Here is a 72,089-nt window from a genome sequence, read left to right as displayed (position 1 = left end):
TTTTCAGAGTAACTTTAGTTAAATAATCTATATTTTTTTATATAGGATATAGGGTATCTTTAGTGCTTAACTTCTTCCAGTGTGAAGTAATTGGTAGCTTGGTCAACTATATTTTCAGAATAGCTTCGCTAACACTGACAGTTCATTTGTAAGGGATGTTTTGTGTTTTTTTTTGTTTTTAAACTTATGAATGAGGCTGGTACCAAGTCTTCTGGGACCAGAGAAGCCCCTCCATAGTTGGTCATATACACCATATGACACTGATAGAAGATTAACTGATATTAACCCCCCCATCAAGTTATATTTTTTGAGTCAGCTGTATAGTGCCAGGGAAAAATGAAAACATGCACCCAGGGTTGGCCCCAGGACCAAGTTTGGGAAACCCTGATCTAATAGGCTCACGGCTTGCTGGGGCATTGTGGATCGGGTTAGCAGGGATATTCAACTCTTGCTCTACAAGGTCCGGAGCCTGCTGGTTTTCTGTTCTACCTGATAATTAATTGCACCCACCTGGTGTCCCAGATCTAAATCAGTCCCTGATTAAAGGGGAACCATTTTAAAAAACGAGTGGAACTCAGAAGAGGTTGGTGGGAGGAACTATAGGAGGACGGGCTCACTATAACGCCTGGAGTGGAATAGAATGGTACCAAACACATCAAACACAAACCACAGATTTTTTCCCAGCCATTACAATGAGCCCGTCCTATAACTCCCCCCATCAGTCTCCTCCACTATTTAAGGCCCAGTGCACTAATTTTGTCAAAAAGTATATTTTTTTCCCCAAAATTATATATGAAAAAAACAAAACATTTATTTATTATTCCAATTTTTCAGGGGGTGCTGCAGCACCCTCAGCACCACTACTTCCCGCGGCTATGACGGGACTACATTTTCTTCTGTGATTGAGTTGGCAATTGTATTTGGACTTAATGTTGTTTCCAAACAACTTCCAGCACACATTTTCATAAAACTGGATGCATCTACTAGTTTATACATCGATAATAAAGTTATGACTATGTAGAAGTTGTGATAATGTCATTTTGATGCTTGCCAAAATAAGATCTTCTACAGGTGCACTATTATAATGCCCTAACAAGGTGCACCATAATATCACATAATGCATTAAATGACACACACAAAAATCCAACCATGGGTTTCAGTATATTATAGTTTATTACACATTTATTAATAAGTAATTAACCGTCTACAAACTTGATATACAACCTTACAATACCTCTTTAGAAAGTGTATACCTTAATGTAAAGTGTTTGTGGATTTTTATTAACAGAAGTATTGGTTATTCTGGGGGTGGGTGGACAGTGCTTTTAGAGAAATTTGTACATCATCAACTATTGTAGAAACATGGAACTCAAGATTCTACATTGAAGAAGTTCATTCAAGACGTTACATTGAAGAAGTTAATTCTAGATTGTACATTGAAGAAGTTCATTCAAAATTTGACATTGCTAACTGTAACTGAGACTCCACCTCACTAAACATGCCCCTGCTGCCATGACACTGGACTGTACAGTGATATTATATCCCTTACTACTTGTGATGCTAAGCTCTCTTTTGTTTGTGTTTTTTGTGTTGTCTTGTGCCACTGGTTCTCCCGTTGCAGGTGATCAGTCCTCCCTCTATACCAGATCCTCCTGAGGACACTTGATGTCATCTTGTCCTCCTGGTCATTATGCTACTTGTTCCTCTCAACAATACTGCCCTCTAGCCTCTTGCTGCTTCCCTACTCGAAATGCCTGGCTGGCCTTTTCTATCAAACCATCGTGAAATTGTGTGCAGAAAGTCCTCTCCTTAATACTCCTCCTACTAGCGGTGTCTTTGGGACACAACAAAGGATCCCTCCAGACAACTTGGTTGATGGACTTTTATCAGCAATCAAAGTTCATGTAAAACAAAAGATGTTCAAGTGTCTGTGTTCCATTTCATTTTAAAGGGACACTTCACTGAAAATGCAGACTAGAATTATAAGTAATCTGTCTAGAACCTTACCCGTTTGTGCCCTGGCCTGCCTTGAACATCCTTGCCAGACACGTAATTGTTAGCTAGCTAAATGGAGCTTGTGGAGGATATGTTCAATGAGTGTATTTAGCACATGAGTGCATGCGCAATGACAGCTAACGTTAGCGTTAGGCCTACAAGTGTTACTGACTGGCTGGGGCTGTAATTATCCTAGTTATACGTGTCTGCATTGTGTCTGTCTCTGTCATGTTCTAGAGGGTATTATTTTTCAAGAGCACAATTCCCGCTTGCATTTTAAGCCACGCCCACCCAAACTCTGATTTGTTGGAAGAGTTGAAAAGCACCCTCTGTCATGACTGTCCTGATCAGGTCAGGTTACAGGAGACCACAACCCTACAGATTATCTCTCAACCCCAACAGAGGAGGAGAGATCTAGGGGTCTGAAGATATGTGGGGTTTTATGACCCCTCACGCCCCTGGTAAATCTCAGGCGACAGACAAATTCCTTTGTCCTGTTACTATGGAGAACCAGCCTCAGAACATTAAACATGAAATAAAGGGACAATGGTTTCCGTCAGCCACAATGGTGGTCATGACGATAGATGGAATTTGAAAATATATGTCATTTTTGTTTTACATTTACATTTACATTTAAGTCATTTAGCAGACGCTCTTGTTTTGTTATTAAAGGTTAATAGATGACGTTATTACGAAAACATTGTAATGTGAAGAGTTTTCCTAGTATATGTTTCATGTTTATACATTGTACGTTGTATGGAAAATATCCAAATCAAAGAGAATGTTTTGGGGAAGATGAAATGTTAAGTTGGTTGTCTAAAATTGGATTTGAATAAAATCCGGACCTTGCCTCTGTCAAGGATTTCCTCCTCTTCTTCAGAAGAGGAGAGGCGAAAAGGATCAGAGGACCAATATGCGGCGTGGTAAGTGTCCATGGTTCTTTTAATACGTGAATGTACACATGAACACTACAAAACAATAAACATGGAAAACCTAAACAGTCCTATCTGGTGCAAAGACGGAGACAGGAACAATCACCCACAAACACACAGTGAAACCCAGGCTACCTAAGTATGATTCTCAATCAGAGACAACTAATGACACCTGCCTCTGATTGAGAACCATATTAGGCCGAAACATAGAAATACCCTAAAACATAGAAAAACAAACAGACTGCCCACCCAATTCACGCCCTGACCATACTAAATAATGACAAAACAAAGGAAATAAAGGTCAGAACGTGACAGCCTCATTCTCTTGGTACGCCCAGAGAATTGCCCTAAAGGCGGTTACGCCCACTTCTGACCCAAGGGTATAAAACCTGTGAGTATAGAATTTACAGGACGATGTGGCCCCAGCTGCAGCAAGGTCTAAAAAGTCAATGGACCCAGAACGCAACGCAAGTTTGGAGGCAAAGAAATCCTTTTCTACCCAAGCTACGGATGAGTAGCTGTGTCTAAGCGGGTGAATTCAAGTCAAACTACCTAGCCTCCATCTTCTATCGAATCGGGGTATCTAAAGGGTTTAATTCCTATGCTGTGAGCTCTGAGGTACAGAGCTGTCTGTCCTCAGAAGACCCCTTCCAGAGAAAAGGGTGAGGGAACAGACTCCTAAGCCCAAAAGGACACAGACTGCGGGAGGACGATCCGGGAGGTGCGCCGGAGTAGTGCATCATCGAACAGCTGAAGGGAACAGCTGAAGGCCTACGCAGAGAATCCTCGGAGATCATCCCTACGTAATTACATCATTATATTCTGACCCATAAGAGCGGGAGTTTGGGACAAGGCTAGGTTTAGAATAGCATAGCTGACAAATTCACCCAAATGTATATTTATTTTGTGTACTTTCTTTTTTCTCTCTCTTTTGAAATCCTCATTGTGGGTAACACGTGCCATAGTGTGTTGGCCCGTTATACTAAGTTCTAATCAACAGCCTATAATGTGTTTTGTCTATGTGTATCTTTTATCATCATTTTAGTTTTTTAGTAAATAAATATTCAACTAAGATTGGTGTGGTACGAATTCATTGGTGAGACCCGGGTTCGTGCAGATTCACGGGCTATATGACTTTCTGAACGAGATTGGTAGAGGCAACTGGTTAATTAGCGGCTGTTGTAAAATTGATATTCTGATATTCTTAGAGTTAATTTGGCAAATATAAACTCAATAAAAACTAGTTTTCCCATGGTGCCCCAGGTTAATTAGTTAATAATTGCTTGATTCAGTTAATCACGCAATTAGAAACTTGAATCATTCGATGAACAACAGTCATCACATTATCTAATACAACGTCATGCCACCTCCGTGATCATGTTTAACTATGAAATGTTAAGCTAAAATACATGCCTTGTTTTCCTCATTATTGTTGAGGCGTATCTGTCCATTTCCTGGTTAGTTTGACTGTCAAACTGGGTGCGTTCGAGTGCATGGTTTATTCAGGGTATCGTAATACGGTAGTAGTTTATTCCCGGGGGGATGTACATCACAGGAGGTTGGTGTCACCTTAATTGGTGAGGACGAGCTCGTGGTAATGGCTGAAGAGGAATGGGTGGAGTGATATCAAATACATCAAACACATGGTTTCCATGTGTTTATGCCATTCCATTAGCCCCATTCCGGGCAAACTATTATGAGCCGTCGTCCCCTCAGCTGCCTCCACTGATGTACATGTTTATATCCCTAACTTCCATTTATGCTTAAAGCATGGGTGTAGCATCTTTATTGAAGTGTGCGCTATGGAAATACATATATGTTTATGATCCCCACATGTTGTATTGAATTTCATGTCTTTTGAATATTAATTGTCATCATGATGTGAAATGATTTCCTATTGGCTGCTTTTCCACTTCTACTGCTCCTCTGCTGCTGCTGCTGGGTTTTTCCAGGCATGGGTGAAGCCTGTTTTTTTCTTTTGATAGAGCTCCACGTAATTTATTCAGTTTATGTTCTTTGTTGCTCTGACCAGTTTGCAATTATTGTGAGTATTTTTGGCACCTGGTATTATCTTCACGGTTGCTAATTAAAAGCTTCACTCTGAGCATAAAAAAGTGAGTAGGGTCTATCTGCAGACTGTGGTTATTACATGCTGCGCCCACTACATGCTGCAACTAGCTAGGACACCGGCACACACTGTCCTTACCCCCTCCTGCTGAGCACTTCTTTCCCGCCGTTATTTTAGTTAAGGCGAAGGTAATCATTCTCCAGTAGTGCCACACGAGAGTTGAGTTTGCTACACTTAACAGAACTGCGGGAACGCAGTGCTCGGCAGGCAGGGTCAAAGGACACTGTGTACCGGTGTCTCCTAGCACAGCTAGCTAGCAGGTTCCTTCTTCTTCTGTGGGCATTTAAAGCAGTTGGTATCCAACATTGGTGCATTACCACCACCTACTGTGTTGGATTGTGGGTCAGAGTCAGCACTACCAGCCTCAATGTCAGTGGACACAGCATGTAGCATGTTAAAATCCTACTGCTGGGTCAACCTCACATACCAGGTGCTGTTGTTTAAGTATTTCTAAGACTAATTTGCTACCACCAAGGGTGATGCACAGCAACCATTTGTGCCAGAACACTCACCACACATCAGCCAGAGAGGAGTGATATGTGCCAATTAGGAATCAAGGGGATGTGGCACCAGGGTCAACACCCCCAGTCTTACAATAAGTGCATGGGATTTTTTTGGACCAGAGAGAGTCAGGACAACATCCCACTCGAATGATAGCAGACTACACAGGGCAATGTCCTCTTCACTGCCCTGGGGCATTGGCATCTCCTTAGACAAGAGGGAAGAGTGCCCTCTACTGGCCCTCCAACACCACTTCAAGCAGCATTTGGCCTCCCATCCAGGGACTGACCAGGACCTACACTGCTTGGCTTCAGAGGCAAGCGTAAAGTTGATGCAGGATGGTATACTGCTGGTGAAACAGTTCAGCACTGTGTCAGATAAGGCAATAAAAATGTTACAACTGGACAAAAGACTGAGGAGCTTTTTATCAGCAATCAAATTAAATCATAACGTATTATTCATATCGTATTATCATAACATGAGAAAATGTCTACCCAACGGACACCCCAATTTATCATTGCTACAGTTGTAAATGTGTAAATACTATTATTATTATCATTGTCTCATTCACTTCTCTTTTTTGACCTGTACTGATCATAACAATTTCACTGTACCCTGCAATTATATCTGCGTCCCTGTGCATGTGACTAATAAACTAATCTAATCTAGTTAAAGGTACGGCATTGATAACACATTCACATGAAAATAATAAACACTAAGTTTATAAATCAGACCCTTATTGTGAATTGAAAGATCTACATACAAATCCTGGTCTAGGGAGGAACTTTTACCCTACAGTAATTACCATACATGTTTTTCTTTAGGCTCACTTGTCAGATAGGCCTATATGTGTGACAGTGTCATGTTTGAGTTAAAAAATATATATTTTTGTCCTTTCAAATCAAACTAATATGTACTGCTGTGAACAGATAAGGGGTTCACGTTTTAGCTAATAGTGTTACACTAGAAATAACAAAAGACAATTAAAAAATATTTTTGCAGTTTTCTGCAAGAATGCCTGGATATCTTGTGTAGTCATCATTAATGTTAATTGTTTCTCTTCATAGTTGTAATGTTAGAGTTGCTGTCTGTGTGATTGGTTTTCTTCCTTCAGAAAATCACTATCTGCAAGCTACTATTAAAAACAGCAATAAACACACAGAAGGTATAATGCCTAAACAACAAGTGGGAAGGTAGAGAGACAGACAGACAGACAGACAGACAGACAGACAGACAGACAGACAGACAGACAGACAGACAGACAGACAGACAGACAGACAGACAGACAGACAGACAGACAGACAGACAGACAGACAGACAGACAGACAGACAGACAGACAGACAGACAGACAGACAGACAGACAGACAGACAGACAGACAGACAGACAGACAGACAGACAGACAGACAGAGGTTTAGTCTGATTCCCTACCCTTCTCCCACTTGAGTTCACAGAATGTTTTGCATATTGCAGAGATGGCCAGAATATTGTCTTCTTCTAACTTTGCTTAATAACAACAAGTGAAAAGAGATGTTTACCACAATTACCACCTATACTGGGGGAGATGTTTACCACAATTACCACCTGTACTGGGGGAGATGTTTACCACACTTACCACCTGTACTGGGGGAGATGTTTACCACAATTACCACCTGTACTGGGGAGATGTTTACCACAATCACCACCTGTACTGGGAGAGATGTTTACCACAATTACCACCTGTACTGGAGGAGATGTTTACCACAATTACCACCTGTACTGGGGGAGATGTTTACCACACTTACCACCTGTACTGGGGGAGATGTTTACCACAATTACCACCTGTACTGGGGGAGATGTTTACCACAATTACCACCTGTACTGGGGGAGATGTTTACCACAATTACCACCTGTACTGGGGGAGATGTTTACCACAATTACCACCTGTACTGGGAGAGATGTTTACCACAATTACCACCTGTACTGGAGGAGATGTTTACCACAATTACCACCTGTACTGGGGGAGATGTTTACCACACTTACCACCTGTACTGGGGGAGATGTTTACCACAATTACCACCTGTACTGGGGGAGATGTTTACCACAATTACCACTTGTACTGGGGGAGATGTTTACCACAATTACCACCTGTACTGGAGGAGATGTTTACCACAATTACCACCTGTACTGGGGGAGATGTTTACCACAATTACCACCTGTACTGGGGGAGATGTTTACCACAATTACCACCTGTACTGGAGGAGATGTTTACCACAATTACCACCTGTACTGGGAGAGATGTTTACCACAATTACCACCTGTACTGGGGGAGATGTTTACCACAATTACCACCTGTACAGGGGGAAAACAACACTCTCTATGCCTGTTCCAGTAAGTAGACACCATGGCCAATCACAAGGCTGCATGTACATTATTTGATCTAATACTGTCTGTACTCTCGTCAAAGGTCAACAGCTTGACTCCATAGATAGGCCCAGTCAATATTAGATAGAACGTCATGGCCCTGGCCGTCTGTTGGAGAACAACCTGTGGTTACCTAGGTTACTGCAAAAACTCACAGCATAAACTTGACCTTTTTTAAAACTAAACTAAACAAGTTAAATATCTTACCTGTGATGAAATGTTTTCCACACACACAGCTATGTGTAGCCTACTTGGACACTAGGTCCTCACATTTCCAACTCTCCCACACAAATAGCCTGAAGCCACAGGGCTCTTCTCGCAGGCTCTATTTCCTTATGTGGGAGCATTGCTAACTGGTTACATGTACGTTGAACAACACAGCAGCTTTTTGGCATGTTTTGTTATTTCTGTATAACAATAAATGGACAACAAAGTTGTTTATTTTACAATGGGGTCAATGGCAAAGAATGTTTGTTTTCCTCAATTTTGGGCCTGGTCGAGGGGAATTCCTTATTATTATGTGAGTATCAATTCGGAGTATGCTGTAAAGGGGTCGATGAAACGCAGACCGTTCCATTGACCAGATTGGCGCACATTCAGGTTTAGAAGAGGTGACTGCTAAATGCTAACTCTGTTCGTAAAAGACAGTTGCATAGCTAGCTACAGAAATCGGTGGTGGTAGGCAAAGATGTTTTTAACTGTAATGCAGTTGATTGTTGACGATGACAGGAACATGTATTGGTGGTGACATCCATACAAGCATTATACTCAGATTTTTACCTCAAAATAGTATGAAATACACATATAAACAATAGCCTAAATGTAGGCACATTTTACTGGGGGGGCAATGAGGAGATTCGGAATCTGTTCCTTGCAGCCCTTTCCCCCCCACGTGTTTCCATGGCAATTCTATTGTTTGTTCAAGTTCCATTGACCTCTTTGAATCAAATCAAATCATATTGTATTTGGCAAATGCTTCATTAACAACAGGTGTAGACTAATAGTGAAATGCTTACTTACGGGTCATTCCCAACAATGTAGAGAAAAAAGAAAGATAAATAATAGAAAATAATAACACAATGAATAAATACACAATGAGTAATGATAACTTGGCTGTATACATGGGGTACCAGTACCGAGTCCATGTGCAGTGGTACAAGGTAATTGAGGTAGATATGTACATATAGGTAGGGATAAAGTTAGCACATCTATGCTCTGTCTCTCTCCCTTTCCATTTGTTGTTTAGGCATTAGACTATTTCTGTGTGTTTATTGCTGTTTTTAATTGTAGTTTGCGGAAACATGCCCGGGATTACCCACAACGATTGAGAGGTAGAGCCTACCTGTTACGCCCTGACCTTAGAGAGCCATTTTATTTTTCTATTTGGTTAGGTCAGGGTGTGATGTGGGGTGGGCATTCTATGTTTTGTATTTCTGTGTGTTTGGCCGAGTGTGGTTCCCAATCAGAGGCAGCTGTCTATCGTTGTCTCTGATTGGGAATCATACTTAGGCAGCCTGTTTTGCCACCTTAGTTGTGGGTAGTTGACTTTGTTAGTGGCCTGTATAGCCCTAGTAAGCTTCACGGTCATTTTTGGTGTTTCTTGTTTTGTTGGTGACATTCTTAATAAAGGAAAATGTACGATCGCCACGCTGCACCTTGGTCCGGTCATTTCCCGGACGACGTTCGTGACACTACGTGCAAAGTCATCACATGATCACAGTATTGAATTGTTAGCTTTTTCGAATCATTAACTACGCACACTTTCAATTTTTCAAATAAAGTCAGTCAGCCCTGTCACTTGGTTTGCAATACAGCTGAGGGATGGAGCTGAAAGAATGTTCCCTCTTCACTAGGGTGTTGTTGTTTCTCTAATCAAGTTAGAGAGGCTCGGTAGTACTGATAACACTAGAAAAATGTATCATTGCTTGGTAGAAGCTGTTTGTAGATTATTTCTAACTCTTCCACTTGTCACTCCCTCTTCAACAGATTTTCCGCCAGCATGGTGACATTGGGTGGAACCACATAGACCCAATAGATTACTTCTGCGACTGGGCTCAGTTCCAACGGGATAAGCTTCAACATGCTGGCCATCATTGAGTCCTGTGTATTTGTTTATAAATTACAGCCTGCGCAGAGAGTGCACATAGTTATTATTCTGATAATTGGAAGCCTCAAGCATTGAGTGGAGACTCCACTGGAAGGTTATTCTGGAGGCCTACGGGCTGTCAGAGCAGTGGGACAACATCAACCCACTGCTGCAGAGTGACTTGAGCTTCAGGTTTGCCACGTTAGAGCAGCTAAAGGGCTGATAAGGATGCAGAAAAAATACTGGCAGTGGAGTCCGAATGACAGAGGCCCCTCCTTTACCTCCGCATGAATTTGAGCTTCGGCACAATGTGGGCACTTTACCTGGTCATGTGCATCACCTGTGAGCTCTTGGGCCTGGCGGTCCCCACCTACTTTGCCATGAACATCCTATGGTTGGAGTGCACTAACAGCTTATTGGTGGGGCTGATGTTCTGGCTCAAGAGTGATTGTCCAACAGCAATCTCCCTGACGACATCTGCCAGACTCTAACGAACATCCAAAGGCTTTGTTCAGCCTGTCAGGCAAGGACAGAAAGCCGCTCCTGCATGTCTGAATCAGGCCAAGCAGGCCAAAGGAAAAGCAGACGTGATTCATGACACATAGGCTTACTGATGACCAGCAGGGTCAAACAATAATCACAGTGGTTCTAGAGGGTGCAACAGGTCAGCACCTGTGGAGTAAATGTCAGTTTGCTTTTCATAGCCGAGCATTCGGTTGAGCCAGCGGGTGCGGCAAAGAGAGAGAGAGGGAAAGCGAGAGAAGAAGATTTGAATACAGCAGGTCCGGGACAAGGTAGCATGTCTGGTGAACAAGTCAGGGTTCCATAGCTGCAGGCAGAACAGTTGAAACTGGAGCAGCGGCATGACCAGGTGGACTGGAGACAGCCAGGAGTCATCAGGCCATGTAGTCCTGAGGCATGGTCCTATGGCTCAGGTCCTCTGGGAGGGGAGGGACAGACAGAGAGAGAGAGAGAATTAGAGGGAGCATACTTAAATTCACACAGGACACTAGATAAGACAGGAGAATTACACCAGACATAACAGACTGACCCTATCCCCCGGCACATAGACTATTGCAGCTTAGATACTGGAGATTGAGATGGGGGGGTACACTGTGGCCCCATCCGGCGATACCCCCGGACTGGGCCAACCAGGCAGGATACAGCCCCCACACCACTAAAGGGATATCAATAGACCAACAGCTTACTACCCTGAGACAAGGCTGAGTATAGCCAACAAAGATCTCCTCCACCTCACGAGCCTGAGGGCGATCAAGACTGGACAGGAAGATCACGTCAGTGACTCAACCCACTCAAGTCGAGTATAGCGCAAAGAAGCCTTGCATGACGTGATGCACCCTTCCAAGGGACAGCATGGAAGCCAGAGGCAGAGAATCCCAGTGGAGAGAGGGGAGCTGGCCAGGCAGAGACAGCAAGGGTGGTTCATCCTTCCAGTGCCTTGCCGTTAACCCCTGGGCCAGACTACACTCAATAATAGGACCTACTGAATAGATAGGTCTTCAGTAATGGCTTAAAGGTTGGAACAGAGTTTGCAACGCTCACATGGAAATGGCAGACTGTTCCATGAAAGTTGAGGTGAAAGCCCTGCCTCTAGCTGTTTGCTTAGAAATTCTAGGGACAATAAAGTGGCTTGCGTCTTATGAAGCGTCTTATGACCATACGTGCATATATGTACTGCAGGACAAAATCATAGAGATAGGTAGGAACAAGTCCGTCTTTGCTTTGTAGTTTAGCAGTGAAACCGTGAAATCAACCCTAGCCTGAAGAGGAAGCCAGTGTAGAGAGGCTAGCACTGGAGTAATATGACACATTATTTTGGTTCAGGTCAAGATTATAGCAGCCGTATTTAGCACTGACTTAAGTTTATTTAGTGCTTTAATCCGGGTAGCTGGAGAGTAGAGCATTAAACCAGTCTAATTTAGAAATGACAAAAGCATGGATTCGCTTTTCTGCATCATTTTTGGACAACAACTTTCGGACTTCTGCAATATTACGAAGATGGAAAAAAGCTGCCCTTGAAATAGTCTTGATATGTTCATCAAAAGAGAGATCAGGGACCAGATAATGCCGTGGTCCTTCACAGTTTTTTGAGGCGACTGTACAACCATCAAGATACATTTTCAGATCAAACAGCAGATCTCTTTGTTACTTGGGTCCTAGAACTAGCATCTCTGTTTTGTCCGAGTTTAAAAAATAAACATTTGCCGCCACCCACTTCCTTATGTCTGAAACACAGGCTTGCAGAGTAGGCAAATTTGTGACTTCACCATGTTTTGCCGAAATGTACAGTTGTGTGTTTTTTAAAACATTTTTCACCTTTATTTAAACAGGTAGGCCAGTTGAGAACAAGTTCTCATTTACAACTGCGACCTGGCCAAGAAAAAGCAAAGCAGTGTGACACAAACAACACAGAGTTATACATGGGATAAACAAACATAGAGTCAATAACACAATAGAAAAATATATATACAGTGTGTGCAAATGTAGTAAGATTAGGGAGGTAAAACAATAAATAGGCCATAGTGGTGAAATAATTACAATTTGGCAATTAAACACTGGAGTGATAGATAGTGCAGAAGATGAATGTAAAAAGTAGAGATACTGGGGTGCAAAATAGCAAAAAAAGAAATAACAACATGGGGATGAGGTAGTTGGGTGGGCTATTTAGAAATGGGCTATGTACAGATGCAATGATCGGTAAGCTGCTCTGACCGCTGATGCTTAAAGTTAGTGAGGGAGATATAAGATTCCAGCATCAATGATTTTTGCAATTCGTTCCGGTCATTGGCAGAAGAGAACTGGAAGGAAAGGCAGCCAAAGCAGGAGATGGCTTTGGGGATGACCAGTGAAATATAGCTGCTGGAAAGCGTGCTACGGATGGGTGCTGCTATGGTGATCAATGAGCTGAGATAAGGCGGGGCTTTACCTAGCAAAGACTTATAGATGAACTGGAGCCAGTGGGTTTGGCGACTAATATGAAGGGAGGGCCAGCCAACAAGAGCATACAGGTCGCAGTCGTGGGTAGTTTATAGGGCTTTGGTAACAAATTGGATGGCACTGTGATAGACTACATCCAATTTGCTGAGTAGAGTCTTGGAGAGTATTTTGTAAATGACATCGCCAAAGTCGAGGATCGGTAGCATAGTCCGTGTTGTGAGGGTATGTTTGGCAGCATGATGGAAGGATGCTTTGTTCCAAAATAGGAAGCCAATTCTAGATGTCTTTTTGATGCTTAATGTGAGTCTACAGTTTACGGTCTAGCAAGACATCAAGGTATTTGTAGTCAGAACCATCCAGAGTAGTGATGCTAGACGAGCGGGTGGGTGCGGGTAGCGATCGGTTGAAGAGCATGCATTTAGTTTTACTTGCATTTAAGAGCAGTTGGAGGCCACAGAAGGAGTGTTGTATGGCATTGAAGCTCGTTTAGGACCTTGAGAGTGGCTGAGGTGCACCCATGACCCTCTCGGAAACCAGATTGCGTAGCGGAGAAGGTACGGTGGGATTCAAAATTGTCGGTGATCTGTTTGTTAACTTGGCTTTCGAAGCATAGCAGTGAAAGTTGACATTGTGTTTCTGAATGACATCCACACGAGGTAGAATATATAGTGAAAACAATAGTGGTCCTAAAACAGAACCTTGAAGAACACCGAAACGTACAATTTATTTGTCTGAGGACAAATCATCCACAGAGACAAACATATCTTTCCAACAGATAAGATCTAAACCAAGCAAGAACTTGTCCGTGTAGACCAATTAGGGTTTCCAATCTCTCCAAAAGAATGTGGTGATCGATGGTGTCAAAGCGGCACTAAGGTCTATAAGCACGAGGACAGATGCAGAGCCTTGGTCTGACACCATTAACATGACATTTACCACCTTCACGAGTACAGTCTCAGTAATATGGATTTCAATGTAAAAGATGCACTTTAATTTACCTTCATATTCTTCCACAAGATTCCTCCTTCCTTGGATCTTGGATCTGTTGTAGCACTGTTGGCAGAACTGGAGAGTCTTGCCATGGAGAAACAATTGGGGTTTCCACTGGAACAGAGAAGGTTCCTCCTGGCCCAATTTACAGTGCCTTCGGAAAGTATTAAAGACCCCTTGACTTTTTCCACATTTTGTTTCGTTACAGCCTCATTCTAAAATGGATTAAATTTAAAAAAAATTCTCAGCAATCTACACACAATGCCACCATAATGACAAATCGAAAATAGGTTTTTATACATTTTTGGAAATCTATTAAAAATGAAAAACAGAAATACCTTATTTACACAAGTATTCAGACACTATGCTATGCGACTCAAAATTGAGCTCAGGTGCATCCTGTTTCCATTGATCATCCTTCGGATGTTCCTACAACTTGATTGGAGTTCACCTGTGCTAAATTCAATTGATTGGACACGATTTGGAAAGGCACACACCTGTCTATATAAGGTCCCACAGTTGACAGTTTATGTCAGAGCAAAAACAAAGCCACGAGGTCAAAGGAATTGTCCGTCGAGCTCCAAGACAGGATTGTGTCGAGGCACAGATCGGGGGAAGGGTACCAAAACATTTCTGCAGCATTGAAGTTCCCCAAGAACACAGTGGCCTCCATCATTCTTCAATGGAAGAAGTTTGAAACCACCAAGACTCTTCTTAAAGCTGGTCGCCCGGCCAAGCTGAGCAATCAGGGAAGAAGGGCCTTGGTCATGGAGGTGACCAAGAACCCAATGGTCACTCTGACAGAGCTCTAGAGTTCCTGTGTGGAGATGGGAGAACCTTCCAGAAGGACAACCATCTCTGCAGCACTCCACCAATCAGGCCTTTATGGTAGTGTGGCCAGATGGAAGACATTCATCAGTAGAAGACACATGACAGCCCGCTTGGAGTTTGTCAAAAGGCACCTAGAGACTCTGAGACCATGAGAAACAAGATTCTCTGGTCTGATGAAACCAAGATTGAACGCTTTGGCCAGAATGCCAAGGGTCACATCTGGAGGCAGCATCCCTACAGTGAAGTATGGTGGTGGCAGCATGATGCTGTGGGATGTTTTTCAGCGGCAGGGACTGGGAGAATAGTCAGGATCGAGGGAAAGATTAACAGAGCAAAGTACAGAGCAATTCTTGATGAAAACCTGCTCCAGAGCGCTCAGGATCTCAGAATGGGGTTAAGGTTCAACAGGAGAACGACCCTAAGCACACAGCCAAGACAACGCACGAGTGGCTTCAGGACAAGACTCTGAATGTCCTTGAGTGACCCAGCCAGAGCCCGGACTTGAACCCGATCGAACATCTCTGGAGAGACCTGAAAATAACCTGCCAACCTGACAGAGCTTATCTGCAGATAAGAATGGGAGCAACTCCCCAAATACAGATGTGCCAAGCTTGTAGTGTCATACACCAGAAGACTCAATGCTGTCATTCAGTTTTTTAATTTTTTAAATAAATGAGCAAAAATTTAAAAAACAGTTTTTGCTTTGTCATTATGGGCTATTGTGTGTAGATTGATGAGAAAAACAAACAATTTAGCCAATTTTAGAACAAGGCTGTAATGTACCAAACCGTGGAAAAAGTCAATGTGTCTGAATACTTTCCGAAGGCACTTTGCCCGCTTCTTTTTTGCCATGGTGTTTAACTTTGAAAAATCTACTTCCTAATTTGTAGCAGATAGTTCCCATGTGGAGTTGGTGTGTGTACAACATGAAGTTTAATTCTTAGGTTATGACAGTGTAATTAAGGTGCAATATGACATTTAATTGTATGGCAAACCCTGGTGATTTACAGGATGTAGGCCTACCATAAAATAAAGTCCCCAAATCTCTGATTCTAAAACATTGCCTGACCATCTTCAAGCTAGGCACACTCATCTAAACTTGTAGTTATGCTCTTCTACGGGAAAGTGTGGCCATTTCCAGAGGGGCTTGTTGGCATCAAAACACTTTGATGTGTTTTCAATCAACGTCAAATCTTTTAATTTCTCCCTTCTTTTTAGTTGTATTTTATACTGTATGTACAGTACGGGTTCAGGGGTTACTCAAATGTATGAAGAGTGTATGTGTAAGCAGCTAACTAAAACACAAACACACACACACACACACTCAACATTTTGAAGGAAGGCATGGTCCTGATGTGGTTTTTGTGTTGTGGTTCAGTGCTTTCTGTCTCTTCTGTTGATGAAAAGGTACCTCAGTGGACTCCAACATAAAACTGTTCTTCTTTTTGGGAAGAAAACACACTTTTTGATACATGTATACAGACTGAACTTTATTTCACCACTGTCAAATACAGATAAATACATTTTTATTTCACCACTGTCAACCAGATAAAAAAAATGCGTAATTAAAATAATACAATCAATATAAACTAGACTTTTACAGGGACCCCCATAAAAAGGTTGAGGAATTTTAAACGCTTTCCAGACAAAATACAAAACTTAGATCTATGACTTAAAGTGGAACTGACAGCACTTTAGCAAGATTAAATCTTATTAAAATCTGTTCCTATACACCCCCAGGACCAGAGTCTGCGTAGACCGGTGCGCCATAGCCAATCAGAGATACAGTAGGCCTATATGCAAACAAGCCATTTGCCACACGGGCCTGCCATCATCCACTTTGAACTGGACTGTGTGTTTACAAGCAGTTGCAACAGCTCGACTTTAGAGCATTAGAACGCATTTGCCAAAAGCGACAAAATACACTTGTATGGTTTTCTGCAAATATGTAGGAGTCCTTATACATTTGGGAACTTTACAGTCCTATTGATCAAACAACCATAAAAAGGTAGGCGTTCCCTATATTTACATCAACAGCAACACGATGAACAACTAATGATAGCCAGAGCAAGATGAGCTAAAAATATAACAAAGGAACATTAGGTAAACCCACTCAAACGTGTTCAAATTGCACCAATAAACAATGTCGAATAGACTGCTTATCCTTCTGCAGCTTGCCTGCCTATACATGCATACCTATACATCCAGCCTTAGTAACATTCATCCGTTTTTGTCCAAAATACTGAGTCGTTGAAACTGACACAGTACATTCCAAATGGAGGCAGCAAACAATGTACGAGGCCAGCTGTGATTTACAACCTGATAGCAATATGTTTTGGACTACCAAGAAATGTATTGGTGAATTATATGAACCTGCCAACAATGCCTTAGTGTACGTAATGCAATGTTGAGTCAAATAAAAACCTGTTTGTTTTATATATGCAAAGTAGTTAAAACGCTGTCAGTTCCTCATTAACATTGAAATAGTTTTGAGTTGTTATATTATACACAGAGCTTCCATCCAAGCTGTGTATCTTGTTATCATGGTTAAACTGTTCTCTGATTGAAGAGTGTCTGTCTGTCTGTGACAGATGATGGTCAGTCATTATCAAACTGAAAATCCAAGCATCGATTCACACTGTTGGCATCTGACGCATCTCAGGTTCATCTCGTGAAGAATGTGAGACAATCCATTTAGGGAAAGGCATACATACTCATCTCTTGGAACATGATTGTTGGCGTAGTCTCCAATGGCCATCTTACTTGAGAAGATTGTGCTTGTTATACAAGACATTTCAAGTCCTGAGGTGGAACATTGGGAAAGAGAAGACAAAGAAAATAAGACCAGAAATGAGAATACCGTAACCTCACATCAACAACACTTTTGAATGGACAGAAATCTAGTGCGGGAGTTTATATTGTTCATTAATAATACTTGCTATGTGTGTTGTAGTGTAAATATGATACTTGTAATTTAGTTGACATACACTCTTCATGAATGCATCCTTACTTGCAATAAGACAGGATATTACAGCCTGAATACAGAGAGAATTTAAAAATCTGGAATATAAGCATCAATTCAAAATAATTGATCAAACTTCAACATTGGGAAAGCTACAAAAAACAGATCATACACATAAATCCTCTGCCATTTCCCCCTCGGTTCTCACTGGTAACTTGAAAGGCCTCCAGTGGGCTTTGCTTTTGGAGACGACCACTTTGCCAATGTATTCTCAACCTATTCTATTCGAAACTTGGGATTTATTGTAAGCAACTTCAGGTTCTCTCTTCGAAGGTACTAAACAAACTGATGGATGTCTAAGCAAAGCATATTAAAACACAGACAGTTTTCTTAAAGATAGCCAACTCAGCGTCTCTGACAGCAAAATGAAGTTGCTGGTTTTGCCTGGTAAGCAGAATCTACTAAACCTATATGTGACATGACCAGGCAATCTCTGATGCTTTAATAAAAAGCATTTCTCTCTGCCGTTTGCACATTTCAGTGCTGTAGGATACTAGCTACTACTACACTGTCAAAGTGGAAGTCTAGTTCATACCATAGTATTAACATACTAATGTTCATTTCAATTTTGTTTGGCCAATGGGTCAGGAGAACGAACATAGGTTGTACTTACTTAGTAATATTAGTAATAACTTTGTTTTTCTGTGCACAACAGGTACGAATGGTAATATAATGGCAATGTAACAGTAACCCATGACAAAACAAAACAGTGAAAAGTGATTGGATGTATGAAGGCAAACAACTAGACCCAAGACTAACTCACTAACTTCCTTTACTCAATGCGCTGCACATTAGCCCTTTCCTGCAGTCAAATGACCTAGTAGCCTCATGGGTGGAATTGTGTTCATATTTTTCACAATTTCATCATTAATAAACATTATTTTTTTAAAGCCGCAAAAATCTGGTGTTTCTACATCAAACGGTTTTGTTATATTTCAGACTTCTGTGTAATATTGGGATGCAAACTCAGAATGGAATACGTGTTAACTCTATATCTAAAATGGTACAGGTGTCTTCTCTTTTTAAATGTATAACCGTGTGTGTGAGGTGTATACTTTTGTTTCAATGTGGATTTGTTTAAGACTAACATGCTGACCAGACCGGACACATCGCGTGCGCGAGCGTTGCAAAATATATTTTGAAATCCATGTTGTTTAATTATTGCACCCACACTGCTCGCGCGCACCTACGAGCGTCTGCATTGCCAAGGGCTACAATAGAAGTCATTCCTATTTCTGACGCAGATCGTGCTGCAAGTCCTGCCTCTCCCATCTCCTCATTGGTTTATAGAAGCAGGTACCCATGTGCCATCTGCTCATTGAGAGATGATGAGAAATGACTAGAAATGATTCGGTTGACCGTTTTATGTGTGGATTAATTGTTGGAGTAGAGGACCTTGCGCATTTCAGGTAAAATAACAACTCAATGTTTATATCCCAGGACAAATTAGCTTGCAATAACAAGTTAGCTAAATAGGACAAATTAGCTAGCAAGTGCAAGCTAGCTAGTTAAATTGCCATACATGTTTAATGCTTTTCGACCTGTCCCCAAATTGATGTAATTGGTTCAGAGTTTGTATTGATATTTTAACCTGCGTGTCGTAATTGCGTTTGGTGTGGGGGGACAAAATGATTTATGCACGATGGCGCCGGTTTGGGTTCCGTGTTAGAAACACGCTGTGTGACCCTGATTTAGCCCACTGCAGTAAAAGGTTAAAAGTGACCCAAATAAATAAATTCCAAACCCATTGAACTAGGTCACGATTAGTTGTCATCAAACCAGATGGATCATTTTCTAATAGAATAAATGATACCTGAAGTAGTCACTGCAGTTTGGAGTCTACAGAATGCAACCCTGACCTCATACACAGTATAGATGTGCTATCCTGCAGAACTCTTGAGAAAGCAAGCAAGGGCAGGCAGCTGAGACCTTGAGACAGTTATCATTATGGAGACAGGCAGCATTGACATCTCTGAGTGCAGGACTACTGAAGGTCACCGGGTGCCTATTGTACACAACACCTACTGAAAGAACCATGAATATAGCTGTTTTTCATCTTAACATCAACCTTCAACATTAATGTACTGAAAAGACACCTTTGGCCAGGTGCAATGTAGCATTTACATTCACAACCATATTTGTTATTAATTCTTCTCATTTAGATTACTGTATGGATCTATTCCATGACTCAAGACCATACATGTCACATGGCAAAGCAATCACGGATTCTTTGAATTGGTGTTGGCCAGATGGTTCAAAGAAGAAGTAACACAGAAGAGCTGAATGTTATCATATTTAATCATTATTCATCTCACTTTACACGAACAAAGACAAACACTAAAGAAATAGTGTTTAGGAATATAACATAGAATGTGTATTGATTCTTCATCATATAGAATGCAGAACTATTTTGAGCTATATACATTACATTTCTACAAACAATGTTCTAAACACTATGCCTTACTGGCTTCTGGTGGTTACATATCTCTTTTGCTGTGTGTGTCATCCAGCTATATTCGCTGAGAAGCTGAGCCTTCACACGAAGCATTTCAGCTCCACTCGTATACATGAGTTTTTATACTGTGAAGGCCAGCATAGACCTGGTAGGGATAGATCGCACGCACGCATGCACACACGCACACACACACACACACACACACACACACACACACACACACACACACACACACACACACACACACACACACACACACACACACACACACACACACACACACACACACACACACACACACACACACACACACACACACACACACACACACACACACACACACACACACACACACACACACACACACACACACACACACACACACACACACACACACACACACACACACAGCTTTAAAAAGACAGCTCTTAAATCCACAATCTGTAGGATATGCATATCACCAACAAAAACATTGAGCATTTTCATATGCAAATAGCCCTCAATTTTGTAATTTGCCTCGAGAGCTACTTAAAAATAACATGATGTATTGCTAATCCATTGTTGCTATTGTTTTTAATTGACAATGAACACATAAACAATGAAATATGTCAACATGGTATCAATGCACAGTTTACAACAAAGCCATTTTAATAACACAACCAGATTCAGTTATCTTTCTCTTTACTCACCTGTTTCCCTGGTCTCACTGTAGTTGCTAGTCCAGTAGATATTTGGATGATTCAAATATTGACAGCTGTGGTACTAACTGCAGTCCATCCATGAAGTACCCAAGGACCACACTATTCTATGAAGGAGAAATGTTCCTGGTCTAAATCATGTCTGGCTAAATTGACTGCCCATCAAAAGGCGGGCATTATGCAGGCACAAAATAGAGAAATCTCTGGCCAATGGATTTTCAATGGATTTAAAAAATATATATTGTAAAACACTGATAATGTATAATCATATATTTACGCATATGTGCTCAGTTATTTCTTACCAGCTGGTAGTGAAGAAGTAGGTCTTTCCAGGGGTTCTCCATCATTTGTTAGAACTTAGAAAAGGTTTGCTGGTTAAATACAAACATTTTTATTATTCTGAACGAAAAGTGATTTTCTTACAAAACCACTATGATAGGCTTAAATAAGCTATTGAAAAATACTTTCATGTATATTTTTCCAAAGGCCAGGTCCTTGACTCAAATGAGACAATAAGTCCCGCTAGGGTTTCCCGGCCATGTTGAGAATCGCTGCCTGTCCTATTCTGCCTGATTCATAGATGTTCAATTGTGTTGATATGGAAAGTCTTTACAAAGTTTGAAACGGATAGACGCTCACATAAACACATATTGGGAAAGTATTGAGACCCCTTTCCTTTTTCCACATTTTGTTACATTACAGCCTTATTCTAAAATATATATTTGTTTTATTCCCTCATGAAGATACACACAATACCCCATAATGACAATGTGAAAACAGGTTTTCAGAAATGTTATCAATTTTATTAAAAATAAAAAACAGAAATACCTTATTTACACAAGTATTCAGACCCTTTGCTATGAGACTTGAAATTGAGCTCAGGCGCATCCTGTTTCCATCGATCATCCTTGCGATGTTTGTACAACTTGAATGGAGTCCACCTGTGGTAAATTAAATTGATTGTAGATGATTTGGAAATGCCTGTCTTCATAAGGTCCCACAGTTGACAATGCATGTCAGAGCAAAAACCAAGCCATGAGGTCGAAGGAATTGTCTGGAGAGCTCCGAGACAGGATTGTGTCGAGGCATAGATCTGAGAAAGAGTACCAACATTTTCTGCAGCATTGAACACAGTGATTTCCATCATTCTTAAATGGAAGAAGTTTGGAACCACCAAGACTCTTCCTAGGCAGCTGCCCGGCCACACTGAGCAATTGGGGGAGAAGGGCCTTGGTCAGGGAGGTGACCAAGAACCCAATGGTCTCTCTGACAGAGCTCTAGAGTTCCTGTGTGGAGATGGGAGAACCTTCCAGAAGAACAACCATGTGGCCAGATGGAAGACACTCATCAGTAAAAGACACACGACTGCCCGCTTGGAGTTTGCCAAAAGGCACCTAAAATAATCTCAGACCATTGAGAACCAAGATTCTCTTGTCTGATGAAATCAAGATAGAACTATTTGACCTGAATGCCTACCGTGCGATCTGGAGGAAATCTGGCACCATCCCTATGGTGAAGTATGGTCATGGCAGCATCATGCTGTGGGAATGTTTTTCAGCGGCAGGTACTGGGAGACTAGTCAGGATCGAGGGAAAGATGAATGGAACACAGTACAGAGTTCCTTGATGAAAACCTACTCCAAAGCACTCAGGACTTCAACAGGGCAAACAACAACAAGAACACAGACAACGCAGGAGTGACTTCAAAACAAGTCTATGAATGTCCTTGAGTGGCCCATACAGAGACTTGAACCCGATCGAACATCTCTGGAGAGACCTGAAAATAGCTGTGCAGCAACGCTCCCCATCCAGCCTGACAGAGCTTGAGAGTATCTGCAGAGAAGAATGGGAGAAACTCCCCAAATACAGGTGTGCCAAGCTTGTAGCGTCCTACCCAAGAAAACTCAAGGCTGTAATCGCTGCCAAAGGTGCTTCAACAATGTACTGAGTAAAGGGTCTGAATACTTATATAAATGAGATATATATATATATATTTTATATATACATTTGTAAAAATATCTTAAAACCTGTTTTTGCACGTTTTTAATTTTTAATTTTACCCTTTTTTCTCCCCAATTTCGTGGTATTCAATTGTTTTAGTAGCTACTATCTTGTCTCATCGCTACAACTCCCGTACGGGCTCGGGAGAGACAAAGGTTGAAAGTCATGCGTCCTCCGATACACAACCCAACCAAGCACAACCCAACTAAACTGTTTCTTAACACAGCGCGCATCCAACCCGGAAGCCAGCCGCACCAATGTGTCGGAGGAAACACTGTGCACCTGGCAACCTTGGTTAGCGTGCACTGCGCCCGGCCCGCCACAGGAGTCGCTGGTGCGTGATGAGACAAGGATATCCCTACCGGCCAAGCCCTCCCTAACCCGGACGACGCTAGGCCACGGACCTCCCGGTCGCGGCCGGTTGCGACAGAGCCTGGGCACGAACCCAAGGTCTCTGGTGGCACAGCTGGCGCTGCAGTACAGCGCCCTTAACCACTGCGTCACCCGGGAGGCCGTTTTTTCAGGTTTTAGCAATATCTTAAAACCTGTTTTGAAGTTGGGTAGTGCATCTTCAGTTCCTCTTTTCATATTAGTCATTACATACCTTAACCACATGCCCACTACCACGAACATTCCAGAAGACTGCTTTAAATGAACTGTTTATGTTACAGAATATTATAGAATAACTTAACCCAGATGAAGTAGTGTATCACAATAACAAAACAATAAGGCGTTTGTGTAACTCTAAACTAAATCAAAACAGAAAAATTTAAACTTGCAAAACCACACTGCCGAGTCCCTTTTTTATATATATTTTTATTTAACCTTTATTTAACCAGGTAGGCAAGTTAAGAACAAGTTCTTATTTACAATTGCGACCTGGCCAAGATAAAGCAAAGCAGTTTGACACATAAAACAACACAGAGTTACACATAGAGTAAAAGAAACATACAGTCAATAATATAGTAGAAAAATAAGTCTATATACGATGTGAGCAAATGAGGTGAGATAAGGGAGGTAAAGGCAAAAAAAGGCCATGGTGTCGAAGTAAATACAATATAGCAAGTAAAACACTGGAATGGTAGATTTGCAGTGGAAGAATGTGCGAATTAGAAATAGAAATAATGGGGTGCAAAGGAGCAAAATAAATAAATAAATATAGTAGGGGAAGAGGTAGTTGTTTGGGCTAAATTATAGATGGGCTATGTACAGGTGCAGTAATCTGTGAGCTGCTCTGACAGCTGGTGCTTAAAGGGAGATAAGTGTTTACAGTTTCAGAGATTTTTGTAGTTTGTTCCAGTCCTTGGCAGCAGAGAACTGGAAGGAGAGGCGGCCGAAGGAAGAATTGATTTTGGGGGTGACCAGAGAGATATACCTGCTGGAGCGCGTGCTACAGGTGGGTGCTGCTATGGTGACCAGCGAGCTGACATGAGGGGGGACTTTACCTAGCAGGGTCTTGTAGATGACCTGGAGCCAGTGGGTTTGGCGACGAGTATAAAGCGAGGGCCAGCCAACGAGAGCATACAGATCGCAGTGGTGGGTAGTATACGGGCCTTTGGTGACAAAGCGGATGGCACTGTGATAGACTGCATCCAATTGATTGAGTATGGTATTGGAGGCTAATTTGTAAATGACATCGCCGAAGTCAAGGATCGGTAGGGTGGTCAGTTTTACGAAGGTATGTTTGGCAGCATGAGTGAAGGATGCTTTGTTTGCGAAATAGGAGGCCAATTCTAGATTTAACTTTGGATTAGAGATGTTTGATGTGAGTCTGGAAGGAGAGTTTACAGTCTAACCAGACACCTAGATATTTGTAGTTGTCCACATATTCTAAATCAGAACCGTCCAGAATAGTGATGCTGGACGGGCGGGAAGGTGCAGGCAGCGATCGGTTGAAGAGCATGCATTTGGTTTTACTTGTATTGAAGAGAAGTTGGAGGCCACAGAAAGAGAGTTGTATGGCATTGAAGCTCGTCTGGAGGGTTGTTAACAGTGTCCAAAGAAGAGCCAGAAGTATACAGAATGGTGTCGTCTGCGTAGAGGTGGATCAGAGACACACCAGCAGCAAGAGCAACATCATTGATGTATACAGAGAAGAAAGTCGGCCCAAGAATTGAACCCTGTGGCACACCCATAGAGACAGCCAGAGGCCCAGACAAAAGGCCCTCCGTTTTGACACACTGAACTCTATCAGAGAAGTAGTTGGTGAACCAGGCAAGGCAATCATTTGAGAAACCAAGGCTATCGAGTCTACCATTGAGGATATGGTGGTTGACAGAGTCGAAAGCCTTGGCCAGGTCAATGAATACGGCTGCACAGTATTGCTTCTTATCGATGGCGGTTAAGATATCGTTTAGGACCTTGAGCGTGGCTGAGGTGCACCCATGACCAGCTCTGAAACCAGATTGCATAGTGGAGAAGGTGCGGTGGGATTCTAAATGGTCAGTAATCTGTTTGTTGACTTGACTTTCGAAGAACTTAGAAAGGCAGGTTAGGATAGATATATAATCTGTAGCAGTTTGGGTCAATAGTGTCCCCCCCCCTTTAAAGAGGGGGATGACCGCAGCTGCTTTCCAATCTTTGGGAATCTCAGATGACATGAAAGAGAGGTTGAACAGGCTAGTAATAGGGGTTGCAACAATTTTGGCAGATAATTTGAGAAAGAAAAGGTCCAGAATGTCTAGCCCGGCTGATTTGTAGGGGTCCAGGTTTTGCAGTTCTTTCAGAACAACTCTTTCAGCTGATTGGATTTGGGAGAAGTTGCTGTAGGGGCAGGGGTAGCCAGGTGGAAAGCATGGCCAGCCGTAGAAAAATGCTTATTTAAATTCTCAATTATAGTGGATTTATTGGTGGTGACAGAGTTTCCTATCCTCAGTGCAGTGGGCAGCTGGGAGGAGGTGCTCTTATTCTCCATGGACTTTACGGTGTCCCAGAACTTTTTTGAGTTTGTGTTGCAGGAAGCAAATTTCTTTTTGAAAAAGCTAGCCTTGGCTTTTCTAACTGCCTGTGTAAATTGGTTTCTAATTTCTCTGAAAAGTTGCATATCACGGGGGCTGTTCGATGCTAATGCAGAACGCCATAGGATGTTTTTGTGTTGGTTAAGGGCAGTCAGGTCTGGAGAGAACCAAGGGCTATATTTGTTCCTGGTTCTAAATGTTTTGAATGGGGCATGCTTATTTCAGATGGTGAGGAAGGCATTTAAAAAAATAACCAGGCATCCTCTATTGACGGGATGAGGTCAATGTCCTTCCAGGATACCCGGGCCAGGTCGATTAGAAAGTCCTGCTCGCTGAAGTGTTTCAGGGAGCGTTTGACAGTGATGATTGGAGGTCGCTTGACCGCTGACCCATTACGGATGCAGGCAATGAGGCAGTGATCGCTGAGATCTTGGTTGAAAACAGCAGAGGTGTATTTAGAGGGCAAGTTGGTTAGGATGATATCTATGAGGGTGCCAGCGTTTACTGCTTTGGGGTGGTACCTGGTAGGTTCATTGATAATTTGTGTGAGACTGAGTGCATCAAGCTTAGATTGTAGGATGGCTGGGGTGTTAAGCATGTTCCAGTTTAGGTCACCTAGCCGCACAAGCTCTGAAGATAGATGGGGGGCAATCAGTTCACATATGGTGTCCAGAGCACAGCTGGGGGCAGAGGGTGGTCTATAGCAGGCGGCGACGGTGAGAGACTTGTTTTTAGAGAGGTGGATTTTTAAAAGTAGAAGTTCAAATTGTTTGAGTACAGACCAGGATAGTAGGACAGAACTCTGCAGGCTCTCTCCGCAGCAGATTGCAACACCGCCCCCTTTGGCCATTTTATCTTGTCTGAAAATGTTGTAGTTAGGGACGTAGTTAGAGTTTTTGGTGGTCTTCCTAAGCCAGGATTCAGACACGGTTAGGACATCCGGGTTGGCAGAGTGTGCTAAAGCAGTGAATAAAACAAACTTAGGGAGAAGGCTTCTAATGTTAACATGCATGAAACCAAGGCTAATAATGTTACAGAAGTCATCAAAAGAGAGCGCCTGGGGAATAGGAGTGGAGCTAGGCACTGCAGGGCCTGGATTCACCTCTACGTCACCAGAGGAACAGAGGAGGAGTAGGATAAGGGTACGGCTAAAAGCTATGAGAATTGTTCGTCTAGGATGTATGGAACAGAGAGTAAAAGGAGGTTACTGGGGAGCGATAAAATAGCTTCAAAGTATAATGTACAGACAGAGGTATGGTAGGATGTGAATACAGTGGAGGTAAACCAGGTGATGTCATCGCATGTGTGTGTGATGGAACTGTAAGGTTGGATAAGGTATAATGAGTTGGATAAGGTATAATGACCCTTAATGAAATGACAAACCCCAAAAACACTACCTACTCTATTTTCTGTCACGTTACTAACAGGAAGCCCACCAAGGCTTTTTAAGAAAAGAAATGTCACTATGTCCTGTATTGAATAAAGGGGAATTAACATAGATCTCTGGACATGTGGATGAAAAATGAGTAATAACCTAATCGTTCAAATCTTCCTAAGCATTAGTGCTTGTACACTCATATGCATGTTCCTGCACACACACTATACAGTTACATGTAGCCTAGCCCAGGGGATCCCAAACTGTTTCACTCGGAGCCCCGCTTCTAGAATTGGGGAACAACCCACACCAGCGCTGTGTGCACGCACGCACACACTATGTCTATTTCTATGAGCACTGTTCATGACACAAACTATTCACACCCCTATTTCTGGTGGAGAGAATTTTGCAGCTTATTTCCTGCAATTCTACATAATTTGTCAAGGGGTGCAAAGAACATTTTTCAGTTTTAAAGCAAATTTTCTTGCAATTCTATACATTTTGCCATATTTAATGTGTATTCATCTGATATTTGAGTGACAAAAAATTTAAAACAATATCTATTGGCTAAAAATCCTGAATAAAAAATGTTAGCTAACATGGGCTAGTTGTTCTGGATATTTCTGACAAGTTAAAAAATGAATAAAATAAAATAATATTTGTCACATACTAACCTTACGGTGAAATGCTTACTTATAATATCTTAACCAACGATGTAGTTATAGGAAAATACCTTAAAAAAACGTAAAAATAATGAAAGAGCAGCAGTAAATAGCAATAGCAGGGCTACATACAGGGGGTACCGGTATAGAGTCAATGTGTCAATGTCTGGGGGCACCGGAATCGAGGTATTTGAGATAATTATGTACACGCAGGTAGGGTTGTCAAAGTGGCTATGCATAGATAATAACAGAGAGTAGCAGCAGCGTAGTGGGGGGGGGGGGGGGGGGGTGCAAATAATCTGGGTAGCCATTTAATTAGCTGTTCAGGAGTCTTATGGCCTGGGGGTAGAAGCTGTTTAGAAGCCTATTGGACCTAGACTTGGCGCTCCGGTACCGCTTGCCAAGTGGTAGCAGAGAGAACAGTCTATGACTAGGGTGGCTGGAGTCTTTGTCAATGTTTAGGGCCTTCCTCTGACCTTCCTCTGGTATAGAGATCCTGGATGGCAGGAAGCTTGGCCCTGGTGATGTACTGGGCCGTACGCACTACGCTCAGCAGTGCCTTGCAGTCGGAGGCTGAGCAGTTGCCATACCAGGCAGTGATGCAACCCGTCAGGATGCTCTCGATGGTGCCGCTGTAAAATCTTTTGAGGATCTGAGGACACATAACAAATCTTTTTAGTCTCCTGAGGGGGAATAGGTGTTGTCGTGCCCTCTTCACGACTGTCTTGGTGTTCATGGACCATGTTAGTTTGTGAAACTCTCAACCTGCTCCACTACAGGCACGTCGATGAGAATGGGGGCGTGCTTCGTCCTCTTTTTCCTGTAGTCTACAAACATCTCCTTTGTCTTGATTACGTTGAGGGAGAGGTTGTTGTTCTTGTACCACATGGTCAGGTCTATGACCTCCTCCCTATAGGCTGTCTCATCGTTGTTGGTGATCAGGCCTACCACTGTTGCGTAATCAGTAAACTTAATGATGGTGTTGGAGTTGTGCCTGGCCATTCATTCATGAATGAACAGGGAGTACAAGAGGGGACTGAGCACGCACTCCTGAGGGGCCCCCGTCTTGAGGATCAGCGTGACGGGTGAGTTGTTACCTACCCTTACCCCCTTTGGGTTGTCCGTCAGGAAGTCTAGGATCCAGTTGCAGAGGGAGCTGTTCAGTCCCAGGGTCCTTAGCTTAGTGATGAGCTTTGAGGGCACTATGGTGTTGAATGCTGAGCTGTAGTCAAAGAACAGCATTATCACATAGGTGTTCCTTTTGTCCAGGTGGGAAAGGGCAGCGTGGAGTGCAATAGAGATTGCATCATCTGTGGATCTGTTGGTGCGGTATGCAAATCGGAGTGGGTCTAGAGTTTCTGGGATAATGGTGTTGATGTGAGTCATGACCAGCCTTTCAAAGCATTTCATTACTACAGACGTGAGCGCTTCAGGTCAGTAGTCATTTTGGCAGGTTACCTTAGTGTTCTTGGGCACAGGGACTATGGTGGTCTGCTTGAAACATGTTGGTATTACAGACTCAGACAGGGAGAGGTTGAAAATGTCAGTGAAGACACTTGCCAGTTGGTCAGCGCATGCTCGGAGTATACGTCCTGGTAATCCGTCTGGCTCTGCGGCCTTGTGAATTTGACATTTTTAAAGGTTTTACTCACATCGGCTGCGGAGAGCGTGATCACACTCATCCAGAAGAATTTGATGCTCTCATGCATATTTCAGTGTTACTTGCCTCGAAGAGAGCATAGAAGTTATTTAGCTCATCTGGTAGGCTCGTGTCACTGGGCAGCTCTCGGCTGTGCTTCCCTTTATAGTCTGTAATAGTTTGCTAGCCCTGCCACATCCAATCAGGTGTAGTACGATTCGATCGTAGCCCTGTATTGATGTTTTGCCTGTTTGATGGTTCGTCGGAGGGCATAGCGAGTTTTCTTATAAGCTTCCGGGTAAGAGTCCCTCTCCTTGAAAGCGGCAGCTCTACCCTTTAGCTCAGTGCTAATGTTGCCTGTAATCCATGGCTTCTGGTTGGGGTATGTACATACAGTCACTGTGTGGACAACGTCCTTGATGCACTTATTGATAAAGCCAGTGACTAATGTGGTGTAATGCCTTCAGAAGAATCCCGGAACATATTCCAGTCTGTGCCAGCAAAACAGTCATGTAGTTTAGCATCTGCTTCATCTGACAACTTTTTTTATTGACCGAGTCACTGGTGCCTCCTGCTTAATTTTTAGCTTGTAAGCAGGAATCAGGAGGATAGTGTTATGGTCAGATTTGCCAAATGGAGGGTGAGGGAGAGCTTTGTACGCGTCTCTGTGTGTGGAGTAGAGGTGGTCTAGAATTGTTATTCTTCTGGTTACACGTTTAACATGTTGATTAAAATTTGGTAAAACTGATTTAAGTTTCCCTGCATTAAAGTCATTAGCCACTAGGAATGCAGCCTCTGGATGAACGTTTTCCTGTTTGCTTATGGTGGAATACAGCTCATTTAGTGCGGTTTTAGTTCCAACCTCGCTCTGTGGTGGTATGTAGACAGCTCTTTAAGAGGAAGACAATTCTAACATTCTTAAAAAAGGAAAGAGTTTCAATTGCTATTCTACATGAGACCCATTTATCTTCAACAAAACATGCTAAAAGGGAACTGCGTGGGCCAGGTGTATTTTTCTTATTTTAGTTCAAACAAAAGAGGCACTGCCATCCTTGTAAATAAAAATGTCCCATTTAAATTTGAGCACCAAGACACAGACCCTGAAGGGCGATTTATTTTGATTACAGGTGATATTCTGGGTCAACATATTGCTACTATACTAAATGTATATGGCCCAAACATAGATTCCCCCAAATGTATGTCTGACACAATTTTATTATTTAATGAACACTACAAGGGTCTTGTGTTTATAGCAGGAAATTTGAACTGTACTTTGGATAAAATGGACAAATCATCAACTGCTCCAATATTGAATCATATAGCCTCAAATAATCTTGGAAGCATTTGTAATTAATCTGGTTTAGTAGACATATGGAGGAAGCTAAATCCTAATGTCAGAGACTATACTTTCTACTCTAGATCCCATAATTAATATTTTAGATTGGAAAAATGTTTTATGGCCTCTACTTACATGCATGGTATTGGTTCTATAGACATTTCTGACCATGCCGAGTGTATAAAGATATTGAAATTGGAAAAACAATCCCAAAACGAGATATTGGAGACATAGTCTCTGCTGGAAATGATGAAGGATTCTGCTCTGTGATAAAAGATAAATAATCAAATTACTGGCTCAACAGTCAACTCTCTCGTCTCAGCTGCAACTATTTCCCAAGTTCCTCTGATTAAGAAGCTTGGAATGGAAAAGTGGGAAAAATTGGAAGCTGAAGTAAACCATTTAGAACTTTTCCATAAACAATAACCAATCTAGGCAAACTGGAATTCACTAGCTTGTACTAAGACCAAACTCAATTATTTAGATCATACAAAGCATGTTAAAAAACTTGTTTTTTACCAAGCAAAGATTTTCTGAGTTCGGTAACCGGCTGATCCGTCTACTTGCACACCAACTTAAAAAATGACAGAATGAAAGATTGACTAAGTCTATAAGGATGGCAGATGGCTCCACTTCTTATGACCCATTGCTTATCAATGATACATTTTACGACTTCCATAAATCTCTTTATACTACACAATGTACAAGATCGAATGACGAAATTACAAAATATATGAATAAGATCATCATGCCCACTATATCAGATGAGAATAGAAAAATAATAAATGCTTCCTTTACTCCTGAAGAGGTTAGGGAAGCTATTAAGGCAATGCCTTCTGGTAAGGCACCCAGCTTAGATGGCTTCTCTGCAGAGTTCTACAAGACGTTCTGGCCTGATATATGCCCTATCTTCATTCCTGCTCTAAATTACATGTTCAAAATAGACATCATACCAGAGTCCTGGGAAACTGCATTCATTTGCCTGATACTAAAAAACTAAAAATGTAATTAAACTGCTTTTTGTTTAGACCTATAAGTTTGCTAGGAGTTGATGTTAAAATAATTGCTAAGACACTTGCTCGCAGGATGGAGGACCATTTTATTAATTTAGCAACATTACTTTATTCTGACCCATCAGCAGCAGTTAACTCAAATGGTAAACTATCAGAAAGATTTCCTATCGGTAGGGGCTGTCGTCAAGGATGTCCTTTATCTCCTGTTCTGTTCTCGTTAGTCATAGAACCACTGGCTGAGGCAATAAGGTCTAGTAATAACATCAGGAGCTTCTCTGTGGGTGACGAAGAGCATAGAATTTCATTATTTTACGATTATGCGCTTTTATACATGTCTAAACCAGAGACCTCTGTCACTGCAGTAACATACATACTATCTGAATAGGGTAACCTGTCAAGGTACAACATTTATGTAGATAAATCCATGGCTTTACCTTTGAATATTCCCTCTACAATCAACTTAGAAACAATATCTCCATTCTGATTTACTGAAACAGGCTTTAAGTACTTAGGCATATATGTTACTCCAAATCATAAAGACCTGTTCACTTCAAATTATATGCCTTTGCTCACAAAGATTAAACAAGACCTGGTTAAGTGGTCAGCCTGTCACGTCCTGACCTTAGTTCCTTTTTTATGTCTCTATTTTAGTTTGGTCAGGGCGTGAGTTGGGGTGGGCATTCTGTGTGTTGTTCTATGTTTTGTATTTCTGTGTTTGGCCTGGTATGGTTCCCAATCAGAGGCAGCTGTTTATCGTTGTCTCTGATTGAGAGCCATATTTAGGCAGCCTGTTTTCCCACTATGATTTGTGAGTAGTTGTTTTCTGTCTTTAGTTACGGTTGTTCTTTTTGTTTACTTTGTATTGTAGTGTTCAGTTTAATAAAATGACGAACACATACCACGCTGCATATTGGTCCGATCCTTCTTACTCCTCCTCAGAAGAGGAGGAAAATCGTTACACAGCCCTACCAAACACTTTTTTTGTCAGGATTAATGTAGTCAGGATGAATATCCTTCCTCTGCAAAATGATATATTCTAAAATATCCCCTGCCATCTATTTCAGTCCTTTATTCAGAAAATTAATGCCTGTATCTCTAAATATATCTGGAACAATAAGAAACCTAGAAACAAATTTACAAAACAAATTAAGCCTAAGGAAGTAGGAGGTTTCTCTTTGCCAAATCTGTAACTATATTACCGGTCTGGTCAAATCAAGCACACAGTTGGTGCCTAGACAGACGCCACTCACTTTGGGTTGGGATGGAATCAATAGAATGTCATCCAAGAGCAATAGCTTCCTTCACATTTATTAATAGCGTTGAAAGGTTCCAGGCCTTATCTGACAATTGTGCAGTACATAATACACTCTTAGCTTGGAAAGGTGCAAGGAGATACTTGCAGATTCCAGACCATATATCACTCTGGTCACCGATTGCCCTTAATCCTGACTTCCCACTCAAATAAGGAGTATTGGACTTCTGGACTGGAAGACAAAGGGTATTGCTTGACCTTATGCCTATATTTAGTCAGGACACTCTTAAATCTTTCCAACAGATAAAAACAGATTTTGACTTATCCCACAATTTTTATAAGTGCCTACAAACTTAGGCAATTCATATAGGGTCGGAAGAAAGTTGATAAACAACGTTTTCAAATGACTGAAGTTGAAAAACTATTTACAAATCCTAGTGTTTGGAGAGGTTTAATCTCTGATTTATATTCTATTTTATTGAACAGAAGTGTCTCATCCTATGATGCATTCAGACATGTTTGGGAGAGAGACATTGGACATGCATTCGGTGAGGAAGGCTGGACTTCAATCTGCGAAAGGGTCTACCCCAAATGCACCTGCATAAACACACAAGAACTCAATCCCCCCACCCCCCAAAAATATCATAGAACCTACTTTACACCTGTTCGCCTTCACAGAATGTTTTCCAATGCATCACATTTATGTTTCAAATGTGAACACTATACTGGCACCTTCATGCACATTTGGTGCTGTAGCATAATCCACTGTTATTGGAACAATATTCATGTACACATCCAGAAGATTTTGGGTAGACAATTAGCTCTTTCACCAAATGTATATTTACTCTACTTTGATTGTAACATTGTATTTGACCCTGACTCTGAAGTCTGTTCAATACCCTTGTTCACTTAGCCAAAAACATGATTTTGTTATTGTGGTCCACACCTGAAGTACTATCTGTGAGGATGTGGCTTTCTCAGGCTTCTGCTATTCTGCACCTAGAGAAACTTACCTTTCATTTACACCAGAAGTCTGATACATTTTGGAAAATCTGTTTTCCATTGTGGTCCTATGTAGAAAACCTCCCATAAAATCCCCACATTATAATTGTGATGTTTTTATTGCCTTTTTGTATAACGTTTTGCTGTATCCTTATTCCATGTATTGTACTTAGTCTGTGTGGTGGACTTTGTTTGGTTCTCTAAGATTCTTCAAGCTCTGTAAAATTGGTTGTTGGTCATTGCTGGACAACCACTTCAGGTCTTGGCATAGATTTTCAAGTAGATTTAAGTGAAGACTGTAACTCGGACAGTCAAGAACATTCAATGTATTCTTGGTAAGCAACTCCAATGTAGATTTGGCCTTGTGTTTTAGTTTATAGTCCTGCTGAAAGGTGAATTAATCTGACAGTGTCTGGTGGGAAGCACACTGAACCAGGTTTTCCTCTAGGATTTGGCATATACATTTATTTGTTGTCCTGAAAAACTTCCCAGTCCTTAACTATTACAAGCATACCAATAACATGATGCAGCCATCACTATGCTTGAAAATATGGAGAGAGATAATCAGTAATGTGTCATATTGGATTTGCCCCAAAAAATAACACTGTATTCAGGACAAAAAGGAAATTGATATACCCACATTTTTTTGCAGTATTTCTCTAGTGCCTTGTTGCAAACCAGATGCATGTTTTAGAATAGTTTTATTCTGTGCAGGCTGCCTACTTTTTACTCTGTCAATTAGGTTAGTATTGTGGAGTAACTACAATATTGTTGATTCATCCTGTTTTCTCCTATCACAGCCATTAATCTCTGTAACTGTTTCAAATCACCTTTGGCCTCATGGTGAACTCTCTGAGTGGTTTCCTTCCTCTCCAGCAACTGAGTTAGGAAGGACGCCTGTATCTTTGTAGTGACTGGGTGTATTGATACACCATCCAAAGTGTAATTAATAACTTCACCATGCTCAAAGGGATATTCAATGTCTATTTTTTTTTGTACACATCTACCAATAGTTGACCTTCTTTGTGAGGCAATGAAAAACCTCTCTGGTCTTTGTGGTTGAATCTGAATCTGTGTTTGAAATTCACTGCTTGACTGAGGGACCTTACAGATAATTGTATGTGTGGGGTACAGAGATGAGGTAGTCATTCAAAAATAATGTTAAATACTATTATTCCTCGATACTATTATTATGTGACTTGTTAAGCAAATGTTTACTCCTGAACGTATTTAGGCTTGGCATAAAAAAGGGTTTGACTTAAGACATCTCAACTTTCATTTTTAATTAATTTGTAAACATTTCTAAAACATAATTGCACTTTGACATTAGGGGGTATTATTGTGTGTAGGTCATTGACAAAAAAAGGCAATTTAATCTATTTAAATTCAGGCTGTAAAACAATTATTATTTTTTTAAGTCAAGAGGTGTGAATACTTTCTGAAGACACTGTAAGGTGTTATAAACCCTTATGTTGTCAAATGCACAATGAGGCATCTGAGAACCAGTCAGTCATCATATCAAAAAGGTATGTTTCCACCACTGCATCTCCATCAATGATGTATATAAACATTGGTCTCCATACTAGGTTACTCATTAGTCTTTAACATGTGAATCGCCTTCATGTGCTTCAATCTGATACCCTTAAATAAAAGCTAACTAAAGTAAGCTATTTGTTTCTAGCGCCAACTCTACTGGCCGGTTGTCCTGGCTATAAAAGTATATGATGCTGCAAGATTGCTTAAACTGATGGATGGTATTGGTAACCTATGGCTGAATGAATCCAACATCAATACAAATGATACGGACTCGGAGGCTTTCTGTAGAGAGGTTGTTAGAAATAGCAGTTTTTATTGTTGCTTATTTGTGCTTAAATAGCCCCCTGGATGTAATCATTTGTGGGAGCAGGGCACCATTGCTCTGAGATGATGATGAGGAGGAGGAGGAGGAGGAGGAGGAGGAGGAGGAGGAGGAGGAGGAGGAGGAGGAGGAGGAGGAGGAGGAGGAGGAGGAGGAGGAGGAGGAGGAGGAGGAGGAGGAGGAGGAGGAGGAGGAGGAGGAGGAGGAGGAGGAAGTTGATGATGGTTTCACAGTGAAATGTCCTTTTTAATATAATAATCAATAACTTTACACTGGTCAGTTTCCAGGAATTACTTTATCCAATTCCACCGCTGAACACATAGGCAACTATCTATCAAAATATGATATTCTCAATCAACCTCTAAATTCCACCAACGTATTGACAATTGCATGTTGTAACTGCCCTTAGATGACCTTGGTGCTACAATAATCAAAAATATCATTCAACTTCATGCATATGGCAATCAATGATATGGAGAATGTTGAAACTGTTCTTTAAAATTCCTTTCATAATCCAATTGCGCCACACTGTGGAGTTTCTCTCTCTCTCTCTCTCTCTCTCTCTCTCTCTCTCTCTCTCTCTCTCTCTCTCTCTCTCTCTCACACTCTCTTAATGAGAGTGTGTAATTGGTTTTATTTTCAAAAGTGCAATATAATATTGGAATGCATGTCATTGAAATATTGTAGGCTACACCAAGCTTGTCTTTGTTTCTAATTCAACCAATTTTTAATAAGCATATGATTGTTATTTTTAAAAGGCACCATAATGATCAATAAGTAAAATAATATTAAAATGTAGTAAATTTTAATGATAATACTGCCTTTTGAGGACAAGGGCGCAATACAGATCCAAACTATAGACCTCTACTTCCATCTGGTGGCAACCAGGTGTATCGGTTATATTTCCTATTTTTTCCTCTCTCGGTCGCTTTCTCTCTCTCTCTTTAATATCTGCAATGTGTCACGGCGGTAGGCGAATCTAATCTGGATCTTCTTTAAGGCAATAAAACTAGATTGCTTCCTTTAAATGAAAGCCCTGCTTATTGTAGCTTTGAAATCCTCGTTTATTTGGAGATGTACACGATACAGAATGATTTATGTTGGGGTTCAAACGGTCAGAAATACGAAGAGCCATAGAGACCCAAGTGCATATTTCCTGAAGTATTCTATTCTAAAGCATATAATAGCATTATCCACGGGGTGAGCTATGGTGCACACACCGATATGTTTATTTGAATGTTGTTGGGTTTCTTAGTGCATCCTAAAACAATTTCAGATAAACATAGCGCTTCTACTGTTCTGGCATCGAAAAGCTGCATTACCTCGTGTATTAATCAGAATATAAGAACCAAAGTTGGATGTCAAGGTGCATGTGCATCATGGATAATATTTCTACCTGGGTTTGAGTTGTGCACACTTCCATATCCAAAAAAACATAATGTGATAGACCTTGAACATATGCAATAGTAACTTTTGCCATCAAAAGATAAGATACATTGTGCATGCTCTTGGGAATGAGTAATCGCATTGATAATTATCCCCTCTCTGACATAAACAAAAAACAAAAAAAATGTGTCTAATGCTGAATCTTGGTGAGCTATGTGCTATTCAGCGAGTTAGTCATTATTATCGAAAATAATTCGCTTTTTGTCTGCATGGAGACCTGTCTTAATTATATTAAATTCTTATCCCAAGGTCAAGGGCAACAAACAAAATTACTAAATTAACAAGGAAGCCTATAGTTATCGTTGAAGTGCATTTAGGCCTGCAATCAGACTAGATTTACAAGAACAAATTTAAATTCAAAACCAATATCCCTTGCTCTCTCTTATCTATTTGTTGGCCTATTGTATTCATCGTATTGTCATTGTTGAAAACGACACGTTTATACTCTAAAAACGAGTTCTGTACGTGTTTTAAAATGCCAATATAAGATGATAATTACGCATTCATAGTCTATAACGTGTATTTAAGTGAATGGAAACGTCTGGAAAATTAAACGGATAAAGCTCAGGGAAATTATTATTTCATGCAGAATCCAGAATTCCTAAATGTCTTGTCTCTTGTCATGGTATATAAATCAAGTATGATATTTTCCATAGAGATCAGAAATATGCTATCCGTGACACTGATACAAAGCTAACAGGAAATAAGACTGCTCGAAATTAGGAGTTTTAAAATAGTTTTGCTGCCCAGTGACCACACACTTTTGGGGACAGACAATACTCACTCTTTGAGCTGGGAAGATCGAGGGGAACGAGAGAGAGGGAAAGAGAAATGAGAGGGCTGTTGTTAGCGTAGCTTTATCGAGGAAGAAGGACCCCCTGTTATCTGTGAATGTGGCTTCTTTTTCCCAGAATAGATATAGCACGAATTTTTAATTCGTTTTTCTTTTAGACAACAATGCTTTATTTGAGAGCTGGACACAATTTGGGTTTTGTGAGGGATCCTTTTCTCCTTGCCCGAGCCCAGCTGTCCATATGGGATACAACGTGTACAACAAGGATCACAATGGCACTAACTGACAGGCACGACAAAAAAAAACCAAGGATACATCTCCCTGACTCCGGGATGCACTGGTCAAGATAAAGGAATTGAATAGCCCCAAGAAACTTTGACAGGCTCTCTATCCACACTGTCTGCAATCCCACTCTGGGTCCTCGTTAATATGCACGCCTCTAACATCCACGACAACTGGCCCTACGCCTTTGTGTGCTTTTTGTGTGGTGTACTGTATATTGTGCAACGATAGACTGCACAAAACTGCCTCGTCACAGTGCTAAATCTCTGGCCATCGGGGTTAGAGCCAGGCAGCAATCAACATGTTTTATTGACTTGAATTATTATATCAGCGCTCTTAACGCAGGTTGCTAGAGTGATGGGTGTTTTTAGAATGTATTATTGTAGCCTACTTGTTTCGTCTAGTTGTATTGTAGCCTAACATTAGTGTCATATGTTTACATCAAGCTGTTATTTCACTCGAGGGTATAGGCGTATAGACAAATGAAAGCAACAATAATCTAGAAAAAATGATGTTATAAATGAAAATCAACTGCTATAAATTGCACTTCCATTTATTTATCATTCCCACTTCCACACGTCTGCGATCAGAATTGTAGCACCATGGGTAAAGGAGCCCAATGGTGCTATATGAAATCGAAACTATTAGCCTATAGGTCATTCAAGGATGGCTATTTCCATTGAAAAACAATTTTTATAGCCTATAAACAACAACTTAATTGTGAATAAATAATGCGATACAACACCGCCATTAGCTTGTAGTAATACTATTACATGGTTAATGGAGCAACGAATAATATCAGGGAATACGTCAGCAGCACAGCTTGCAAATGTAAACATTGTAGCCTCTCTCTGAAGAAAACAAATGGAGTCTCTGTAGCCTGGACCAAAAGCAGTGGCCCCCCTAATTAGCAATCGGTGTCAATTTAGCTGTTTGTTCAATGATAGTGAGGGCGACTCTAACATCTGTTCTATAAGATCTCGGTGCTGGGTCAAAAACAATGCAGTTAAGATTTTGCCAAAGGTAATCATATTTACCCAACATACTGCATTGGGTCTGATAATCACAATGCACTCTGTGATTCACTTGGGACCCATTTGGTTATTGTGTCGACTACTTTGGTACACTGTTTAAGATAGCTATTTTGGATACACATCCACTGCCCATCCATCCATAGGCCTGCATCTACAAAAAGCTAAATCATAAGCTAACATAGAGCAAGGGATATTGAAGACTACGTAACTTGATTGATATTCCTTTCACGGGTTGTGTTTGTTTGACAACAATGACGAGCGTAAAACCGTGCGTAAAATTAAAACGTCTTTGCATTAAATCCGTTTTTAAAATATAGGCCTACCACTTCACACCCCAATCCGAGAGGAGTTCGAGACCTTGAAAAGGAGAGCTTTTGACTCAAAAGCTTCTTAGCTGAAGAAGGCCTCTTATATTAGGCTAAGTGAGTGGATTTTAGCCCCATTTCACAAGTGACTTTAGCCTCCTTATTACTGACGTGTCCATATTCAGACCATTTAGACGGATTAATTTAGGTTCAAAAAAAATAATAATAAGTGCGCGACACATAAATTCACCTGCTTTCTGGTAACACGTATAGGCTGCCATGCATCACATGAACAATGTTTAGCGTATGTATTCAATCAATTAAATAGGACGTATTAAGACACGCAAACCAAAACGTAATTTCTGAAACACAGCATTTTATTAAAATCCTTATAAAAATTGGGATATTTCCCCATCAGCGCGCGATTTACCTGTTATTCACATAATAATATGGGCTCTGTTACACAGTCATGACAATTCCGCCAGAAATTCTTCCTTCTTTTTGAATTGGAAATATGTATATCTCCACGTATACGATCCTGACATGTTTCTAGGTTGTAAATAATTACCACAAAGTATTTACAAAAAAAAAAAAAAAAAACAAAGGGAAAAAAGCTAAACGTTGCCAATGTTTATTCATGGCCATAAATATTTTCGGTCCATTGTAAAAGAAGCAAGAAATAAAATATTCCATAATTATAAAGTGGTTTTGCACGTGCTTATAACACGAAGGACAAAAATAAAACATATCTACAACACACAAACATACTGTACAAATTTTTACAAGAGCATTGACATTCTTAAATCTCGGGAGAGGCTGGACCCAGTTCTCTTAACGAAAACATGTAAACACGGCGCACATATTAGCCCCGAAAAAATGGTAGATATGGGTCAAGCTGCAAAATGAAAAGTCTTTATTTTCTAGTGAAATCCCTATCGTGCTCCTAAACGGCAGCCCCGTCAGTCTCAACTAGTTCACCAAGTCCACTGTTGCGTTTGCACCAAGTGATGTGCTGAAGGGAATTGTGGAGTGGTGGCGGCGCAGTACTGAGCATTATATTGCATTTGATGAAGGGTCTGGGCGCTATACGCCGAGAGGGGGAATCCAGCCTGAAAAGTGGCCGCCAAGTCCTGAGCTTTAAGAGTATGACAAGGCTTTCCATCCCTGACTAAGACAGGTACGGCCACCCGCCGGGGAGAGGGGAGATGGGTCACTTCCATACCTTTTTCAGCGCGCGCTCTCTTCATTTTGTACCGATGATTCTGGAACCAAATTTTCACTTGAGTTGGTGTCAGGCGAATCAAACTCGCGAGGTGTTCTCTCTCTGGCGCGGATAGGTATCTCTGTTGCCTAAACCGACGCTCAAGTTCGTACGTCTGTGCCTTGGAAAACAGCACTCTTCTTTTTCGCTTCTTACCGGAGTCGCTGCCGTTGCTTGACGTTTCCTTGTCATTGTCTGGCGATTCGTCCGCAGAGGGTTCTGGGGACTTGGCTGAGTCTTGAGAACTTGCTGAAAGACCATGCACTGCGTGGGAGAGACAAAATACAACGGTTAAAATGGTTTTCTCGACTGAAATACACCTACCAATCACACATGGAAATGTTAAGCTGCTACATGTAAAATGCATTTTTCAAAGCATGTTAAAGTAACGCATTTCGTTTGCACAGCCAAAATACAGTGTTATTTGTTTTTGTGTGTGTGTAATACACAGGGTCAAATTTCTAAAGTCTATTTTATGTGTCTTTATCGTTCGTTTGTACAGCCAAAATGCAATGTTATTAGTTTTTTCTGTTGGGACCCACAATATTGATTCCCATCAGTCCCCAAAGAAAGTGAATCACTGAAGCAGCAAAACCATGCACTGTCTGCCTACAAATCTTCATCATGCAAAAAAATTACATTTCTGTCGCCGATTTTATGTGTCTTTATAGCCGATGCATTAACAAGTCTCTATCGATCATATTCTAAAAACGTTTAGAGTCACTAGAGCACATGTGAACATGAAATTATTTCGATGTTGGTAACGCCTTTAAGACGAGCGCAGCAATGCATGGCGAATAAAGATGAATGCTGCACATCATTCAAGGGCACCATTGAGCCCAGACACGACGGAATAAAGATTATGCATTCCATCAAGTGTAGATTGGATAACATATATATGATGCGTTCTCACTCAGAAAACAGGCAGATTAAAGTAATCACTTAAGTGCATTGCAAATGAATTTACGATTCTTAAAGAGTTGGCGACTTACGTGAATATTGGAGAGTGTCTGTGGTGGCAAGCCATCTTGTGTACGGATTGTCACTACTATCATAAAAGCGGTTCTTTATAGGCAGATTTTGAACGTTTTCTAGCGGACTTTGTACCAAAACTCCAGTGGGTTTTATCGTCTCCGATCCCTCGTTATCTTCATCCGGTCCAGTGATAGATCCTTCTTCATCATTCGTGTCAGGGAGGTCCAAAATGTCCTTCACAGAAAAGCCGGTCTTTGTGTTGGTCAACGACATATTCTGGGGAAATGTATGCTGGAAATTTGCTGCACCAGTTTGGCAATCCGCTGCTTTAAAACACAAAACACAATCGCAGTTCAGAAAAAATGATATCTCAGCGCTGTTTTACCTTGAACTATTCAAAGAAAATCATGAGCCTCTGTCGATAACCATTGCCTATCCAAGTAGTAGAGGAATCAGTTCTGTAAGTCCAGGAAGAATGCCAAAGTGGCTGAAGTGCTATATCTGTCTCATTGATACTGTGCTACTGTTGGGTGCTAGGGGGAAATAAGCCATCACCGGTCCGATCAGCCCATATAAGGTTGGTCTCAACAGATGAACCTGCAGTGAAAAAGCATTAAAAACGCAAAAGGTTGGCCACGTGTGGGCGGGTCTTGGGAGTCAAGTGGATGAAGACAGTGTTTGCAGATGTGAAATTGTGGGTTTTGGGGAGATCCGAGCCTCTACCATTGGTGCTTCAAAACATGATGAGTGGTATAACGTGTCAATTAATTACAAAGATGGGAAGGGCCTTTTTTTTTACACCCTATTTACATACAAAGGACCTCCAAGTAGCTTTATACTCCGAATACTTGAAAGCGAGTTTTAACAAATTGCTCCTGAAAAAGCTATTGCATTATAGGCTTCTCTCCACATATATACAATATTGAATCAATAGGAAAACTGCATTTTGGCTGTTGGTCCAAAACTGTGGTCTGGATGCCCGTTCGATAGCATTGATATCATAATTTTCCTCCTTAATAAAAAGATGTTTCAATTGTCAACACTAATTCATGTAAAACATTTGAGTCAATATTTTGTTTCAGACTTAGGGGCTTAATTAAGATCGGATTCTATTTGGAAAACACACCGATCGGACCTAAAAAGATCAATGATTACCGAATGATAATAATAATAATGGTGAACAGCCTATAAGGAAACACATTAATAATAATACTCATTATAATAATAATGTAAAATAAGCCTATGAATAATAGCAGCGTTTTAGCCGACATGAAGAATACTGTTTTTATAGGCTGTTTAGGACTATATCATAATCTTGACAATTATGGTTTTTAACCTACTATATTAAATTGTGCATAACAGGTTCTCACAGGATTTGTGTATATTTTTGTACACATTTCTCCAATTCCATTATTCTTATGAAATGTATTCTATGTGAGTTTTCCCCCAGAATATAGCAGAGTAGCCTATTGTCTGTGCAGGCTTCTTCAATGTGCTACGTCGTCACCTCTTTTGTAGAAAGCGAGGAATTATTGCAGATTACTTTATTTTACTCCCTTCAAGGATATTTTTTTTAGCTTCCACTGCTTCTGCTGTAGCCCCTCTGCCTACTATCTAGTATGTGATGTGGGTGACAATGTTGCACTTTTCTAGCAACTCCTCTGCGCATCCTGGGTGGTCGGACCCGGGCAAAGACAAATACAAACCGACTGCTAAGCTGCAGACAATGGGGGAAATGTAGACAAATGTCCTGCTCCTGTTGGAAGCTTTTGTCCGGGTGTAGTTTCTGCATTTATTTCAGGGGCGAAATAATGGATGATTGACGCCCCTGTACAATGCTTTCTAACTGTTTGGAATAAATCCGAGGTTGTTCCTAGTTGTCATGGTATTCAACTGCTTTCAATGGACTATCTCTTTACTCAATCCTGTATCCTTCGACAAAATTAAGGAAAGTCCTTCATTTTAGCGCACACGGATACACGTACACTCTCCTTATCCTTCTCCCTCTCACAAACTAGGAAGGTGTCAAAACATCTTCTCTAGTGCCTGAATATGCCATTTACTTTAGTGGCTCAATACATACAGTGGGCTACAAAGTGAGGTACACTCTCGCCCACAGAGGCAATTTTCACGGAGGAAAGCCCGTTCTTCCACAGTTTGAAATAGGCCTACAAAAGATTTGTATGATAATATCAACATTATTACTGTTATTATTATTTTGTTATTATTATTATTGGTCCTCATCAACACTGCATGATGCTAGATCTGTTTTCCTTCTCTCACGGAGCTAGCACTTCACCTAGCTAAATATTTCACCAGAGGAGAGTTTTGGCAGCTAGAATTAATCACACTGTCTCAACCAGTTACAATGGTTCTAATGAACAGAACGGGGTTTGAGCAAAGTGGAGCCGTGACATAGACCTTACTGCCCGACATAAGCTACAAACGTGGACTTTTTTCTGCAACGCCTATGTGCACATCTAATCAATAGACTACATTCAATATTGAGCAGTTCCTCCTTACGAGTCATTGTTATGTTCCGCAAACTTGAAATTTATGCATTATTTATAGTCATGCTAGGCTATAGGCTTACCGGCGTTGTCATTGCGCTTGGCCATGATTCTTGATGGCAAAATGAGAGAGCACGCTGTTGTTGGTGGTAGGAGCACACGAGCGCGGTCTGTGGGCAGTTATTGGGGATGTATTTGAACAATTGAACTGAGGGTTTCGGCAAGAAGAGGTAAATGTGCACAGGCTAAGTGGCCGTACTTCACGTCGAGAGCCATCTCCTTGTGTTTACCTGTTTACTTTCACAGGTAACTCAAACAGGCCGCTTGCCTTTTCACTCGCACTTATGGGCAGTGCATGGCAGTCTTTAGCAAAGCCGGTTCAGTTAACATGACTGGACCGATTCCTGGCAATAAGTGCCTCATAATAAGTATATGCACCATCCAACCAGCCCACTGCACGAAGTGAGCTTCATTTACTGAAGCTTATGAAATGAATTAATAGGCTACATATTTGATATGAATCTGTTATTACTATGGCTATATCATTTCACACTGAAAAATACAATAGAAAGCACACTAATTGCAATGATAACAGTAGCCTACTAGAAGGCCTAATGATAGGCGTATTCACAGCAATCCAAATAATAATAACAATAATTATGTAATACCTAATGTCTCTTGTTATATTTAACTCGGAAAACTACGTAAACTGAGGATGACAACACCACGTCATTCCCTGCTGCTAGAAGGTCTCAGGCTCAGCGTTGAAGGGGGTGGGTGATTGAGCGCTTCTTCTGGTGGGTATTGGACCCAATAATGATCGGAGAGGGAGAGTGCTGATGAGCAGAATAACTGCTCATTGCCACAGATGCACCAAGATGCAACATTGACTATTGTTTTAAATTGGTGCTCTACAAACAAATAGAGCTCGAGCTCGAGCTCTGGGGAGGACATGCGAGGCGTGTTGCTTATATTTACCGTCCAGTTGTCGTTAAAGGCATGGATACACTAAACAAGAATACACTCTAAACAATGCATTTTGAATTCACATGGGAATTCCTAGCTATTTTATCACGGGTTGTGTGTGTAACTAAAACTGGAGCATGCATAAAGGTATGGAATAGTCGGGTGATATAAATAATTAGTCTATACTCCACCGAAAAAAATACTGTTGGATTAGTTAGTGTTTTATAAGAATACGTGATAGAGCCCTAAGTGCTGTAAACAGCGTATTCTATAAGATGGTTCTCATACTTAAAATGTATAAAATACAATACCAAACTAGGCTACTGCAGAAACATGCATTCTCCATCATCGCATAATTAATTTTCAAATTAATCAAAAAAGCCTTCGGGAGAATAGATAGTTCTCGCCCAAATTTTTGTTCACAAATTAAAGAAGAAAGACCTTTTATACAGTTGATTAAATACGTATTCAGATTGAATACATTAACAATGCTTCAGGACGGTGTATAATATCGTTGATCATTCCTTTCTTTAATCGCTGAATTTCAGTGTGTTTCGATGCCTCAGGCTGGCGTTTAGGCTTTGTAAAATGTAACCCCGTTTGCCTCGAGGTGCTCATGATGAATGTATATAGTGACAAGACCGATTTCCCCCTGTATGATTAAAAGGCTATATATAATATGCAGGTAAAAGTATGTCCGTTTTATTTATGGGACTAAGCCGTGGCCCGGGGAGGTTGGCCCGAGGCACAAATCATCTGGAGCGGTTTGGTTCCAGAAATCCAAGCACCTTTTGCTTGCGGACAAACCCAATGCCTGTATTCGTCTCCCTTCTTCTAATGATTAAACATGTCACAATGAGATTAGCGCTGCGCCCGTGCCCGGAGGAGTTGCCTTCATTTGTTATACCACCAGTGTATTTGTAACGTTGAATTTCATGCTGCACTTTCTGTTAGTGAGCCAGGCCTTTATCCGCTTCTCTGAGACAAATTGCTAAACGGTTTATTATTTTTAATCACTTCCCCCTTTCAATCTCTAACCGAGAAGGACAATTTGTTTGTCTCTGCGACCTGCTTGAAATTAATCATACGAGAAGTTGACTCTTTGTGCCTGCATTCACCCTGCAAATACGATTACATGTTCTCAAACAATTCGCATCACCTATACCAATAAGCAAATAGCTCCGGAGTCACTAATAAAACAAAAACATTCTGACAGTGTTCTTATGCAGGAGTGTTACTCTGGCACTGGAGACACATCTGTAATACTCCAGCGGCCTCTACTGACCAAGCAGTGAAATGACAGGAAAAAGAAAACACCCGTGTCAGATGCAGGCCTGTGTGAACGTTGCTCTCTCAAATTTGACTCAGAAGCCATACTTATTTCACTCAATAATATATATTTTCTTCACATTTTAATGTTAACTATTGCATTGCTTTGACCATAGTAAAATACTTACAGTATTTATTTTACCATATGACGCGCAGGAAGTCATGAAGGGAAGACAGACAACAAGCAGGCAGTTACAGTGGACACTATATTGATTTAACCATTATTTTTGTTTTATATATGGAGGCATTGAAAGTTACATGTAGAATATGGTGGGAAATGTGTGCACAGTAACTGTCATGGTAAAGCTTAATCCCCACGTGCGTAAAATCATCAACAACCAATGTTCCAATACTGACAAAAAAAAACGTTGTTGTGATACACATGCAAGTCTAGGAATATAACAAATGCAGTATGCATTAACAAAAAGTTATAGTTATAAACATATGGACATGTAAGCTATGACATCCTTGACTTATTAGGAAAAGGTAGGAAGCAGGCATACACTCACAAACAAACACAAAAATAAGACGTATTATTCTACTACACCTACAGTGCACAGTAGCCTAATTGAGTGATTTACAGCTAAAGTACTTAATTGAAACCATAACAAGACGGTTTACCCCGCCTCTGTTATGGTAAAAAGAAATAGCAGGTATAGGTTAAATTCTGCATGTGTATATAATTAGTTTATAAGTACAAAAAAATTGATGTAGCAACTAATGATTCTAGCTTTAAACCATCATAGGCATATTGCGCTCACCTGGTGATTGATGACTGGAAGGGGCTGAGTGGTGTAGCCGGCGTTAAAACAGCGCGTTCTAACGGAAATATCTCCAAATGGGAGTCAGCAGTGCGTGCAGAGATAAGCCTGATGCGGGTTATATACCCAGAAAGCAAGTGGCCCTCTTCTGATGTGGTCCAAGTAAGTTTGTATAGCTGGCAAAGGTGCTCTGCTCTTACTGAATAGCTGACCTTGCATGATGTTTGTTTTCCCCCTTGCTATGACGTGAGACAAAATATTGTCCATATGTTCATTGGCAATAAATTGGTCATGAGAGCAAACACGGCTCCTTCTTGATGATACTTGTAACTGAGCCAACCAGACTTTCTCGTTCAGGTTGCTTTTTGTGCCTCTAAATCGCGTGCATCTAAATCGCGTGATATTTTTGAAGATTTTGTATACATATTTACACGTGAAACTTAGATCTTTAAAACTGAAATTGAGCCCGGGACTTTGTCTGTTCTTTAGAACATGGCTCGTAGCCAAGTCGTTGTGCAGAAGGGTCTCTAATAAATCGCTTGGTAACCAAGAAGCAACAATGACAACAGTGACCAGATGTGACATGTTATCCATGCGACACCCCCGTTTACATTAGATACCCGGATACAATGATTGATAGCGAAAGTCTCTATGATTCTTTGCAATTGTATGGCATTCTCTCAATGATGCAATTTACACACAGTTGTAGTCTAATAGGCCTTATCAAACAACACAATATATGCACACTGGTTGATTCGGACTATATCTATTTTTTAAAAATTTATTTTACCTTTATTTAACTAGGCAGTTAAGAACAAATTCTTATTTTCAATGACGGCCTAGAAACAGTGGGTTAACTGCCTGTTCAGGGGCAGAACGATAGATTTGTACCTTGTCAGCTCGGGGGTTTGAACTTGCAACCTTCCGGTTACATGGTCCAACGCTTTAACCACTAGGCTAACCTGCCGCCCCCTAATGCAACAAGTGTGGAATTTAAAGAAAATATGTATTTTACAGGTTATGCATTATATCAATCAATCGAAATATATAGGCAAATGTCATATATATCTCTATTTTAGCTTTATAGCGTTAAAGTTCAACGTTATGGGGAGACTTGCTATCACGCCAATTAGGACTAAATGTACATTTACAATATAAATACAATAATAATAAATAATAATAATATAATTAATCTATAAATGTAATATAAAATAGCATACACGTTTTGTTCCTAAATATTATTCATATTTTTGATCACCATGCCAGTAATTATGCTACATGCTGATATCCATAGGCTACAGTAAGCAATTTCTCACCCGATAACAATGATAATCTCAGCAATTTAACTGTACATTTTCATTATACACTACCGTGGGATTTTACAACGACATGATGTAGACGACACAAAGTGTTCATTATTTCGGGAACGATGGATAGGCTACGTTCACTGTTGTCGAACGTTTGTCAGTCATCATGCACGTTTGGTGATAATATTCAACTGCAACTTGTAAACATAGCTACAAGCCTGACATTTGTATATGACTCAAGAATCATAGCAAATAAATGAAAATAGCATATTTTAGCTGGATATAGAAGACTATTCATAACACAGCAGCAGTACGAATTACAGATTTGCAAAGTATGTCGCCAACTGAGCATGCAAAACATTTAGTCTGGATAAAAAACGTGTTTTATTATTTTAAATTCAATTAAAATATATACATATAAACAACTACATTGGGAGTTTTTTCACCATATTAAGACCAGAATTTCTAGGCATTCTGTAATTTCGATATGGGCTGGATCTCAAATAATATTTGATTAACGTCTGTTACATATTGCAGAAAATGAGAAATGTCTTTCATTCAGAAAACTTCCCAGATTGTAGCAACAGGACTACTAAGTACATCTATGTGTGGTTGTAAGGATGAGGCGGGATGCCAATGATTGCTGTGAAGAAGGATATATGAAGCAAACATCAGCTGTGGTATTATGACAAGGGGGAGGACAACTTGAATCAAGCCACAGTGATTTTATTGTGGGCAGTTTGGAATTTTTACATGATAATAATGGTGTTGCCTAGTACTGCAGGAGCGACCATCAATCAATACAGAATACATTACCGATGTTTTTTGTGCACATCCACTTTACCGCTGAAAGACTGAGATTATCCGTCCTACTAAGACGTAGGGAATACAAATACATACATTGGCCTCGTCCCACTTTTCAAATTCCGCATTAAGCCAAAGTAGTTAGAGTTTGAATGTATTCATAGGTCCCGAGAAATGAGAAATACCTTCCACTCAACTGCACTGTGAATCCTCTTGTGCTGCTTCAGATTCATCAAAAGTGCTCTGGAGACTAAATACAAGACCTCCTGAACAAGGATGCGTAAAATAGGCCCAGCGGTCAAGCTACTATCAATCCCTGGTCTGAAGCCTGATGACTAAGGCACTTCAGATGTAGTCAAACGCCATATAAAAACACCGACGGCACGGCATTCTCAAATCAATCAGTTTATGTTTGAATATATTGACCACTCGAGGAGAGCTGAGAGAGGAGCTTCTCGAGTCACAAATACCAGGGGAAATTGGGTTGATTTTCACGGGAAGATTCACTTTCGGTAAAAATGTTTAATTATCACGAGGGCACACTTGTGTGGTTTTGTGTGAGCCCTGCAGAGCGGCTGAGACCCCTGGTATGGGAGTAGTTAATATACAATACCTTTGGTTCGTATCATAGACAGCCCTCTCCTATTAAAAGGCACAGCCATTTTTCTTCATGCACTCAGAGAGCGTGAGGCACTAGTAGTCCTAGGCCTGGGTGGCAGCCCTGATGAATGGAAGTCTTTGGTCCGCTAAGAGCTGAGAGGGAATGTAGAAATAAAAGCCTTGTTTTGCTCAGGCTCAGACAAAAGTGCCTGGTTCTAAAGATTGGAGGATACTATCATTTCTTGTGTGGTGATGGCACATTGTGCAGAGAGGGGAGCTGTAGAGTGTTGGGTGGTGGGTCTTAAACATTCCGGCTTCTCACAATTCCTATTGGAAAGGGAAAGGTAAGGAGATGAGGGCTGTAGAGAGGCTTAGAAGAGTGGCAAGATGTTTCCAAATAAATTAATTTAAACTGTTATGATATCATACGAATTGCAAAATTCGTAATATATCACACGAAATGGATGACGTAGTACACAAAAAAACAGGGACACATTTTGTCTTGTGAAATTATACAAAGTTATTTAACTAATATCACCAAACTCAAAATGAAGAATGTTTCTAGTTTACTCCGATATTTAACCATAAATTAACTATTTGCCTATCCAGTCATATACTGAACTGAAAAAGGCAACATTAAGCAACACTTATTACCTTGACCTACTAGGTGAAAATTTATTAACGCTGCAATTGACTTGGATGAAAACTAATTGAATGGTGCAAACCATCTTTTTGACCAGTGATCAATGGAAAGAGGAGCAAAACATTCACAGTGGAATGGTGAGTATGCTTCCAATAATTGCTACATGATAACTACTGAAATGCCTTCCAATGAATACAGTGGGGCAAAAAAGTATTTAGTCAGCCACCAATTGTGCAAGTTCTCCCACTTAAAAAGATGAAAGAGGCCTGTAATTTTCATCATAGGTACACTTCAACTATGACAGACAAAATGAGAAGAAAAAAATCCAGAAAATCACATTGTAGGATTTTTAATGAATTTATTTGCAAATTATGGTGGAAAATAAGTATTTGGTCAATAACAAATGTTTATCTCAATACTTTGTTATATACCCTTTGTTGGCAATGGCAGAGGTCAAATGTTTTCTGTAAGTCTTCACAAGGTTTTCACACACTGTTGCTGGTATTTTGGCCCATTCCTCCATGAAGATCTCCTCTAGAGCAGTGATGTTTTGGGGCTGTTGCTGGGCAACACGGACTTTCAACTACCTCCAAAGATTTTCTATGGGGTTGAGATCTGGAGACTGGCTAGGCCACTCCAGGACTTTGAAATGCTTCTTACGAAGCCACTCCTTCGTTGCCCGGTCAGTGTGTTTGGGTTCATTGTCATGCTGAAAGACCCAGCCACATTTCATGTTCAATGCCCTTGCTGATGGTAGGAGGTTTTCACTCAAAATCTCATGATACATGGCCCCATTCATTCTTTCCTTTACACGGATCAGTCGTCCTGGTCCCTTTGCAGAAAAACAGCCCCAAAGCATGATGTTTCCACCCCCATGCTTCACAGTAGGTATGGTGTTCTTTGGATGCAACTCAACATTCTTTGTCCTCCAAACACGACAATTTGAGTTTTTACCAAAAAGTTATATTTTGGTTTCATCTGACCATATGACATTCTCCCAATCTTCTTCTGGATCATCCAAATGCTCTCTAGCAAACTTCAGACGGGCCTGGAAATGTAATGGCTCAAGCAGGGGGACATGTCTGGCACTGCAGGATTTGAGTCCCTGGTGGCGTAGTGTGTTACTGATGGTAGGCTTTGTTACTTTGGTCCCAGCTCTCTGAAGGTCATTCACTAGGTCCCCCCGTGTGGTTCTGGGATTTTTGCTCACCGTTCTTGTGATCATTTTGACCCCACGGGGTGTGATCTTGCGTGGAGCCCCAGATCGAGGGAGATTATCAGTGGTCTTGTATATCTTCCATTTCCTAATAATTGCTCCCACAGTTGTTTTCTTCAAACCAAGCTGCATACCTATTGCAGATTCAGTCTTCCCAGCCTGGTGCAGGTCTACAATTTTGTTTCTGGTGTCCTTTGACAGCTCTTTGGTCTTGGCCATAGTGGAGTTTGGAGTGTGACTGTTTGAGGTTGTGGACAGGTGTCTTTTATACTGATAACAAGTTCAAACAGGTGCCATTAATACAGGTAACGAGTGAAGGACAGAGGAGCCTCTTAAACAAGAAGTTACAGGTCTGTGAGAGCCATAAATCTTGCTTGTTTGTAGGTGCCCAAATGCTTATTTTCCACCATATATAGCAAATAAATTCATTAAAAATCCTACAACGTGATTTTCTGCATTTTTTTTCTCATTTTGTCTTTCATAGTTGAAGTGTACCTATGATGAAAATTACAGGCCTCTCTCATCTTTTTAAGTGGGAGAACTTGCACAATTGGTGGCTGACTAAATACTTTTTTTTGCCACACTGTATACTAATACATAAAAGCTCTCAAAAGATGTCCACCAATTGTTCGACAGGGACAGAAGCAAGCAGACTGTCTGAGATCTGATGGTATCGCAGAGCAGTTATGAACATTTTCCACTATCATGATTCTCCACTGTTCTCCATTGATTCCAAAAACGAAGATGTGTGTGTGTGTGGGGGGGGGGGGGGGTAGAGGAAAATGCACTAAAGGAATGGAGAGAGTGGTTTCAGAGAGGTTTCCATTGATGGTAATAATCCATAGCCTCAGCCAAGGCCGGATCCATCCCTGGTAAGTGAGTCAGTCCTTGGTTGCACACTCCAGCCCTCAAGGACTGCTTTAGAGCCTCTATATCAAAAGCTGTCCAGAGGTAAAAGATGATGTTTGCCTCATCCCTATACGTTCATAGTGAAATAACAAAGAGAGGAAACTCATACAGTACTGTTGTATAGCTACATTCATGAACCTAGATAATGTTTGGAAAACATGGACTGCTGTTGATCAAATGACAAGCATTTGTAGCAGAGAAGTCTGGTTCCAGTGTAGTTTACAATGTAATCATTTAGCAAATGCTCTTATCCAGAGTGACTTACAGGAGCAATTCGGGTTAAGTGCCTTGCTCAAGGGCACATTGACAGTTTACACCTAGTCTGCTTGGGGATTCAAACCAGCGATCTTTCGATTACTGGCCCAACGTGGTAAACCACTAGGCTACCTGCTGGTAGGACGAGCTATAGGAGGATGGATTCATTGTAATGGCTGGAGTGGAATTCATGGAATGGAGTCAAATGTGGTTTCAATGTATTTGATGTGTTTGATACCGTTCCATATATTCCATTCCAGCCATTACAATGAGCCAGTCCTATAGCTCCTCGCACCAGCCTCCTCTGACATGTACAATATCAGAAGGACCATTCACAAAAGATGGCCTAATGGAAATAAGTCTACATACAATGGTTCTACATACAACGATAAACTCTGGATGTGAAAAGAAGTTTGAATGTGGTTGTTGAGGTTAATTTCAGTTTAAATTAGATTCATTTGTGACGATTGTTTGACATCATTTATAACAGCACCACTTTTAGCATTTGCACTTTCAACTAGTGCCTTTGGTTCATGACACATTTACATGACTTGGATTTATAGTTGATATAAAGAGTCTTCCTATTATGCCATGTGTCCTTCGTATCAAGTTTCTTTTAAAACTACATTTGAAAGTATCTTGAGTAATGTATTGAAGTGCCTTTGAAGGTAGGAGAAGACTAATCTACTGTTTTCATTAATGCAAATCAAATCAAATTGTATTTGTCACATGCGCCGAATACAACATTACCGTGAAATGCTTACTTACAAGCCCTTAATACTGTTTGGAATAGGGGGCGGTATTTTCACGTCCGGATGAAAAGTGTGCCCAAAGTAAACTGTCTGCTACTTAGGCCCAGAAGCGAGGATATGCATATAATTGGTAGATTTGGATAGAAAACACTTTTGTGGTCACTCTCTTTTCAACAGATTTTCTATGGATATCTAGATTTCTAAGGCTCTTGCTTACAGTTCCTATCGCTTCCGCTGGATGTCAACAGTCTTTAGAAATTGGTTTATGTTTTTCCTTTGAGAAATGAAGAAGTAAGGCTGTTCAGAACGAGGGTCGAGTCTAGTGTACTGTTCTGGTTAGGGGCGCGCGACCTGAAAGCTTGCCCCACTTTGTTTTTATCCGCTATTGAACGCAGTTTATCCCATCTTAAAATAATATTGATTATTTACATTAAAAAATACCTAAAGTTGTATTAGGAAAGTTGTTTGAAATGTTTGGACCAAGCCTTTTTGAAATCTGACACGATTGCCAGATTAACAAGAAGTTAAGCTTTAATTTGGTGTATTGCACTTGTCAATGTATGAAATGTACAGTATATATATTGAATTACGCGCTATGCCATTTCACCCGATGTTGTCGAAATGTTCCGCTAGAAGAAGCCCTAGCCGTAAAATTAATTAACCAACAATGAAATTCAAGAAATAGAAGTAAGAAAATATTTACTAAAATAAACTAAAGTAAAAACATAAAATATAATGTTAAAAGTAACAATAAAATCACATAACAATAACGAGGCTCTATACAGGGGGTACCGGTACCAAATAAATGTGTGGGGGTACAGGTTAGTCGAGCTAATTTGTAAAGTGACTATGCATAGATAATAAACAGTGAGTCCTTGACTAGGCGCTCTGTGGTAGCAGAGAGAACATGCTATGACATGGGTGACTGGAGTCTTTGACAATTTTTGGGGCCTTCATCTGATACCCCCTAGTATATAGGTCTTGGGTGTCAGGAAGCTTGGCCCCAGTGATGTGCTGGGTCGTACGCATTACCCTCTGTAGCGCCTTACGATCAGATGCCGAGCAGTTGCCATACAACGCGGTCATGCAACCGGTCAGGATGCTCTCGATGGTGCAGCTGTAAAACGTTTTGAGAATCTGGGGACCCATGCCAAATCTTTTCAGTCTTCTGAGGGGGAAAATGTGTTGTTGTGCACTCTTCACAACTGTCTTGGTGTGTTTGGACCATGATAGTTTGTTGGTGATGTGGACACCAAGGAACTTGAAACTCTCGACCGGCTCCACTTCAGCCCTGTCAATGTTAATGGGGGCCTGTTCGGCCCTCCTTTTCCTATAGTCCACGATCAGCTCCTTTGTCATGCTCACATTGAAGGAGAGGTTTCTCTCCAGGCACCACACTGCCACGTGTCTGACCTCCTCCCTATAGGCTGTCTCATCGTTGTCGGTGATCAGGCCTACAACTGTTGTGTCATCAGTAAACTTAATGATGTTGTTGGAGTCGTGCTTGGCTACACAGTCGTGGGTGAACAGGGAGTACAGGAAGGGACTAAAAAGGGCAGTGTTGAGTGTGATTGAGATTGCGTCATCTGTAGATCTGTTGGGGCTGTATACGAATTGTCACCGGTTTCCAGCATCATGGTGTTGATGTGAGCCATGACCCGCCTTTCAAAGCACTTCATGGCTACCGATGTGAGTGCTACGGCGGAAATCATTTAGGCAGGTTACCTTCACTTTCTTGGGCACAGAGACTACGGTGGTCTGTTTGAAACATGTTGGTATTACAGACTCGGTCAGGGAGAGGTTGAAAATGTCAGTGAAGACACTTTCCAGTTGGTCCGTGCATGCTTTGAATAAACTTCCTGGTAATCCTTCTGGCCCTGTGGCATTGTGAGTGTTGACCTGTTTAAAGGTCTTGCTCACATCAGTTATGGAGAGCATGATCACACATTTGTCTGGAACAGCTGGTGCTCTCGTGCATGCTTCAGTGTTGCTTGCCTCATCTGGTAGGCTCATGTCACTTGCTGGCTTTCCCTTTGTAGTCCGTAATAGTTTTCAAGCTGTGTCACATCTGACAAGCGTCAGAACGAGTCACTGGTACTTCCTGCTTTAGTTTTTTCTTGTAAGCAGGAATCAGGAAGCTGGAATTTTGGTCAGATTTGCCAAATGGAGGGTGAGGGAGAGCTTTGTATGCATCTCTGTGTGTGGAGTAAACGTGGTCTAGATTTTTTTTCTCTGGTTGCACATGTGACATGCTGGTAGAAATTAGGTAAAACCAAGTTAAGTTAACAGATACCTGGCCACTAGGAGCGCCACATCTGGATGAGCCTTTTCTTGTTTGCTTATTGCCTTGTACAGCTTGTTGAGTACTGTCTTAGTGCCAGCATCAGTTTGTGGTGGTAAATAGACGGCTATGAATAAAATAGATGAGAATTCTCTTGGTAGATAGTGTGGTCTACAGTTTCTGCTGAGGTATTCTACCTCAGGCGAGCAATACCTCGAGACTTCTTTAATATTAGACATTGCGCACCAGCAGTTATTGACAAATAGATACACACCCCCGCCATTCGTCTTATCAGACATAGCTGCTCTGTCCTGCCGATGCACGGAGAAGCCAGCCAACTCTATATTATCCGTGTTGTCGTTTAGCCACATCTCGTTGTAACATAAGATATTACAGTTTTTAATGTCCCGTTGGTAGGATAGACTTAATCGTAGATTGTCCAGTTTGTTTTCCAATGATTACATGTTTACCGACTCGTCTGCAAATTGTTACAAAGCACCCCGCCCTGCTCCCCCTTTTTCTCTGTCTTTTCTTCACACGACGACAGCGAATTTGGGCTTGTCTTGACAAAGCAGTGTTTCCTTCGCGTCGGACTCATTCATGAAAAAATATTTGTCCAGTTCGAGGTGAGTAATTGCTGTTCTGACGTCCAGAAGCTCTTTTCGGTCATAAGATACGCTAGCAGTAGCATTATGTACAAAATTAGTTACAACAATGCAAAAAATAAAATAGCGCAGTTGGTTTGGAGCCTGTAAAATGGCAGCTATCCACTCCGGTGCCACTATCCAAGAAGAATCTTATGAAATGTTTCACTCGAGAGCAGATTTAAACCGTATAAAGTTCTAAATAATTTTATGACAATGCTCTTTCTGATAACAGACTATTGTAAGTCATGAAATACCCTTGATAACACCAAGTGCATGTGATTAAGTTGTGTTGTGTCAGGGAGAAGTCCCCAATATGTAGTAGTCATATTGCGCTAGTATCAACTGTTTTGACTTACAAACCTCAGATCAACATTTTTATTTTCTTCTTAATATCAGTTCCTTTGTACAACATGTGCTAAAACTGTAGGTCTATCTTAAATCTGACATAGTAAGCTATAAGCATACAGGAATCTAGTTTTTGAAAATGAACACATTCCCACATTTGAATTATGATCTAAAAAAAATGACCACTCACTCATCAGTGAGTCACACCTGGTAATCAGTGCCTTCCTCTTTGCATTGTAGACCTTGTAGTGTGTGTGAAAGTGTGCGTGTGTGTGTGTGTGTGTGTGCATGCACGTGTGTGTTTCTGTGTGTATGTGTGTGTTCATAGGCTACAGAGAGTAGTCCGTATGGCTCACAGTGAAACCTCAAGATCCAATCCAGATACATCACCCAAAGAGGACAATGGAGGGCAGCAGGAGAGTCTACAAGGAGGTAACACTCACCTTGAACCAGACCGCATTACCCATCTGCACATTTCTGAAGCCTTTTGATTAACAATGTGTCCAAAATAAAAGCAGAAAAGGGAAAATGCAATTTAGAAATGTCAATGTGCCTTTTACAGATGGCCAGCCAAAAAATCAGGATAATTAAGTTGTAGATATTCTTTTATACAAGCCCACGATGGCAATTAACATGTTTTGTGGAGAGGTGAAAACTTTTTTTGAATGTGATGACGATAGATAGAAATCAATTAGAGGAGGTTGGACTCCCATTATAAAACATTGAAAGGACACTTTTATAAGGTGATATCAATTGATGAATAAACCTCCAAGGGCAAATTAATGATGAGAACTAATCTTTAATTGGCCTTCTTGTTGGTTTATATGAATACAACTCCATTATAAAGGTAAGGCCCATCCACATTTTCCTTTGACTGCATGGCAAGGCCCTCTTGAGCTATAGGATTCCAGAAGGCAAGGAGAGTTATAATAACGACCAAAAGAACAATTTGTGCCTTTCTAAGTGAGCTAAATGTCTTGCTTACACATTTGCACACACAATGTACAACAAGAAGTTCAATGATTCTGGGAAGCGAAATAAGAACCACAATGCCTGTTAAGAATATCAAGTATCTTTTCAATCTCTTAAAACGTTTGAGAGTAACCCATGCTTCATTTTTCATTTTAAAGTAATATGATTTACATTTCATGTCTTCCCCACCAACTTTACAAACATGAATGTGTAATACACTTGCTGATTTAAGTAGTGAATTCTGGGGTTGAAAATAAGACATTCTTTTTGTGGTCAAAGTAGGCATTAAACCAGCATGTGAGAATACAGCAGCCATGAGCAGTTAGGATTAATACAATGAGATTCAACAATGTGATTGCAGCCATGGAAATCTATTCTACACATAATCCAGATCGATGTCTATTACAGTAGAATTTTACAAACTCGGTCCTGCGGCCCCCCTGGGCGCACATTTTGTTTTTTTCCACTAGCATTACACAGCTGATTTTAAACATTCAGCTCATCATCGGGGATCCTGAATGAGGTAGCTTCTTCGCTATCACAATGTTTTTCACCATTACTTGGTAGCCTATACACCTATTCATCATTGCTCCATATTCATTTCCCCAACACAATGAAAGTAAACTGTGATTTAACTATGTAAGTGTGATTCTCATGCCAGTTTTCCCCAGGGCCTAGACTAGACTGTACCTCTCCGTACTCCCCTCTCTGTCGCCATCTATTGGTGGGAGCATATTCAACTATGCCCTGGAGCCCAGCTGAGGAAAAGTAGGAGAGTAGCGGTAGCAGCAGCACATCGTCCCCTCTCAGGTAATTGCTTCTTTTATCCACAAACAGCTACTTTCACATTGGACATCCAGCCGTCCTAATGGCCCATTATTTAAATAAATGGGGGTAACAGTGTGGGGTTGGTGACCCCCTCAGAGCCGGCAGGCCTCTCCATACAGGCACACCTGCTGAGACAAGGTAACGTTTATAACTGACACCTTCACGGGCCAGAAAAAAATGGCTGGCAGGGTCAGTGCTGGAGGAGCGCACAGGGCCCGTCATATTGCAAACATATCCATTTGCTAAAGCTTTGCTCTTGTGGTTGCCAGGCTACCAACTAATATAGGGCGACCAAGCGTGCGTCAGGAAAACAGAAGTAAGATGTTGACTTTGAGATAAGTACCTCTTCAAATTAAACAGCCACCACACAATGCATTCAAAATAACATTTCCAGAGGTCAACTTTAAATGGCTACTATTTGGCAAAAAAAAAATCCTTGTGGTCTTTAACTCTTGAAAATCCCTGAATTTGCATACCAGTCGTGTTAGTTAGGGCCAATTAATCATTAATGTTTTAATTGCGTAGAATGAAGGGGATAATATCATTCTGCCGTATTTTTCAGTCTGTGTGCTCATGTCGACTGAACACTCGGATGTCTCCTTATTAAAGTACACAAAAAGAGAATTATGTTCTTCGCTGTCTAAACATTGACATGGTGCTGCTCGAGGGAAGCATTGGTGAATTGGATACAGGAGAGGTTAAGGCCTCTTAGGCTAATGTGATCGGTCACACTTACACACCGGTGGTCAAGGCATGTCAACTCCCTCTCTCACTGTTCATGAGTCAAGGTTCAGAAAAATTGTTTTGATGGCGCTGATTGCACCACTAACCCCACTCACCATGAAGTGAGTTGTCCATTGGGCCTGTTGGGAAGCAGCCAAAGTAGACACACGGCCAGAGTGATGCTCAGTAGCACAATGAACCTTCCCTTCAGTTGACTGGTCCTGAAATCAAAGGGGCCAGTTTACCCTTGGTTTAGATAAAGTTATAAATTGGTAATATATACTGAACAAAAATATAAACGCAATATGTAAAGTGTTCCCATGTTTCATGAGCTGAAACAAAAGTATCCCAGAAATGTTCAACACGCACAAAAAGTTGATATGTCTCAATTTATTTTCACAAACTTGTTTACATCACTGATAGTGATCCCCCCTAAACCCTATTTTACTGCTGCTGCTACTCTCTGTTTATCTTATATGCATAGTCACTTTAACTATATATTCATGTACATACTACCTCAATTGGCCCGACCAACCAGAGCTCCCGCACATTGGCTAACCGGGCTATCTGCATTGTGTCCCACCACCCGCCAACCCCTCTTTTTACGCTTCTGCTACTCTCTGTTCATCATATATGCACAGTCACTTTAACGATACCTACATGTACATACTACCTCAATAAGCCTGACTAACAGGTGTCTGTATATAGCCTTGTAACTCTTTTTTCAAATGTCTTTCTACTGTTGTTTTATTTCTTTCTTTACTTACCTACACACACACACACACACACACACACACACACACACACACACACACACACACACACACACACACACACACACACACACACACACACACACACACACACACACACACACACACACACACACACACACACACACACACACACACACACACACACACATACCTTCTATTCTGGCACCATTGGTTACAGCCTGTAAGTACGCATTTCACTGTAAGGTTTACACCTGTTGTATTCGGCGCATGTGACAAATAAACTTTGATTTGATTTGATTTCTCTTTTACCAAGATAATCCATATGCTTAACATCTGTGGAATATCAAGAAGCTGATGAAACAGAATGATCATTACACAAGTGCACCTTGTGCTGGGGACAATAAAAGGCCACTCTAAAATGTGCAGTTTTCTCACAACACAATGGACACGGATGTCTCAAGTTTTGAGGGAGCATGGAATTGGCATGCTGAGTGCAGGAATGTCCACCAGAGCTGTTGACAGAGGATTGAATGTTCCTTTCTCTACAAAAAGCCGCCTCCAATGTCGTTTTAGAGAATTTGGAAGTAACTCCAGCCGTCCTCACAACCACAGACCTCCCCCATTTCTCCTTCACCCAAATCCAGATAGCTGATGTTCTGAAAGAGCTGCAAAAATCTGGACCCCTACAAATCAACTGGGCTAGACATTCTGGACCCTCTCTTTCTAAAATGATCTGCCGCAATTGTTGCAACCCCTATTACTAGCCTGTTCAACCTCCCTTTCGTATCGTCTGAGATCCCTAAAGATTGGAAAGCTGCCACGGTCATCCCCCTCTTCAAAGGGGGTGACACTCTAGACCCAAACTGTTACAGACCTATATCTATCCTATCCTGCCTTTCTAAAGTCTTGAAAGCTAAGTTAACAAACAGATCACCTACCATTTCGAATCCCACTGTACCTTCTCCGCTATGAAATCTTGTTTCCGAGCTGGTCATGGGTGCACCTCAGCCACATTTACATTACATTTACATTACATTTAAGTCATTTAGCAGACGCTCTTATCCAGAGCGACTTACAAATTGGTGCATTCACCTTATGACATCCAGTGGAACAGCCACTTTACAATAGTGCATCTAAATCTTTTAAGGGGGGGGGGGTGAGAAGGATTACTTTATCCTATCCCAGGTATTCCTTAAAGAGGTGGGGTTTCAGGTGTCTCCGGAAGGTGGTGATTGACTCCGCTGTCCTGGCGTCGTGAGGGAGTTTGTTCCACCATTGGGGGGCCAGAGCAGCGAACAGTTTTGACTGGGCTGAGCGGGAACTGGCCAGAGGTGGATGAACGCAGTGCCCTTGTTTGGGTGTAGGGCCTGATCAGAGCCTGGAGGTACTGAGGTGCCGTTCCCCTCACAGCTCCGTAGGCAAGCACCATGGTCTTGTAGCGGATGCGAGCTTCAACTGGAAGCCAGTGGAGAGAGCGGAGGAGCGGGGTGACGTGAGAGAACTTGGGAAGGTTGAACACCAGACGGGCTGCGGCGTTCTGGATGAGTTGTAGGGGTTTAATGGCACAGGCAGGGAGCCCAGCCAACAGCGAGTTGCAGTAATCCAGACGGGAGATGACAAGTGCCTGGATTAGGACCTGCGCCGCTTCCTGTGTGAGGCAGGGTCGTACTCTGTTGTAGAGCATGAATCTACAGGAACGGGCCACCGCCTTGATGTTAGTTGAGAATGACAGGGTGTTGTCCAGGATCATGCCAAGGTTCTTAGCGCTCTGGGAGGAGGACACAATGGAGTTGTCAACCGTGATGGCGAGATCATGGAACGGGCAGTCCTTCCCTGGGAGGAAGAGCAGCTCCGTCTTGCCGAGGTTCAGCTTGAGGTGGTGATCCGTCATCCACACTGATATGTCTGCCAGACATGCAGAGATGCGTTTCGCCACCTGGTCATCAGAAGGGGGAAAGGAGAAGATTAATTGTGTGTCGTCTGCATAGCAATGATAGGAGAGACCATGTGAGGTTATGACAGAGCCAAGTGACTTAGTGTATAGCGAGAATAGGAGACGGCCTAGAACAGAGCCCTGGGGGACACCAGTGGTGAGAGCGCGTGGTGAGGAGACAGATTCTCGCCACGCCACCTGGTAGGAGCGACCTGTCAGGTAGGACGCAATCCAAGCGTGGGCCGCGCCGGAGATGCCCAACTCGGAGAGGGTGGAGAACGCTCAAGGTCCTAAACGATATCATAACCGCCATCGATAAAAGACAATACTGTACAGCCGTCTTCATCGACCTGGCCAAGGCTTTCGACTGTCAATCCCCGCATTCTTATCGGCAGACTCAACAGCCTTGGTTTCTCAAATGACTGCCTCGCCTGGTTCACCAACTACTTCTCAGATAGAGTTCAGTGTGTCTAATCGGAGGGCCTGTTGTCCGGACCTCTGGAAGCTCTATGGGGGACCTCTGACAGTCTCTTTTCTCTGTATACATCAATGATGTCGCTCTTGCTGCTGGTGATTCTCTGATCCACCTCTACGCAGACGACACCATTATGTATACTTCTGGCCCTTCTTTGGACACTGTACTAACAAACCTCCCATACGAGCTTCAATGCCATACAACACTCTTTCCGTGGCCTCCAACTGCTCTTAAATGCTCTTCAACTGATCACTGCCCGAACCCGCCTGTTTAGCATCACTACTCTGGACGGTTCCGACTTAGAATATGTGGACAACTACAGATACCTAGGTGTCTGGTTAGACTGTAAACTCTCCTTCCAGACTCACATTAAGCATCTCCAATCGAACTTTGGTGATCATCTATGAAATAGCCTCCAACACTCTACTTAACAAACTGGATGCAGTCTATCACAGTGCCATCCGTTTTGTCACCAAAGCCCCACACACTACCCACCATTGCGACCTGTACGCTCTCGTTGGCTGGCCCTTGCTTCATATTCGTCGCCAAACCTACTGGTTCCAGGTCATCTATAAGTCTTTGCTAGGTAAAGCCCCACCTTATCTCAGCTCACTGGTCACCATAGCAGCACGCATCCGTAGCACGCTCTCCAGCAGGTATATTTCCCTGGTCATCCTCAACGCCAACTCCTTTGGCCGCCTTTCCTTCCAGTTCTGTGCTGCCAATGACTGGAACGAATTGCAAAAATCACTGAAGTTGGAGTCTTATATCTCCCTCACTAACTTTAAGCATCAGCTGTCAGAGCAGCTTACCGATCATTGCACCTGTACACAGCCCATCTGTAAATAGCCCACCCGATTACCTCATCCCCATATTGTTATTATTTTTTTGCACCCCAGTATCTCTACTTGCACATTCATCATCTGCACATGTATCACTCCAGTGTTTAATTGCTAAATTGTAATTATTTCACCACTATGGCCTATTTATTGTTTTACCTCCCTAATCTTACTACATTTGCACACACTGTATATAGATTTATTTTATTGTGTTATTGACTGTGCGTTTGTTAATCCCATGTACAACTCTGTGTTGTTTGTGTCACACTGTTTTGCTTTATCTTGGCCAGGTCACAGTTGTAAATGAGAACTTGTTCTCAACTGGCCACAGTCAAGATTCTGCCTTCGCTCATTTTTGATGCTCAACTTATTCAACCGAAAAGCTGAAACTTTTATTTGATTTTTTACATAATTTGCCTGTAACAAAGCCTTGTCTGACTGAATATGCTGCTGCATTCTTCATCCCTCAATGGACTGCAGATTTTATACACAAAACAAAACAGAAAACAGTATTAAAATGATTATCTTCAGGTAAAAGACATCTTCACATTTGGGTTGTGTGGGCAAAACAAATATTGAATTATGTCTGCAGGTGTAGAAAAACCATTGGCAGTTAGATTTGAAAATTCAATGTCAATATGTTTCTTCAAATGCAAATAGAGTGTCAGTGCTTTCCCTGGTGGGGAGAATACTACCAGAGGATGCAATACCTATTACATGTTTGAAGTCATGAAAAGGCTTTGAGAGAGCACTTTAGACCGAAGCCTTTACCAAAGTGACAAACTAAAAACATCCTTCATGTTTCCTTCAGATACTGTACACAATGAATGTGCAGGTAAAATAAATCACCCAGTGAGAAAAATGACATATTTTACACGTCAGTGTCAGATATCATACAGGGGAAACCAAAGCATAGAGTTCTTTAGAATATACAGTACAGTCTGCTCCAAAGGGGAACTCTATTGAGATTTTCATGGGAGTGTGAATTCTTCACTTCTACAGCTCTTTCACCCTCGGGTGCCATAAAGTCATATGGGGCATTAGGCCTACTTTTTCGAACATTTTGTTAAAAATCGCGCAACATTTCAACGTCCTGCTACTCATGCCAGGAATATAGTATATGCATATGATTAGTATGTGTGGATAGAAAACACTCTGAAGTTTCTAAAACTGGTTAAATCACGGCTGTGACCATAACAGAACGTGTGTTTCGTGAAAAAGCCCAAGGAAAACTGATCACCAAAAAAGAAAAAAAATATCAATGCGCCAGTTGCCTGTATTGTCCATGGCAAGGCAAAATAGATAGCTCCCAGTTTACAAGTCCTACAGCTTCCACACGATGTCGCCAGTCTTGGCAATTGCCTTGAGGATGTTCCTTGGTCAAATGAAGAAGAGATACCCCATGTCATCCGGTACACGACAGGATGTTTTGGAAGAGAGATTTTCGACCATCATTTGAAGACGTGGAGCTATTGAATACACATCGCCACGTGATCAATTTGATAGATTATTAACGTTTACTAATACCTAAAGTTGGATTACAAAAGTAGCTTGAAGTGTTTTGTCAAAGTTTATAGGCAACTTTTTTAATTAAAAAAAATGACGTTGCATTTTGAAACGGTGTTTTTTCCTGGATCACACAGTCTTCATAAAGACCCAATAGTGATGTTTATGGGACATATAGGAGTGCCAACAAAGAAGCTCGTCAAAGGTAATGAATGTTTTATATTTTATTTCTGCGTTTTGTGTAGTGCCGGCTACGCTAATTCTTTTGTTTACTTCTAGTATTTCGGGGTGTTGCATGCTATCAGATAATAGCTTCTCATGCTTTCGCCGAAAAGCATTTAAAAAATCTGACTTTTTTGCTAGATTCACAACGAGTGTAGCTTTAATTCAGTACCTTGCATGTGTGTTTTAATGAAAGTTTGAGTTTTAACGAGTGCTATTAGCATTTGGCGTGTCGCATTTGCATTTCCTGTTGGCTAGGTGGGACGCCAGCGTGTCGGGTGGCACCAAGAGGTTAAAGAGGAGTGCAACAACATTCCACAGGCCACAATCAACAGCCTGATCAACTCTATGAAAAGGAGATTTGTCGTGCTGCATGAGGCAAATGGTGGTCACCAGATACAGGCTGGTTTTCTGATCCACGCCCCTACCTTTTTTAAAGGTATCTGTGACCAACAGATACATATCTATATTCACAGTCATGTGAATCCATAGATTAGGCCGTAATTAATATGTTTCAGTTGACGGATTTCCTTATATGAACTGTAACTCAGTGAAATCTTTGAAATTGTTTTGGTTTTCATTTTTCTGATAACAGATAGGTCACATCACCCAAACTCCTCTGATGACCAATTCCCATGAGCACGTTGTACAATGAGTTCACCAGATAATCCTTGGGGAGGGGGGTCTGTCGAGGAGGGGGGTACTTAAAACATCCATTCTTGGTTCAGGAGTAGGTGGCATGATGAGGCCTTTTTCTCATCAACTCTCCTACGAAACTCCCATCACCTGGAAACCCCAGTGAAAGGAGAGGCTGATGTCACCGTGGAGGAGGTATTGATTGATCAGGAGAAGCAATGGGCGATGCAATTAAGAGACAGAAAACATACAGCGTCAAAGACTGTGTACATAAAGAGACTCTGCAGTGGGGCCACACAAAGGCCAAACCAGGGCCCATTCAGGACCTTGTTGCTCCACATTAGCTTGGGGTCTTCTCCAAGGACTGATGGCCTGCGTGGGAGTTGGGGAGGTGGGGGGTCCAGGGAAGATGTTGCTAGGATGTCACTGAGTGGCTGATGACAGCAAGGCTCTCGTTGTCCAGAACTATCAGGGTGTCAGTTAATTACCAACTGATGTAACCGGAGAGCCTCTTCACAAACCATTCTCTCTCCTTCACCTTCTCCTCATTTTTCTCCTTTTAGAATGCTGTGTAGGAGTAACAAGTGGAGACAGACTAACATGTGATGTGGCTCTAAACCAGGGGCAACCTTTTCTTGCCCAGGGACACGCTCCCAGGCAAACCCAACGACCCAGGGACACGCTCCCAGGCAAACCCAACGACCCAGGGACACGCTCCCAGGCAAACCCAACGACCCAGGGACACGCTCCCAGGCAAACCCAACGACCCAGGGACACGCTCCCAGGCAAACCCAACGACCCAGGGACACGTTCCCAGGCAAACCCAACGACCCAGGGACACGCTCCCAGGCAAACCCAACGACCCAGGGACACGCTCCCAGGCAAACCCAACGACCCAGGGACACGCTCCCAGGCAAACCCAACGACCCAGGGACACGTTCCCAGGCAAACCCAACGACCCAGGGACACGCTCCCAGGCAAACCCAACGACCCAGGGACACGCTCCCAGGCAAACCCAACGACCCAGGGACACGCTCCCAGGCAAACCCAACGACCCAGGGACACGCTCCCAGGCAAACCCAACGACCCAGGGACACGCTCCCAGGCAAACCCAACGACCCAGGGACCCTTCTCATCAGGTGAATGATAATGGCATGGAGAAGTAATCAACATTTTAAAATGAATAGATTTGGTAAATAGTTTTTCCTTATTTTGACCTCCCACATTATAATTGGAAGAGGAAGTGTAATTTCTAACATTGCCTATTAGCTAGAAAGGTAACTCATTTTTTGCTAAGAATAAAAGTTAAGCTGGTTAAGGATAGCTATGTGTTGGCAAAAATGTATGTCCAAGTCAAGAAAGCTTATCAGCAGCCAGAGGCACTTGCCACACTGGTAGCCGATTCGCGTGTGCTTTTTCAAAGCCTATGTCAGATACTCCAGTGAGTGTAATTGGCTCCAATGAGCGTAATATATTCAATGTTAGGAGTTGAGAAATAAAATTGACATCATTGGAAAGAAATGTTCTCATTTTCTTCTGTTGGTATGTCATTGAAAATGTGTCTATTATGTTGTTGCTAGCAATATTCAGAAACACATTGAGAAAAAAAATACATGGATGCATAGTTTATTTGAGGAACTAGACAATTTTCTGACGTAAGGATGTAGCCCTTTCCTACAGTCAATAACCAAAAGCACCCTCTTTGGTCACATGGGTCAAATTGTATTTCTATTTTTAATAATTTTATCATTAATAAAGTTTGTATTTTTTTATGACGATAATCCACTGTTTCCATGTCAAACAGTTTTGTTATATTTCAGTCTTATGTGATGTATATAAAGTGTAATATTGGGATGCAAACTCAAAATTGAATACATTTCAACTCTATATCTGGCATTGTACAGGTGTCTTCTTTTTTTAAGTCCATAACCATGTGTGTGAGGTGTATACTTTTGTTTCAAAGTAGATTTGTTTAAGACTTCGAAGAATCACTCTGTGTGCAGAGTTGTTACGGTACAATGGTAATGTATGAATGAAATAGTCTCTCCTAGTCTCCTTAAATCTGTGGAGGGTTTCGAATGGGGCTCAGCCAGACTGCATTTACACACAAACATATACTATACATCCACAGTGTATTTATGTATTTTCTCCTCACCCTGGGTGTGCTGAATCATTTCTGAGAACTGTTGTTGAAACATAATGTGAAAATAGCCCAAGCCTCCAGTGTGCCCCGCTCATTCAAATGGTATGAATTGTAAAAACGTCCAGCATTAACACCAATATAACTGAGCTCCACATCTCTCTGTATCTACAGTGTACTCACATCAGCTGCTGGTAATGTTGTAAAGAGATACAATCTGGATTTTATTCCAGCAGGAATGAATAGGTCCAGTGTCACCCCTAAACCGACTATAGAACTGCCACAACATGCAAGTACCAGCGACGTGTTCACTTTCCAGCAATTATATAGTGGGAAACCGAAGGCTTTATGCTTGGTAGAGTTTCTCCATTTCCTGCATCATAACAGTGTTATCTTAAAACAAAAATAAGTTTAAGATCATAATTCCAATAAATTGAATTGACAGGAAGAAGCGTTATAAACCAGACTAAACAGAGAGCTCTGTATATTTTGTATATATATATTTTTTAATTATCAGATTTGTTGTTTTTGTCATTGAGTGTTGATTGGATATACGTGGTTCACCCGTGGAGTTTAAGGAATGATGGCAAGTCTGTTTGTTTGGTTTGGCTAGCTAGAGAGTTAGCTGTTTCCATTTAAAAGACACATCTCACTCACTTCCTTATTGTTCAATGAGACCTGACTGCATTATGGAAATGGCAGAGATCTTGAAGTGAGGATGGCTTCTGCTCTGGGCCAGGTATTCCAAAAGTATCTTAAGGCTGAATTAACCTTATAACCATAGGATCCTTAATCTACAGTGTACTGTGGCAGGGCTTGATAACTATTATGGACTACAAAGGGAAACCAAGACGCGAGCTGCCCAGTGACGTGAGCCTACTAGACGAGCTAAATGCCTTTTATGCTCGCTTTGAGGCAAGCAACACTGAAGCATGTACAAAATAGCCTCCAACACTCTACTCAACAAACTGGATGCAGTCTATCACAGTGCCATCCGTTTTGTCACCAAAGCCCCATACAATACCCACCATTGCGACCTGTACGCTCTCGTTGGTTGGCCCTCGCTTCATACTCGTCGCCAAACCCACTGGCTACAGGTTATCTACAAGTCTCTGCTAGGTAAAGCCCCACCTTATCTCAGCTCACTGGTCACCATAGCAGCACCCACTCGTAGCACACACTCCAGCAGGTATATCTCACTGGTCACACCCAAAGCCAATTCCTCCTTTGGTCGTCTTTCCTTCCAGTTCTCTGCTGCCCATGACTGTAATCAATTGCAAAAATCTCTGAAGCTGGAGACTCACATCTCCCTCACTAGCTTTAAGCACCAGCTGTCAGAGCATTTGTATCTGTAACCAGCCCATCTATCTACCTACCTCATCCCCATACTGGTATTTATTTATTTATTTTGCTCCTTCGCACCCCAGTATCTCTACCTGCACATTCATCTTCTGCCGATCTACCATTCCAGTGTTTAATTGCTATATTGTAATTACTTCGCCACCATGGCCTATTTATTTCCTTAACTTACCTCATTTGCATTCACTCTATATAGACTTTTTGTTTTCTTTTGTTCTACTGTATTATTGACTGTATGTTTTGTTTATTCCATGTGTAACTCTGTGTTGTTGTATGTGTCAAATTGCTACGCTTTATCTTGGCCAGGTCGCAGTTGCAAATGAGGTTAAATCAAAATAAATAAATACAACTTTAAAAAAATAAATTGGCTTCCTATGACCCACCTCTCACACACACACACACACACACACACACACACACACACACACACACACACACACACACACACACACACACACACACACACACACACACACACACACACACACACACACACACACACACACACACACACACACACACACACACTATGTCTCTGTCTCTACCCATGAGTACAATAGTAGCTAGCTCAGGTGTCAATCTCAGGTGTCAATCTCAGGTGTCAATCTGAATGTGATCTGCTGTTAATTTCTCCCCTCATCCTTGTTTCTTCATCAAATGAAGGCCACTTTCTGCCAGTTCTTAGAACTCATTTGCATTTTCTCATTAGCCAGCCACTTTTATCATTCAAATTTGTACATTATCGCTCTTCCTTCCACATGCACCGCCCCAAACAACAAAGAGAGAGACTAGAGGCGGCAGGCGAGGGCTACACGTCCACTTTATAAACCATCTGACACCAGCAGGACACCCCCCAAAAAGGTGTATTCTCTGTGTTCTGTGTACACTACATTCAAGGCTGGATCTCATATTTACACTGTAGTGAAAAGAGAACTTAGCACAGATGTAGGATCATGGTTTAAACCTTTACATCATTGGCCTAAATTTTGAAATTGAAATATGAGAAGGTATTCAATGGTTTAAATTGAACAGTTTTAAGATTACATTCAAAGGGAATAAACATTACACTGTTGATTAGATGTGCAAATGGCATTTGTTGTTTACGAAATCTGAAAATACATTCAGTAATATGACAAGAATATTCCTGGAAAATGTGGAGTAGGAGCAGCATAAGACAAAGGAATTACAAGGGTTTGAGTGAGAGGACTAACTGGTGTATCCAAGTGGCTCCACACCTGTCCAAAGTGTGCACAGTTCCTAAGTAATTTCAATGCACTTTTATGACTCAAAGAACAGTCTTCAACTATAAGGTGCTTTTTTATATAACTTTCCAAGCTTTGCCACTGAGGAACTAGAGCAAGCACACTTGTAGTTATTTTCTTTGGAACACAACCCTGCATCCCACCCATCACACAACGGTCCATTATAAATCACAATCTGGGTCAGGTGGGCATCATTTGAAAGCCTGTTCTATTGCCAAAATGAGTAGCTAAGTTATAAAATACGATTTTACAGTGTTTTGCTTTCACAGTGCAATTCAGGGAAACAGATAATTTATGTGAGCATAGAAAGGAGTCATGAGTGCATTCAGGTGTGTGTGCTGTAGCAAATTTTCTTCAAAATAGACAAACATAGGCTCATTCTGTTCAAAACAACCCAGGGAATGATGACATGTCATCTCGTAAGTGTACATCGAACATAGGGATCAGAAATGTTGACACTGTATAACATGAGTTTTATGATATACAGTAGCCGTGCGTGGGTAAAATCACTGGGGAGGCCCCCATGATGTGGCTGTCCGTGGTTCTGATTTAAGTGTGCGCGCGTGCGTGTGTGTGTGTGCGCATTCATGCGAGTAGAAAAACATGTTGACTCATCCTACTTGTTGAGATACGTCAATGCCATCCTCTTTCATGTTGACAAAACGGTCTATCACTCTGTCATACAGTACACTCTTTTATTTTTTTGTTGTCCTAGGCTACCTGGCTAAAATGCTTGCCCGCTAGACTAAGTCCCATTCATGGACAACGTTAGCTAGTTAACATTAGCCTTCTACATCTAGCTACTGTAAATATTGAACTTCCATCCTCTCAGGCCTCGTTCTCGTCAAGATGACGTAGCTGTGTAGACGTATTTTGTTCGTCCTCTCGTGTACTTTTGTCTTTTTTCGTATTTTTTTGTATATATTTACATTTTATTTTCAATC

At 41.4% G+C, this 72,089-nt stretch overlaps 1 protein-coding gene across 2 annotated transcripts; it reads right to left on the bottom strand.

The window, feature by feature from the left end:
• Positions 1–16,330: 16,330 nt before the first annotated feature.
• LOC124002012 (homeobox protein Nkx-2.2a-like) lies at positions 16,331–42,713 on the bottom strand. 2 transcript variants are annotated; one of them, XM_046309226.1, is made up of 3 exons: positions 42,206–42,713; positions 41,175–41,477; positions 16,331–17,625 (listed from the first exon to the last, which is right to left on the bottom strand). In XM_046309226.1, exons 1-3 carry the CDS (start codon positions 42,459–42,461, stop codon positions 17,432–17,434), a joined length of 753 nt encoding a protein of 250 aa, XP_046165182.1. In that variant the 5' UTR covers positions 42,462–42,713; the 3' UTR covers positions 16,331–17,431. The 2 variants fall into 2 exon arrangements, with proteins under 2 accessions (XP_046165182.1, XP_046165181.1); XM_046309225.1 differs by lacking the exon at positions 16,331–17,625 and having other exon boundaries at positions 39,988–41,477.
• Between the last annotated feature and the right edge of the window lie 29,376 nt (positions 42,714–72,089).

The sequence above is a fragment of the Oncorhynchus gorbuscha genome, linkage group LG17, assembly GCF_021184085.1.
Source record: "Oncorhynchus gorbuscha isolate QuinsamMale2020 ecotype Even-year linkage group LG17, OgorEven_v1.0, whole genome shotgun sequence".
NCBI lineage: Eukaryota > Metazoa > Chordata > Actinopteri > Salmoniformes > Salmonidae > Oncorhynchus > Oncorhynchus gorbuscha.
The sequence above is the reverse complement of the archived record's forward strand: the minus strand, read 5'-3'. Positions and strand labels throughout refer to the sequence as shown.

Excerpts from the sequence above, each read along its gene's own strand:
- LOC124002012 (XM_046309225.1), bottom strand. The coding sequence starts at position 42,461 with ATGTCGTTGACCAACACAAAGACCGGCTTTTCTGTGAAGGACATTTTG. Across the intron at positions 41,478-42,205 it reads AGACACTCTCCAATATTCAC|TGCATGGTCTTTCAGCAAGT; the intron begins GTAAGTCGCCAA and ends TCTCCCACGCAG.